General features: G+C 36.4%; 6 protein-coding genes and 2 long non-coding RNA genes across 9 annotated transcripts; 7 read left to right on the top strand and 1 right to left on the bottom strand.

Moving 5' to 3' along the window:
- Window positions 1–15,880: 15,880 nt before the first annotated feature.
- Window positions 15,881–22,888, top strand: LOC103959947 (condensin complex subunit 3). The gene is given in 13 exon segments (XM_048574468.1): window positions 15,881–16,306; window positions 16,716–16,919; window positions 17,311–17,456; window positions 17,789–18,057; window positions 19,348–19,445; window positions 19,688–19,835; window positions 19,913–20,352; window positions 20,674–21,182; window positions 21,295–21,355; window positions 21,447–21,527; window positions 21,529–21,711; window positions 21,847–22,108; window positions 22,316–22,888. Coding segments are annotated over 13 exon segments (3,099 nt in total). The 5' UTR covers window positions 15,881–15,931; the 3' UTR covers window positions 22,639–22,888.
- A 14,698-nt stretch (window positions 22,889–37,586) lies between these two features.
- LOC103959904 (nudix hydrolase 18, mitochondrial) lies at window positions 37,587–39,144 on the top strand. The gene is given in 6 exon segments (XM_009372282.3): window positions 37,587–37,751; window positions 37,957–38,071; window positions 38,166–38,249; window positions 38,513–38,588; window positions 38,591–38,640; window positions 38,741–39,144. Coding segments are annotated over 6 exon segments (576 nt in total). The 5' UTR covers window positions 37,587–37,650; the 3' UTR covers window positions 38,891–39,144.
- Window positions 39,031–39,845, bottom strand: LOC103959903. Its single transcript, XR_007254587.1, has 2 exons — window positions 39,571–39,845; window positions 39,031–39,451 (listed from the first exon to the last, which is right to left on the bottom strand). It is a non-coding gene; the product is annotated as an uncharacterized LOC103959903 (long non-coding RNA).
- Window positions 39,846–44,173: 4,328 nt separating this feature from the next.
- LOC103959905 (plasmodesmata-located protein 7) lies at window positions 44,174–46,527 on the top strand. Its single transcript, XM_009372283.3, has 3 exons — window positions 44,174–45,115; window positions 45,765–45,878; window positions 46,055–46,527. Exons 1-3 carry the CDS (start codon window positions 44,383–44,385, stop codon window positions 46,060–46,062), a joined length of 855 nt encoding a protein of 284 aa, XP_009370558.2. The 5' UTR covers window positions 44,174–44,382; the 3' UTR covers window positions 46,063–46,527.
- A 2,894-nt stretch (window positions 46,528–49,421) lies between these two features.
- Window positions 49,422–52,142, top strand: LOC103959948 (15.7 kDa heat shock protein, peroxisomal). Its single transcript, XM_048574412.1, is given in 5 exon segments — window positions 49,422–49,559; window positions 49,729–49,822; window positions 51,722–51,777; window positions 51,779–51,979; window positions 51,981–52,142. Coding segments are annotated over 5 exon segments (537 nt in total). The 3' UTR covers window positions 52,029–52,142.
- A 2,399-nt stretch (window positions 52,143–54,541) lies between these two features.
- On the top strand, window positions 54,542–58,121 carry LOC103959906 (probable inactive receptor kinase At1g48480). Of its 2 annotated transcripts, XM_048574457.1 has the most exons (3): window positions 54,907–55,221; window positions 55,310–56,118; window positions 57,172–58,121. In XM_048574457.1, exons 1-3 carry the CDS (start codon window positions 55,040–55,042, stop codon window positions 57,795–57,797), a joined length of 1,617 nt encoding a protein of 538 aa, XP_048430414.1. In that variant the 5' UTR covers window positions 54,907–55,039; the 3' UTR covers window positions 57,798–58,121. The 2 variants fall into 2 exon arrangements, with proteins under 2 accessions (XP_009370559.2, XP_048430414.1); XM_009372284.3 differs by having other exon boundaries at window positions 54,542–56,118.
- Window positions 58,122–59,464: 1,343 nt separating this feature from the next.
- On the top strand, window positions 59,465–64,114 carry LOC103959907 (ADP-ribosylation factor-like protein 8c). The gene is made up of 6 exons (XM_009372286.3): window positions 59,465–59,640; window positions 62,598–62,679; window positions 62,766–62,798; window positions 62,929–63,050; window positions 63,513–63,674; window positions 63,775–64,114. Exons 1-6 carry the CDS (start codon window positions 59,603–59,605, stop codon window positions 63,890–63,892), a joined length of 555 nt encoding a protein of 184 aa, XP_009370561.1. The 5' UTR covers window positions 59,465–59,602; the 3' UTR covers window positions 63,893–64,114.
- A 662-nt stretch (window positions 64,115–64,776) lies between these two features.
- On the top strand, window positions 64,777–68,311 carry LOC125472709. The gene is made up of 3 exons (XR_007254631.1): window positions 64,777–65,067; window positions 65,677–66,008; window positions 66,132–68,311. It is a non-coding gene; the product is annotated as an uncharacterized LOC125472709 (long non-coding RNA).
- Window positions 68,312–71,832: the final 3,521 nt, after the last annotated feature.

Raw genomic sequence — 71,832 nt, 5'->3', positions numbered from 1 at the left:
TTCTTTTGTCTCTTTACTTGGACTACCCCTATTGCTTAAGAGTTTCATCTCCATTATTGTTAATCTACTTATGTTTCGAATTATGAGAGGTTAACCTTTCCCTTGCGCCCTTTAAATTTGTAAGGCAACGTACATATGGTCAACTATAATATATCATAAGATTACAACCATATGACATATCAATGTTCCACTTACATCTATACATACATGTTTTCAATGTTTCACTTAACTGCAGTTGCAGGTACAATAACGACGTTAAGTATATAGCTAGTGTTCCGTTCGTTATCAAACAGGATCATCTCTATCAAGCAAGAAATTCTTCGTTGGATTCGTTCAAGCAACTACTATGACTTTGTAATAGCGGCGATATTGTATTTTGGCAATTTAATTTCAATTTTCCACTTATATATATCCACACACATACATTTTTTTAATGTTCCTACTCACTTTTTCAGGGTAAAAACTCAACGTACTTGAGAGTCCCCTAGCTTCATCACACTTGTTAATTTCATAAATGGTGCGCGTGCAGAACTTAAGACTTCTTTCTCTTTTTGTCTATCACATTGAAGGAAATTAAACTTTAAACTTATACTAATCTTGACTCAATATTGTTATGCTCTTTCTCCGGCTCTCCACTTGAACTTACCCTAATTTCTTAAGACTTCCGTTCTCCTTTTTGTTAATCTTTATATTTCGAATTTATCCTTCACCAAATACTCTCTTTTTAAACAAACCTACCATGAAAAACGCAATTTTACTTGCTGGCTAGAGTTAATTACATATTAGGGTTTATGGTTGCAAACATATATCGAAAACCCCTCTCTGCCACTTGTTTTATTAGAGGTTAACCTTACCCTTGTCACCCTTTAAATTTGTAAGGCAACCATATAGTCAACTATAACTTATCAAATTTTGGCTAAGATTACAAGCACGACCCCCTTACTGCCTCAAATTTATGTGAGGAAAAATCAGTCCATATGATTAAGACTTCTTTCTCTTTTTGTCTATCGCATTGAAGGAAATCAAACTTTAAACTTATACCAATCTTAACTCAATATTGTTATGCTCTTTCTCCGGCTCTCCACTTGAACTTACCCTAAGTTCTTAAGACTCCGTTCTCCTTTTTGTTAATCTTTATTGTAGACATCAAAATTTCGGTGAAATGAATGTTGACCAATAATTAAAATTTCAACGTTCACGTGTCACATAAATTTTACATGTAGCGTGTGATTCAACGAAAAATCGAAATAAATTGGAAAAGTCATCAAATATGACACGTGTCAATACCTGGCAGAAATGATTTATTTCATCTGATTATTTAAATCCAAAAATCAAGTTTTGGAATTCTATAAATAGGAGGCCAAGGCATTCATTTTAGAAAAAAAAAGAAGAAAGAAGGGGAAAAGAAGAAAGAAGGGAGGAAAAGAAGAAAAGAAGGAAGGAAGAAAGAAAGAAGCCTTGAAACTCTAAAGCTCTCAAGCAAATCCCGAAGGATCAAGAAAGCAATCTTCGTTCTTCGTCAAATCCACCTTCAAGATCAAGCCCCGACGGCCCTTGAAGAACTTCCACCAACTCAAGATCAAGCCCCGACGGCCCCTTGAAGAAAGTGTTCATCGTTCATCATCCGTTCAATTCAAGATCAAGCCCCGACGGCCCTTGAAGAACTTCCACCAACTCAAGATCAAGCCCCGACGGCCCTTGAGGAAAGTGTTCATCGCTCATCATCCGTTCATCCTAAGATCAAGCCCCAACGGCCCCTTTGGATCAACAACCTCAACAAATCCACACATCCGTTCATCCTTCAAGATTAAGCCCAGAAGCCCTTGAAGATCCGTTCATCCTAAGATCGAGCCCCAACGGCCCCTTTGGATCAACAACCTCAACAAATCCACACATCCGTTCATCCTTCAAGATTAAGCCCAGAAGCCCTTGAAGATCCGTTCATCCTAAGATCGAGCCCCAACGGCCCCTTTGGATCAACAACCTCAACAAATCCACACATCCGTTCATCCTTCAAGATTAAGCCCAAAAGCCCTTGAAGATCCGTTCATCCATCAACCTTCAAGATCAAGCCCAACGCCCCTTGAAGATCCATTCATCAACTGTGCATCCTTAGATCAAGCCCCGACGGCCCTTTGGATCAACAACTCATCCACAAACTCACATCCTACGAAGATAGAATCAGAGGATCAAATTACAAAGAGATTGTAACCCCAAAATCATTAATACAAAATATATATTTTGTACACGTATTCTTGTCGCTTGTTTCAGGAATTTCTCGTGTTTACATTTATATTTCGAATTTATCCTTCACCAAATACTCTCTTTTTAAACAAACCTACCATGAAAAATACAATTTTACTTGCCGGCTAGAGTTAATTACATATTAGGGTTTATGGTTGCAAACATATATCGAAAACCCCTCTCTGCCACTCGTTTTATTAGAGGTTAACCTTACCCTTGTCACCCTTTAAATTTGTAAGGCAACCATATAGTCAACTATAACTTATCAAATTTTGGCTAAGATTACAAGCACGACCCCCTTACTGCCTCAAATTTATGTGAGGAAAAATCAGTCCATATGATTTGATATGCCTCAATTTTAAGATTGGTGATTCATCTATGATGTGAGATGTAATGTTTGTTAGACAGCTTTTTTTTCTTAATATAAATAATTAATAATTCAGGAGGTGAAGTTGGTTATACTATATGTTCTGTATTAAATTTTCAACTCAGTAAGAGTTTTAACAAATCGTATTAAACTGACTAGGTCCTGTCAAATTCCTTGTGGAATTTCATTCACAAACAGATTATTTCATAGAGAAAGGCTTGGCTCCTTAAGATTGAGGAGGACTTTCACTTTAAGATACTTTGTGATCGATTAATGGAACTTCATTTTTATAATTAGAATCGTTCATATTATAAATTACTCTGTAAAAAAAAAACACTTTTGTAAAAAATAATTAAAACTAAGGTTAGTTTAGTTAATCAATTGTAACAAATAAATAGTTGGGGGTTTTTTTTTTTTTTTTTTTTGCCACTTAGTACTACGGTCTAGTGGTATTTCTCTTCACTTGTAAGTGAGAGGTCTTAGATTCGATTCTCGCCAAAGGCGAGTTGGAACCACATTATTGCTAAGCCATTGTGCACTTAAGCCCACCCCCTCTCCCTTAATGTAGATGATATCATTTGTTAAAAAAATAAAAATAAATAAATAGATGGTTTTTAATGCTTTTACCTAATATGTTCATTAATGTAAATAATATCGTTTGTTAAAAAAATAAAAATAAATAAATAGACGGTTTTTAATGTTTTTACCGAATATGTCCATTTGTTTTTATACTATTCGAGGACTTAACGATCACATATTTTATTGATTTTTACTGAGGTGAGCTTTAAAAAGTGATTTATATATGAACAGTTTTGATCATGAATATGAAATTCTGTAAACTAACCGCGTAGTAAATTCAAAAGGAACTTCTCCTCACTCAATGGGAACCAAGTTAATTCCATTTTCATTAGTCACCAGGTGATTAAGGAATTGCATGGTTACTCACCTGAATTCAGGAGAAACTCCTCCTTATCTAGTGGGGAGCCAAGTCAATTCCATTTTCATGAATCTCGTTCTCTTAGTCATCAGATGATTAAGGATGTGTGATTACTAACTTTGAATTTGATATCAACGATTGAGATTCAAATACTAAAATCACATTCATTTATTCTCAACTTTTGATATCAAATATATTCAAATCTATGAGTATGTGATCATGACCCAAAAAAACATTTATATATTTTTCTAGTACATATAGAAATGAACTTTCACGAATAATGATTGACAGAATCTAGGTGTGCAATGTCTAATCGTGGCATCCCATTCTCTGTATTTAGTTAGTCAGCATCCAATACACATAAACTACAAAAATTTATGTGTTTAACTCAAATTATTTGGTTTAGTTTATTGATAATTTAATAGGCGTTCGTTGACAATCTCTATAAAATACAAGTCGATTGGTTAGTATTTGATGAGAGTATGAGACATTTCTCATGTTCTAAACTATTAATTTGGTGATAATTATGATAATTATTTTGTTCAAAACTAGCGACAATATTTTTAAGGTTTTTCTTTAGAAAATTGTTAAGGAGACTTTCTCAAAATGAGACTTTCTATGAACTTTCTGTCACCTCAAGTTTTTTGTACAATGTTTTATAATATTGACACAAAAATTAATATTAGACAGTAAGATGACGGAGAGTCTACAAAAGTCCCAATTTTAGAGTCTCTTTTCTTTAATCTAATACATATCTTAACCATATATAGTAATGGAGATCAATAAAAGGTGAAGAGGTGTTCTTAAGTTATCATGAAAGGGCAGATAATTGACATGTTCCTACTTAATTTTTGAGGGTCAAAATTACGTTTGATTGTCCCCTTAGTTGCATCACATAATACGTGTGTCCCCTAGCTGCTCACACTTGATGATTTCATAAATGGTGTTCGTAGGACTTCTCTCGGTTCGTTTGTCACATTGGAGGACATCGACCTTTGAACTTACACTAATTTTAACTTATTGTCACACTCTTTTTCTGTCTCTTTACTTGGACTAACCTTATTGATTAAGACTCTTCATTATTGTTAATCTACTTATATTTCGAATTTATCCTTCACCAAATGCTACGTACCTCTCGTTTTAGACAAATCTGTAGACCAGACTCAAATTCAATGGAAAGTCGACCAAATATTCTATGATACTTCAAAGTATAAGATATTTCGATTTTTTGAACCGTTTAAATTATTTTTTGTAATTTTAATCAAAGATCTAACAATTAAAAGATATGAAGTATTTGATACTCCGGAGTTCCATAAAAAATCTCCTAGCGGACCATGAAATATGAAATAGGACTTGCCGACTGGAGTTAATTACATATATATGTTGAGTTTTATGGTTGCAACTTGCAAACATATATTGAAGACCCCTCTCTGCTGAAAGAAATCAGATCTCTACTGATGGCTGTGGTTAAACTGGGAATCACACAGGAAGATAGGTTCTCTCTTAGACTCTCTCGAGCAAATTAATTGGAATTGGAATGAATATGAAATAGGTTTGACTATTTATAGACAACCAAAGGGTGCCATTCAATAGGTAAGCCGTGTAACTCTTGTTGAATGATTGTAACCCTTATAAGAGGTGTAACCCTTTATTTAAGGGTCAGTGTATCCGGTTCAGATATTGAAGTGACATATCTCTTCATTGTTCCACTTAACTGCAGTTTTAGGTACGAAAACTATGTTAAGCATATAGCTAGCGTTCCGTTAGTTATCAGACATGATCACTCCTACAAAGCAAGCAATTCTTCGCCGGATTCGTTCAAGCAACAACTATAACTTTGTAACAGTGACGATATTACATTTTGGCAGTTTAATTTCAATGTTCCACATATATACATACTTACATATATATATATATATATTTTAAACTAAATGATGTGGTTGTAAATGATTGGATTATTAATTAAGTGTCGATTAATGTGTTTATTTCTTAATCATGACACATTATTTGTTAATCTTGTTAGCATTATCCAAAATAAAATAGTACTTGCGGGCTAGAGTTAATTACATATTAGGGTTTTATCGTTGCAAACGTAGATAGAAGACCACTCTCTGCCACTCGTTTTATTAGAGGTTAATCTTACCCTTGTCACCCTTAAAATTTGTAAGGCAACCATATAGTCAACTATAACGTATCAAATTTTGGCTAAGGTTACAAGTACGACCCCCTTAATGCCTCAAATGTATGGGAGGAAAAATCAGTCCATATGATTTGATATTATAAGCTGTCTCAATCATTTCTTGTTGTATACTATTAACACAGTAGATATTAACAATCCGTTAAGGGATGACAGTTTAATTTCTTAGATACACACGCATAAATTTTTTCAATAATATGATATATCAGCTGCATGTCTCTATTTTCTTTAAATACGGCACCGTAACTGCGAAATCTACATATATATGCCATTTCAGGTTTCGCTTTCATGCAAATCTTTTTATATTTCACCAAAATATAAAGGAATCACATTGTGCCCTAAGTTGAAAAGGATTTTATCGTGCGTTTTGGCGTGGTTGATGGGTGACAAAGCTCACCAAAATATAAAGGAATCACATTGTGCCCTAGGTGTAGGCCTCGTTGTACACTAGCAGTGGCAATGGCAGGTAGCCACACAAAGTTTTTGGCAGATGGCCAAATTGCTGAGGGACAATGTCACTTGGAGACTGCACTATTTTACATACATAGCATCATCTGCTGTCCTCCCTAGTTGTTTTGTTTCTCTTTATCGGCCTACGGGAATTGGCATCTGGTGCGAAATTTGGCAGGCTTTATTTTGTATATATATATATGCTTTCTATGTATCTTATATAATACTTCCTAATATTGGTGGGTTGTTGATAGTTACAAGAAGGCTCATCAAGTTGTCGATCAATCAATCAATCTGCAATAATATTCTATGCATGCATGGGAACATATTCTAACTCAAATAATGTCATGTACGTGCTACTATTCATTTAATCTATATACCAAAATTTTCCTTTCCGAAGATAAACATCTTAGAAACAAAGGTACAACTTACTGGGATGATCCTAATCTTCAAGATATGTATGTTTGGGCAATTGGGTTCCCACGTCGTGCCATTGTATGTTTTACGCAACAAAGTGGGGACAATACCTTAGTGATGATAGTTCGTTTTTCTCTATATTCTTTGATCACAAGATGAGTTTATTACTTAAGTAGGAGTACTAGTAACAGTCGCTAGCTCCATCGCTTGTCTGGTAATTTGTTCATTCGAATGACAATGTCATGCATTTTAGATTACAATCACATAAAACTCAAATTTTCTCTCAAACCTTGTATAATATTAAATTGAGTTTATGGTTTACTCAAAACCTTACAACTGTTTAAACATCAACATTATACAATTTCCGCTCTAATTGCAAAAAAAGGAATGGGATAATCAGATTTTTGGTATTAAAGTTTGTCGTGATGCCCCCATCATTTCTGTAACGACCCATCCCGGATTTTTGGTATTAAAGTTTGCCGTGAATGGAAATGAATGAATGTCACCATAGATTTCCTGTACAAATCACCTTGTACACGTGGAGACTATGATGATGTTTCGATATTTGTTTATTAACTCACTCAACATATTATCTACCAGTCTGTGAGGACTATACTTTTGACCGCTTGGCAGAATTCTTCATTCTAGACTTCATTAGATTGGTGTCTCAATTAACATCGGTTTCAACCGTAATCCTAGATTCACTTAATGGCACTGGAATGCATTCTAGTCAACTTTGGGTTCGTGTTTACCCTTCAACACTTCGTATCGTTTCTAAAGCAGATAGACTGTTCAGGAAGACCACTTTGGTTTGAAAGTTTTAGTTGAGACCATCAGTCATTCAATCACCCATTATCACCCTATCGAGCGAATCATTACCACTGGAGATTGAATACCTCTGAGGTTATCATTGTAACAAGTTGTTGTGATTATTAGAATGGGAAAAAAATTGAGTTTCCGTGCTATCAGATTACTTTTGATTACCAATCGAGTCGAGCCCGCACTCAACCATCTCGACTTACCACCGAATTAAGTTTTGTAATTGCACGTGTTCTCGCATCAAAGTAAATTAAGCTTCACTCCAATTATCTCGTACTTTAGATTTGATGGACTTGTTTTGACCTTTAAAGTCTTGAGTGTTCTTTTAGCCTTCTCGGCTTAGCCTTTTGCTGAATCTGAGAGAAATTTTCTCAACAAATTAACTCACATAGGCTTTGTGAATCACATTGTTTGGTTTTAGGGTATGCCGTCATTTTTGTACCTCATCGTGATGTGCGTTTCGCTTCTAAGTCTACTGAAGTTTTTCTTGAAAGCCTTGGGTACTAAGTTGTTGTCAGGTACTGCATTTCATTCTTAGATTGTTGGACAGTTTGAACAAGTTATCTAGACCTTGGAGGACATGTTGTGTTCATTTGTTTTGTGATTTTAGCATGATTAGAATCTACACTGATCTCTATATGAATTGTTTACGACGACAGTTTTTTATTTTCGGTTTAGGTATGGCACTATTTGAGACATAGTATGAAAGATTTTGCAGGTAACATTGGTTAGACAGAAGAGTATTGCGAACTGGTATTCGGAAGATCAAATTTACGTTAAGGGAAACTGTATGCTTTGAATGATGTCACCTTGGAGTTGGAGAAAATGGAAATTTTTGCACCCTTGAGAAATTACTACTTGTTTATCGAGACAATAATGTGTTGTCGATGACTTATTTGTTGGGTTCGTTAAGCAAGTGGGCAAGTAGACCTATCTACGGGTAGTTGTTACTGATTAGTTATGGTGGGGGCTCGACCCAAGGACACATCTATTCTCAGAGTACGTGACATTATGAATGCTTAGGCAATACCCACTTTTCATTTTCGATTTTAATTTTCAATGCAAGTATTTTAACTTACTTTATTATAGTTATATATCTATATGTTTGACGTTACAAACGTTTGGGTGAGTCTTTTCCTCTTTCAGTTTTAAGTTCAGTACAACTTTTCGGTTTCTTTGTTTATACATATCTATTTTGATGTTATCTTGCTATGTGTACATATTTTTGGCCTTACGTTATTATATATTTTCGACTTTATATCTTTATAAGGTATGATTCTACTTTTATACTGATATGAGAAGAAGGTTGGAGTTTGGAGGCATGAAAGAGGAATCACTACAACCCGAGCGCGACGGTGTGGCATATTTTCTTTTATGCAACTGCTCTGACTTGATTTCTTCTTTATATATATATTTTCTTCCTATCTTTGAGTATTTATGTAAAATGAGTTATTTCAAATTTCGAGGACGAAATTTTCTTAACTGGGGTAGATTGTACTAACCCGTCCTGGAGTTTACAGAATGCCGAGGGCAATTTTGTAATTTCACTTTGATTGGGGGATATTTTGTCATGTTTGCTTTTTGGGATTGATAAGTGTGCCATGCGGGACCTGCATCCCACTCAACCTCTCACCCTTTTTGCCTCGTGTCTTCCCCCTCCCCCAAATCCCTCGAATTTCTCTCTTTTCTCTTCACTATCTTTCCTCTGTTTCTTTATTTCTCTCTCTCTCCCTCTCGTCTCTACTCTATGTGCTCTCTCCTCTCTGGCAACCAATACCCACACACACACATACACACCTGCAACAATAACAACGACCACACTCTTCACCACCATTTGGCTACGATGATGGATTAAGGTAAGTGGACCCCTTCCAAAATGCATGATTTTATTATTAGAATGTATACATGAAAGCATGATTTTATGATTACGTTTTATGAAACGTTTATGAGTAAATTGGATTTACACTTTATGAAATATTATGCTTTATCGGATTTACGTTCTTTGAAATATTTATGATATGAGGTTTGAGCTATTGAGCTCCAATGAGATATATTTTGGAAATATTATGTTTATGAATTTTTTTTTCGTGCTTCTATATGCTTACAGGCGAAAGATGCTTATATATGGCTTCGGCTGGAAGATATTTATATATGGCTTCGATCAGGTGATGAAGGGCCTACAGGCGAATGATACTTATATATGGCTTTTTTCGAGTGATGAAAGGCCTTCGGGCGAATGAAGATTTATATATGCCTATGGGTTGGTGATGAAGTGCCTTCAGGCAATGAAGATTTATATATATATATATATATATATATATATATATGCCTTTATGATGCTACTAAGCACATTATATATAATATATATTTTATGAAAGGTTTTATGGCATGCTAGGGTTATCGGAAAACCTATTACTACTTATGCTATATGAGTTTTCTAAACTGGGGGTTAATACGTTGAAGAATAATGATTTTAGTACTACTTATATATATAAATTTGGTCCATTCATGTTTTGTTTTGCACCCCCTCATGACTTAGAATCTAGGTGTACAACCCCGACGTCAAGGCACTCCATGCGATAGCTTCGAGTCTTTTGGGTGTAGGACCCATTCTTTTGTTCGTACATTTGTATATTATTCCTTCTTCAATGTTTTGGTTGAGCTGTATGCTCTAAACACATTCCACAATTGCATATTCATTATGGTTAAATTTATGAGTTTTATTTATGTTCGTTCTTCTTCATAGTTCTCATGCATGTTAGTATGGCTTCATCACCTTCGGGTGTTGGGTAGCACGTGCCTACCCTGATGTTTGGAGGATATCGGGGTCGAGCGTGTCAATTTCACATATGTTTTTTTGCTGCTGATAGCGTGCATTGCTCTGTTGCATTTAAGGCAGCATGTGAGGAAATCCAGTCCACTCTCTTAGGGCATATGAATAAGCATCGGGGCAAATGGTTAACTTATCAAAAAGTTCTGTCTGTTTTTAGCAAGAACCTGAACAGAAACTCTCAGTTGGTGAGTTGGGTGTCTCTTGGACTGATAAACACGATAAATACTTGGGGCTTCCTACGGTTGTGGGCCGCAACATGACTACTTGCTTCAACAATATCAAGGAACACCTTTGGAAACAGTTGCATGGTTGGAAATGAAATCTTCTCAGTGCCGCTGCTAGAGAGATCATTGTCAAGGTAGTGGCTCAATCCATCCTACTCAACTCGATGAGCTGCTACCTTCTTCCCAAATCCTTTTATGATGATTTAAATTGGCTAATGGCAAAGTTATGGTGGGGCGGTGCTGGTGATGCTCGAAAAATTCATTGGTTGGCTTGGGATAAACTATTTATTTCAATGAGTGATGGTGGTTTGGGATTCAAGAACCTATACGCTTTTAACTTAGGCCTCCTAACCAATTAGGGTTGGAAGTTTCTTTCTGAGCTTTCATCTTTGGTTTTGCGCACACTGAAAGTCAAATATTTTCCTCATTGCTTCTTCCTTGAGGCTATGATCAAGTCGGATGCTTTTTATGGCTGGAAAAGTATTTGCACTGCAAGGAGTGTCATGAATTCGAGCTCAAGATGGCAAATTGGTAGAGGAGATTCAATTCACATGTGGAATGACTGATTTCTCCCTTTGCTTTCAAGTCTTAAAATTTTCTCCCCAAAACCTTTATCCTGCGGGGTGTTTTATGTCATGGATCTTATCGATCATACTGGGTGCTGGAAGGTCCCACTTGTTAAGAGTCTCTTCATTGATATTGAATTAGATGTGATTTTGTCTTTTCCACTTAGTATTTGTTGCCTAGATGATCGGTTGATCTGGCATTATGATAAAAAAAAAAAGATCTTTTACGGTTAAGAGTTCATACCATGTAGCACTAGATTCTCTGCAACGGCGAAGAGAGGCTCCCTTGACGTCTTCTAATGCGAATTCATTAGCTTTACTCTGGAAGAAACTCTGGGCAGCCAAGGTTGTGTGATTGGAAAATTGCTAGAGATATTATCCTCACCAAGATGGACCTGAGAAAAAAAAAAGGTGAATTCCGATCTTCTTTGCTCTCTATGTGGTGCCCCTGAAGAATCTACCTTGCATGTGATGTGGGATTGTGCTTTTGCCAAATGCATATGGTTAGCCTCTCCTATTGGTCATGCCCATGATTCTCTCCCTTCAGATATGCTGAGTCGTATGGTTCTTTGGGCTGAACACTTTTCAGTTGCTAATTTCGATGTTTGCCTTGTGGTGATGTGGGCTATCTGAGGTGCAAGGAACGAGAAGCTCTAGAATGATAAGGTCGAAAGTCCTGAGATCGTCCTATCTCGTTGTCCCTGTTAGTGGCAGAAGTATAATCGCTCCTTGCCTAGTCACCCCTCCCCTCCTTCTCCTCTTGTTACTTCTCATTGGTCATGCCCTCCCTCTTCTATGCTTAAAATCAACACTGATGGTGCATGGAATGAATGATCCAAACGGGGAGGTATCGACGTGGTGATTCGAGATGATCATGGTATTTTGTGGCGGGTTTGACAAAAACTTTTGATCATATTGGCTTTCCTCTGATTAGTGAGGCGTTGGCTACTAGAAATGGTGTTTTGTTGGTGACTTAAAGGGGTTTTCAAAATTTCATGTTAGAAAGCGATTCTCTCCAGATTATGGCAGCATTTAATGATCCCTCCATTAATTTGTCTATCATTGGGCATATTATTGAGGATTCAAAGGCCCTCCTTGCCTCAGTCACTAGAGCTATTTCTACCCGTGTTCGTTGTCAAGCAAATGGTTGTGCCACCGGCTAGCACGCTATGCTCTTCTTTCAAATTCCAATTGTACTTGGAATAGGATCCACCCCCTTCCCCCCCCCCCCCCCCCGCGGGATCTGATTCTAGATCCCCTTTTGAAAGATGTTTTGTTGTAATGATCCTTTGATTTGAATCAAATGATATCGCATTTTCCCAAAAAAAAAAAAAAAAAAATTCAAACAAACAGAGCATGGCACATTTAAAGGAGAATATAGCTCAAAAAATATCATTTCCATTCATGTTAAATTGACATGGCTAGATCATAAATCCAATCCAAAACGCACATCCACCCATTTTTAGGTCGTCAAGGCTTACCAGCATGACGGCAGTTATGTCAATTCTGAGTCCAGATCTAAATCCATGGCGCTAACGTCAATGAGGCCTTTTAATTTTTTTGTGTTGGGCACGTGTACTATACGCACTCAGCTAGAAGAGTGGGGTGACATATTTTGTAGCCTAGGGCCCACCAAAAAGGCTACTTCCAATGTACTCAACACTTGGCCAAATCTAAGACGTCCATTTCAAATTATCACTTTAATCCAACAGTTCTTTTTATTCTCTATGATAATAACTTTTTAAAATAAAAAAAAATATTCAGAAAAAATCAAATAAAAAAATTCCAATTGTTAATTGTACTTATGAGGTTATCTTATTAGATTTTTAAGATATACCACAATTAATTTATGAAAATCTAAACAAGATTTTTTTATAGACATGGACACTTGACATTATTTTTGTAAAATACACATGTCACTATTCCTATATGTGTGCCACACCAGCACACTAATAGAATTATTGACTGAATTCTAAAGAAAGAACATATTGGTGTGCGCTATTGAAAGTAAGGGACCAAATTGATCGATTTTGAAACTCAAGAATCAAAATGAAGAGTTCAGTCAATCTCAATGACCATTTGTGATAAAAACACTATAGTAAAAGTGGTTAAGAACATTCATTCCTAGGGCTGTAAACGAGTCAAGCCGAACCAAATATCATTGTGGTCAAGTTTGGCTTGTGTATTTTTTTTTCGAGCTCTAACTAGGCTTGGCTTGCTTCTTATATGAGCCAAGCTCGAGCGAGCTTAAAAAGTTTGAGCCTCATACTGAGCTCGAGCTGTTTTGAGCTAAATTTTTTTTGTAAAAGTTGGTTCAATTGTGTAAAAAAAATTTACCACTTGCAAATGCATGTCAATAAAAGAATATATAAAATATAAACAACGCAACACAAAATTTTTAAACACACGACTTGAAGATAAAAAGCCATAAACTTTATTTTTTCATGGCTAAAACCCAAAAGGAGGTCAGGCCACCACGCATGTGGTTTCTGTAGAGCAAATGAAAATGGGAGGATCAAATGCTTGGAAAGCAAAATCTACACATTATCTTCATTACAAGGAAAAATCTTGCATGGGATCTTCATCAACATGTAGAAGAAAACTATACAGCATCTTATCCCTAAATTTTTTTGAAAGTAGATACTAGCATTTGGAACAATATGAACTATTCAACACTAAGACTTTGGGGCTTTTAAAATTAGGAAAACTAATGAAAATGACTTGAAAACTTTGAGTTTTAACGATAAGGACAAAATAAAGGATAAAGTGAATAGTACCAGGTTTGACTTTTTAGTGTAAAAATATAATTTTTCGTTAAAGTAAACAGTACCGTGGGCTTTTCGTTAAAACTCCCTTTAAAATTCCCCATGCTTTAGGGTTCTTTCAGCCGTAACTTGAAGTCTTATGTGTATATTTCCACCAAATCCCACAAAAAAGAAGAAGTCCTATTAAACTATCCTTCTAGGTTTTTTGTTTTGTTTTGTTTTATTAATTGAATTAGTTGGAGAATACGTATTAGATGAGAAAAGCCATTGCTGCTGCACCCTGGTCATATCTGCTGGAACCACCGAGCCCAGAATCTTGAACTTGTTGTCGACACTACTGTTGAAAAGCCATTGCTTGCTTAGCTGCTAAAATTGTTTAGTTTCAGTCTAGTCTAGTCTAGTCTAGTTAAGACCAGACTAGCCCAGCCCAATCCAGTTCAGTTTTCCAATCCAATCTTGTTTGCTAGAATTGTTTGTTTGCTTGAATTGCTCGCTTGAACCGCGTGCTCCTTTAAATTGTCTTGCCTTGTTTGCTTAACGGAGCTTGCATCCGCATTTACTTATTGACAACCTCATGTTGTGTATTGTCTTGAGTTTGATGGGAGTGTTAAAAAATTAATTAATTATTTTATTGTTTAGGTTTGGGCCTAGCCCATTTAAATTAAAGTTTCTTATTTCTTTATTTTTTTCATTAGTAAAATATTCTTCGTAGTTTGTTTGTATGTTCATTTGCGTACCCTTCTATTCAACTATGATTTTGTTCTTGTTTATCGCAACATCATCGGCTTACACGCCATACCAGTACTTGATGCATGTTCAATTCTAGTCAACCGATGTTTGCCAAAACGCCGAGATGAAGAAATGCTACAACTCAAAACCATCTCTTTTTAGTTCACTATACAAGGGCTGTGGCCTATCGATGAATCAATGGTTGCAGTCCTCGACTGCACATGGGATGATCTTGATGTAAATAAGTAAAAGAACTAGTAATTTGTACGTACGTAATTACCTTATTTGCATCAAATGTCATCTCCTGTGCAGTCGAAAGCTACATACATTGATTCGATCGGCCACATTCCATGTGTAGTGAACTAAGGGGAGGTATTTCGAGTTGTAGCATTTCTTTATCTCGGCTTTTTTGAAAACAACGCTTAAAAGAAGTATATTAAGCAAGGAAATTGCTACGACGATGTGTTTCTAAAGATCATGTACTTTAGGAAGGTTCAGGAGATGTATGGTACATACCTTCTTGGTGTACATGGTCTTTGGGAACACATCATCAGAGTACTATCCGTGCTTAATATACTCCTTTTAGTCATTTTCCAAAAAGCTAAGATGAAGAAATGCTACAACTCGAAAACACCTCCCTTTGAAAATGAACACTACTTCAATCCCACGATGGAGATTAAAGAGCCAAAGGGAGAAATAATAATAATAAAAGAGAAAACTAGATTCAACCACTTACATTCTACATTTCAAAAGCTAAAGATTTGTGCGTTTTTATGTTTTGATTAAATTAGTATCTTCTACATTAAAAAGTCATTAGAAGTGATTGAAATTGATGGTACATTTGAAAATAAACGTACCGACTGGTATATTTGAAAATTAAAGTATCGATTTGTGGTACGTTTGATACATTTATATTCCAAATATACTAAAAAGATATGTAGGAGGAATGTTTAATAAAATCTTCAAAATTGTCGGAAGAATGTTTAATCAAAATTTTAAAGTGAACAAATGTTTAGTTTAAAAGGGTGGTGCTACACACACATACTAATTTTTACTTCTTATACAACCTTATTAATCTCTATACTTTGATCTTTTTTAATTATTCAATCCGACGACCAAAAATTGATAACGACATATGGAAGGTTAAAAAATGTGTGCAAATAGCACAACCTTAAAAAATTAATGAGGCACCCATATGAATATTAGGATAGCTAATAGCTTTCCTTGATACTTCCTTTCTTTTAAAAAGAAGAAAAAAAAGCAGAAACTCCCGCTCGAATTCAAAAATGGCAATCATTCCGAACCCTTGATTGACCTGCCAAATAATCGTCAGATCCATTTCCTCAGTGGCTGAGACCGACCGACTCACAGTCACAGAGAGCCATGGCAGAACCGACGGAGGAAGAACAGAACTGCTTGATGCTCAAAATCGCTCAAATCCTCGACGACGCTCGGACTTCCAACGCCAGCCACAACCGCAAGCTCAAGGAACTCGCCGCCCTCCGCTCCAAAACGTCGTCATCCTCTCTCTTCTTCTCTGCATTCTGCAAAACTCTACTTCCCCTCTTCGCCTTCCAGAGGCGCACCGCCTCCGCCGAACGCATCGTCCGGTTCGTCTCCGCCTTCGCAACTACCCGAGACTCCGGCAATGCCTCCCAATCCGACGCTTTCTTGGAGGACTTCCTCAGGTTCCTTTTGCCGGCGTCCTCAGCCGCTAAAAAGACTCCGAGGTCACGAGCCTGCCAGATTGTTTCTGAGGTAGGACTTTGAGTTTGGTTACTGAATTTGGGAAATTGAGAGGCAATTGGGATTTAGGGTTTTAAGGCTTTGTAACTTTTGGGGTTTGGATGTGTATGGTTTTGAAGATGGGTATAATTTCGAAGGTCATGAGATTTGAGGAGAGGGTACTATTTTCTTTAATGTTTTACTTTTGAGCTACTACTATCTTAAAATTGAGTTCTGTAAGTAACATTTGATTTATCTACTCTAAATGGTGATAATTCATTAGCTTCACTCATTCTTGGCTGGAGCTTCATTGTAATACTGCTACCCTTGCCCCGATTTTTCATGAAGTTTTTTTTTTTTTTTGTTCATAAGTTGCACAAGTTTCATACTTTGCAACATTTTTCTCTTCCCCCTGGTTTGACATAATTTATTGTTCCTGCAGATCATCGTGCAATTACCTGATGATGCAGAAGTGAGCAGTGATCTCTGGGATGAAGTAATAGATTGTATGAAGTTGCGTGTGGGGGACAAGGTCCCTGTAATCCGTACATGTGCAGTTAGAGCTCTTTCGCGTTTTGCAAGTGATTGCGAGAACAGTGATATCCTTGATTTATTTCTTGAGATGCTTCCTGCAGAGCAAACTGTGGTGAGTGCCTCACTTTTGTTATATGCACACAATTCGAAACACTAATCTCTATGTCAAACAAAGTAGAGTACCAACAGAGGCATACAAACCCATGTTCTCTTCTTGTACAGTTCCCATATCAGCATCATTTCCATGTTATAATGTGACGCTTGTGTCTTCTTCAGAAGCATTTCAGTGTATTTTAGGTATACCCAAATTTGGGTTGCAGTTATCGCACACAAAAGTTTGTATACTCTTTTCTAATGGATAGGTTGTAATACTATTATTACCAAAGGAAATATTATGTTGAAAAGTTTGCGGTAATCTGTTGGTATTTTACTCTCAATCTTATAGTACTTAATAATTATGTGGAAAGTTGCTTCTTGGATCTCTGACTTTGTCATTTTTGCAGGAGGTTCGGAAGGCAATAGTGCTATCTTTGCCTCCTTCAAATGCAACCGCACAAGCAATCATTGATTGTACATTAGATGTCAGTGAATCAGTGCGCAAAGCAGCATACCATGTTCTAGCTAGTAAATTTCCTCTTCAAAGTCTAAGGTAAGTTTATGGTACAATTCCAATTCTATCCCCTTTAACCTCCTGAAGTAGTATTACAAGATCTGATGGAAAACCAAGGAGCAGTACAAAAATTTGTCCATATACAATTAAACACATTGAATTTTAAAATCAAACGAAGTGGGAGAATCTTTTGACAACATTATTATTTGATGATTGCATTTGAGTCCTTTGTTCAATTAACTGTGGTGTTTACCAGTGTCTAGTCATATGTGAGCTACAAGTTTTCTATGTAGTAACCCTCCTCAACTGTTAATTGTTGGAGTGTTGTCTTTTGTTTTTGGTTTCTCACTGTCATTTTCTTGATTTTGTAGTATCAAGCATAGAACATTAATTCTTCAGAGGGGACTTGCTGATCGTTCTGTTGCTGTTTCAAATGAGTGTCTAAAGTTAATGAAAGATGAATGGTTAAATAAATGCTGCAAAGGAGACCCTTTAGAACTACTCAAGTATCTCGATGTTGAAACCTATGAATTGGTTGGGGAGTCAGTGGCTTGTGCATTGTTCAAAGATGGTTTAATTAAATTACATGATGGTGAAAGTATTCGGCACTACATATCATCTGCGGATGAGAGAACTGAAGGTGTGATAGTATTCTGAACCTCTTTTTTTAATTACTTGCATGTATGTATTGCGTTTTATTTTCTTTTCCAGAAAATCTTTTCCAAATCCAACATGTTGGAATAAACTTGACCATATATTTGGGATAGTCACTCAAGGTCTGGAAGTTGACAATGAAGAGAAAGCGTGCACACAGACGACTATGCCTTTTGATTTATTGTCTTCTAGAGTAGGAGGCTGAATACATCTCCCGTACAAGGGAAAACTGTATATTTTGGTATACTTCTGCTAAAGTACATCTGAATAAAACAAGTTAAAGAACTTAACGTCTTTTGAACTTGTCATTATGACTAAGTTCAGTTTTTCATGAACACATAATCATGGCTTTGATTGAACGGGTGATATATTAAGCTAAATGTTATAGTAAATTAATCTTCTTTTGCTTTGTTTTAAAACTTCACTTTCAATAATTTTGAGGATGTTGATACATAGCTTTGGAAACTCATCTAGTTCCGACCATTTTCTGAAAATGTTGCATTCTTTTGTTGTCAAATCATTCATACTACCAAACTTAATACAATTGCGTATAGGTAAAAAGGTTAGAGATGTTGTGTCCATAGATTCCGTACCACATGAGGCTTTGCTAAATCTTTCAGTTCTTTGAACTAATGAATTTTGGGTCCCAGTTAAGGGGTAGCTAAAATGATTAGATATCTTACCTGATTCATCTTGGTGGTTTTTCATAGCATTGCAAAAGATTATGCAATGAATGTACCTTTTTTCAAAACAATAGACAATATTGGCATAGTACCACTTGTACTATGGTCTCATGATTCAAACCGTCCCTTTTTATGTCCCAATTTAAAAACCTCCCTGCGAAAATTGGCCAAATAAAAGACTGCACCCTTTTGTTCAGTCTTCTTCATTTTAGTGTTTATCGGAAACACTGTGTATATCTATTTGTTTGGTCATAATAAGACGTCTACAATTTCTTGTGTGACTACTTTTTGAAAGGTTGATCCTTGGATATGGACCTGAAATGGATGGTTCAATTCACTGAAATACATTGTTGGGTGGTTTTAACAATGCTGTCTGCTCTTTTCTTAAGAAATGAGTATATATTACCATGGTAAAATTCTCATGAGGATCATACATTTAGATATGATTCCACTTGTTTGATGATCCTGATTCATGGTTTGGCAACACAAAATGTTACTCTCTCTCTGATAAGAGCTGCTCTTTATATGTGTGCATGTGTATAAAGTATGAATATTAGCCTCTTCCATTGGTCATGCTTCCAATTTGTTGTTAGGCGATTCAGAACGTTGCACGCCAAGCATTCAACTAATGGAAGCGGAGGTAGCCCTTTATTGGAGGATGATATGTAGGCATCTGCAGATGGAAGCACAAGTACGTTTATAGTGATTTATTCTGTAATTGTCCTGTGTTTTTGGTTTAAGAATATAGAATAGGGTGGAAATATAATTGAGAAGTTTAGGGCATATATGAAATTTGAGGATAGTGACCAGTAGGTGTGGAAAAAGGCATATATAACCATGTCTGGAATGGTATATTAGGGCATATATTCCAATGTTATATTGTTGAGCAAACTTGCCCCTCTTTGTTTAAGCTCAGAAATTGTGCTTGAACAGGCAAAAGGCTCTGACGCTGCTTCAACAATGGGCACTGAAGCAGCAGTATATGCAGCGGAAGCTTCAGACACCAGTGACCTTCTTGAGCAAATTCTACCAGCAACAATTTCTGATTATATAGATTTAGTCAAAGCTCACATAGATGCTGGTGAGTGCAAGTTCCATTTGGTTGAGAACATTGATTTATATCCAACTATATATCCTAACTTGATATTACTTAATCAGGACCAAATTATCGCTTTGCATGTCGGCAGCTACTATTGCTTGGTGCAATGCTTGATTTTTCAGATGTTACAACCCGGAAGATTGCTAGTACATTTGTGCTTGAACTTCTGCATAAGCCTTTTGACCATGAAGTTGATGAGTGTGGGAACATGGTTGTTATAGGAGATGGAATAAATCTTGGTGGTGATAGAGATTGGGCTGAAGCAGTGTTTGGGTTAGCAAGCAAGGTGCATGCTGGTAGTGGTGAATTTGAAGAAGTTGTTCTTGGGGTTGTAGAGGAACTTGCTCGCCCTTGCAGGGAAAGAACAGCGGATTTTCTGCAATGGATGCACTGCCTTGCTGTTTTCGGCCTTTGCTTGGAGAAGGCAAGGTCATATCATTGGATTCAAGGGAAAGCTATTGAGCCTACTGAACTACTGCAATCATTATTGCTTCCAGCGGTAATAAACTTTTTTCATGTACTTAGTTTAAATTTAAAAAAGTTGGGAACAAGTGTGTAGTTTTTGTAGTGCTTGCCTACACTCCAACGTAGGAGATAGCAGAGGGGCTAATTATTAAGGTGTAATCTATTTCGTCTCTTTACTGTATAACAACTTTAAGGTAAATGAAAGGCGTTTAGGCATTCTTGACATCGTTTTATGCATGTCGTATGATATGCTTACTTTATACATTTCTACTTGTCCACACAACATAGTAAAACACCTCTCCTTGTTATATTTTATTTCGAGGGGTTTACAAACTTTCTTGATTGTGAATTGCAGGCAAAACATTCTCACTTGGAAGTCCAAAGGATTGCAGTCAGGTGTCTTGGGCTTTTTGGGTTGTTAGAGAAAAAGCCAAGCCAGGAACTAGTAAAGCAGTTAAAGCTTTCATTTATTAAGGGACCAGGTCCAATTAGCATAGTTGCTTGCAAGGCATTATTTGATCTTGGGATGTGGCATAATCCTCAGGAAGTTGATAGGGTGATGGGCGGCTCACCACAATGTCAAGATTATGATATAACTTCTAGTCCTTTAAACCTTTCTGATACAGATGGGATATCGAACATTAAATTGCTAGATCTTTTGTATGCTGGAATCATGAAAGATGATTGGGACAATTCTTTAGCAAGTGATGAAAATGAGTCGATTCATTGTGCTCTTGGTGAGGGGTTTGCGAAAATTCTTCTTCTAAGTGAGAATTACCAAGGCATGCCTGCTTCTTTACACCCATTACTTTTATCCAAGCTCATTACCTTGTACTTCAGCAACGAATCTAAAGACTTGCAGAGGTAGCGTTTGTGCCTTATTTGTTTCTGTATCTTTTTTTTTCAAGTATAATCATCCCAATTTAGTTTTGGAGAAAACCAACTTGTTCTAATTTAGTACTCAACTTTTCATCAGGTTGAAACAGTGTTTATCTGTGTTCTTTGAGAATTACCCTTCCCTCGCAGTTAATCACAAGGCAAGTAGTGCTCATTTGTCTAACATGAGGTGCCTCTAGCATATCAATAGATGATGCCAATAGCCTGAAATCCTGTGTTTATTTGATGCAGAAGTGTATATCCAAGGCTTTCCTTCCAGTCATGCGTTCTATGTGGCCGGGTATCAATGGCACTGCTGGAGGTTCTGCTACCTGTGGTTTCTAATATGCGTAAGCGTGCAGTCCAAGTATCACTTTTTATGCTGCACATCATGCAGGCTCCCTTGTATAAAAATGGGACAGAGAAAGTAAATGATACCGGGGAACTACCAGAAGTGATAGAAGAACCTCCACTTGAGTGTGGTGAGGAGGGGCTTGCCATACGCATAGCCGCAGAGGTAACTGTAGTATTCTTTACTTCTTAAGTTGGCCCGCAGCTATAAGTTAATATTTCAACTTCCAAAACTTTGGTCTTTATGCCATTCTCTGAAACTGTGATTACGATTTTAGTCACTGATATCTTCTTAATTTAGGTTGCTACTTTCGGTACAAAGAAGACACCTGCAGAGAAGGCATACGTGTCGGCATTATGCAGAGTACTTGTCATGCTTCATTTCCGGTTATCAGAGCAAGAGGCGATCCAGTTAATGAGGAGGCTTTTAATTCGTGTGGTCGAATCTGTATCAGCAGAGAAAGATCTTGTCAAAGAGTTAAGGCGGATGGCTGACCATCTCAAGGCACAAGATAGGCATCCAGATCAGGAAATGTCGCAAGATCAAGCTAATCTTATATTTGGTAAAATCCTTAACATGCTATTAGGAACCCCATGCAAAGGATTATTCGTTCATTAAGATGATTTACCTTACTAGGGTTGTTTCATTGACAAATGACATATTGGATTGCAATCATTTTAAGCAGTTTTCGTGTATGTTTGCTGTGGGTATGTGAGCTCGTTTATGATCACAATCTCTTCTAATTCTTCTGCTTATATATATTTTGCAGGTAAGTTAGAACTAGAGTTCAACTTGGATTTCAATGTTTCTGTTGAAATGCCGCAAACCCCAGCTCCTCGCTCAACCAAACCAGCCCGTTCCAGAAGACGAGTGGCGCTTGAAGAGGCATCTTCAGATGATGAAGATAGTTCTCCCACCTCGGTGGTTCCTAATAATCTTGTCAAAATAAGCGCTCGGTCACAGAGAGCAAGCAAGACTGCAGCACTATCGAAGATGACTGCTAATAAAGCCTTGAGGATCCATGAAGATGATGAAGAGGAGGAAGAAGGCTCGGAGGTTACATCTGATGAAGACTCAGATGGACCTGATTAGTTCCTTCATTCAGTGGGTTGAACAATGTATTTTGTTGTATGGTTGTTTCTAACGAATTAGGTTGCTGTTTTTGTATAGTTGTGCGTATGGGAGTTCTAAGATTTGCATTACTCAGGTTGTTTAACTTTTTAACGGTTTACAATGTAATATATAGGCTGGGGACATGTATTAGGCTTTTTAGTCTTTGAGATTTGCGTAACTCTTATTTTGGTTCATGACAATAAAAATTGATAGAAGAGGTTCCTGAGTTTGTCTACCGTTAATTATTATGGTCCATTTGTGAAAGTCTGTAAATTGTCGAGGACCAAAGTGATAGAAGTGGTTCTTGAGGATATTAACAGATTTTTTAAGAAATGATTAAAATAATTTACGGTGGACAAATTGAAGAATTACTTGATGTTTTCATTGTCAATGACCAAAGTGAAGAGATATGTCAATTTGACTGATCATTTTGGCTACAAGACAATCGTATTATGATTTGATAAAGATATTAAGACTTTTGCTTCAGTTTTTGAAATGATAGGTTTGTTGGGGATTTGGGATAACTTGAAAGTCATTTTCCAAAAGAGTTTGTTTTGTTTAGGTAATCTTGCAACCCAAATGTCACGGTGGAAACCACATGTGCCGACACGCATAGGTGTTGAAATAATTCTCCTAGTGATGTGCCTATTGGAGAAATCCCATCGTTACGTAACGTGGAGGGATTCAACAAGAAAAGAAAATGTCTTTTATATCGAGAGAATTTTACATTAAATACTTTACATGGATTTATAAGTAATTTGGATTACTCCTTATAATGTTAATTTTTTATGATGAAACTTTAACTTTCGGACGATCTATATATAAATACTCAGACTTGTCCACCATGAAACCCTAGCATGCATGGGGAGATGATCCTCTTCGGACCCCCAAATTCTCCTTCTTTCTTCTCTGCAGTTTTGCTTCTTCTTCGTCTTCTTCTTCTTCTTCAATAATCCTTCTTTAATTATGCATCTTCTTCTTCACTTTTTTTGTTTGTTAATTGAGAAACTTCTACATGCTCTATTTTTCAGAACCACAAGCTGGAGTATGTCGTTGACGACTATTACGACTTTGCCAATACCAGCTCCGGAAAGACCCACGATGCTAACTTGGCTTTTAAAAAAGAAGAATCTGGAAGGAATTGGATCCGGAGAGGATCCTGGCATGCATGTACCATAACGATGTATATACATACATAACAATAATAATAATAAAAAAAAACTGCGTTGTAAATTTCAATCCTAGCCGACATATCTCGCCGACTTATTCGTGAATCGTGTATCACGAACAAGAGTTGATTTGTTTGGCTAGCTTAATGTATTTCCACAACTAAGATGCTTGAAGTACAGAAATGGTAACATGCGTAGGGAATGGATTCATGAATATATTCACCTTTTAACATGTTGGCCCTAGCATCACTACTCTACTGCATGCACAAATACAATGCATTAACAAAAGAAATTCCGAGAGCGTTTGTTTGACCGGTTTAGGACTGAATTGGAATATTTATCATTAGTCTTAAATAAACTAAATATGGAGTGAACTAACAAAACTAGAATCATATACATTTTCTCTGCAGAAGTTTATTTAATCTTATATATCAAACACTCAATTCAAGCTTTAAAAAATATACTTTATACGTACTTAAACAAAAGGAAAGACATTTTTTTCGTATAGAGAAAAATGATATTACATAGATAGACTTGTACTTTTCTTGACATGTGGGCGTGACGAGGATGCTTCTTCTTCGTCTTCTTCTTCTTCTTCAATAATCCTTCTTTAATTATGCATCTTCTTCTTCCCTTTTTTTGTTTGTTAATTGAGAAACTTCTACATGCTCTATTTTTCAGAACCACAAGCTGGAGTATGTCGTTGACGACTATTACGACTTTGCCAATACCAGCTCCGGAAAGACCCACGATGCTAACTTGGCTTTAAAAAAAGAAGAATCTGGAAGGAATTGGATCCGGAGAGGATCCTTGTAGAAAAAGGTATGTAGGCTAAAAATATATATTTGTTATTGATACATGAATGTGGAAAAATGGAAGAGAATGCAAATGGAAGAGAATGCTTATGGAATGGAATGCAAATGGAAGAGAATGCTTATTTTTTCATTGTCTTTCTCTACAAGATTACAAGGATATATATACATGATACAAATGTGTAGGTAGGACAAGGTAGCCGTCCTAGTGTGTAGGTAGGACAAGGTAGGACGGCTGTAGAGGACAAGGTAGCCGTCCTAGTGTGTAGGTAGGACAAGGTAGGACAAGGTAGGATGGCTGTAGGACGGCTTGACGACTGTAGGACGGCTAGTGTGTAGGTAGGACAAGGTAGGACGGCTGTAGGACGGCTTGACGGCTGTAGGACGGCTTATTCTTCCAATAATAATATTATATACAATTACACAAGGACTCCAACCATATTCCTTATTTGTCTAACACTCCCCCTTAAGTTGGAGAGTGGATGTCAAGAACTCCCAACTTGCGTAACATACCCGAAAACTTTTCTTTCCCAAGAGGTTTGGTAAACAAGTCTGCCAACTGTTGTGCCGTACCCACATGCTTGGTCTCTATTGTGCCATCTACAATCTTATCTCGTATAAAGTGACAATCCATCTCAATGTGACGAGTTCGTTCATGAAAAACAGGATTGGCAGCTATATGTAACGCTGCTTGATTATCACAAAATAAAATGGAAGGACCATCCAAAGGAATGTTCAAATCCTTCAACAAAAAACGAAGCCAAACTATCTCGCAACAAGCACCTGCCATGGCCCTATATTCCGCCTCTGCTGAAGAGAGCAAAACGGTTTTCTGTCGTTTCGTCCGCCAAGAAATCAAAGAACCGCCCAAGAATACACAATACCCAGTAGTCGAACGGCGAGTGATAGGGCAACCTGCCCAATCAGAATCACAAAACGCAGTTAACTTGGTCTGGTTGTCAGAACGAAATAATAAACCTTGACCTGGAGTAGCCTTTAAATAACGAACAATACGAAGCGCATCATCCATATGAGATATCCTTGGCTCATGCATAAAACGGCTTAGAACATGCACATAATAGGTGATATCCGGCCGAGTGATAGTGAGATATATTAACCGACCTACTAATCGTCGATACTTTTCAGGATCCTTGAGAAGTTCTCCTTTATCAGATAATTTTGTGTCATCCATAGGAAAAGCAATGGGTCGTGCTCCCAAAAAACCATAGTCCTTGAGAATCTCTAATGCATACTTGCGTTGAGAAATATAAATCCCTTGTTTGGAACGAGAAACCTCAATACCCAAAAAATATTTTAAATCACCAAGGTCTTTTATCCGAAAATGATCACGGAGAAAAGACTTCAGAGAATTAATGGCACTAGCATCATTGCCTGTAATCACAATATCATCCACATAAATGAGCAAAGCTGTGAAAGAAATACCAGACTTTTTAGTGAACAATGAATAGTCAGCTTTGGATTGTTGAAAACCGGCAGAAATGATGGCACTAGTGAATTTGGCAAACCATTGGCTAGAAGCCTGCTTAAGACCATAAAGTGACTTGTGAAGGCGACACACAAGATTCTCCCCCTGTCGCCGAAGACCAGGAGGATGAGACATATAGATTTCTTCATGTAAGTCACCATGTAAGAAAGCATTATTAACATCAAGCTGTTGAAGAGACCAAGACTGACTAGCAGCAAGAGCAAGAAGACAACGCACCGTAATCATCTTAGCAGTAGGAGAAAAAGTGTCATGATAATCAATACCTTCAGCCTGAGTGAAGCCTTTAGCAACCAAACGAGCTTTGTAGCGGTCAATAGAGCCGTCGGAATTGTGCTTGAGTTTGTACACCCACTTACAACCAATGGGAATTTTGCCAGGGGGCAAGGAAGTTAAAGTCCAAGTACCATTAGCATGTAAAGCTTGAAGCTCCTCAGTCATAGCACGTTGCCAATTGAGGTCAGTGGCAGCCTCGGCAAAGGAGGAAAGCTCCACAGTCCGACTGACAGAGTTAATGTAAGAAAAATGTCTGGGAGAGTAACGGTGATAAGAGAGAAAATTACAAAGTGGATATCGCGTACCTTGTGTAGAACCGGGTTGCGAAGTCGAAGATGGGTGGGATGGCAGAATCACCTGCGAGCAAACGTAGTCTTTTAAATAGGATGGAGGTTTATGGGCATGGGAAGAGGCGCGGGGAAGGGGAGGATTGGTAGGTAGTGGGGGGGGGGGGTAGGGATGTCCGTGGGTAAAAGGGTGAAAGGTAAGGAAGTAGCGGGGGGGGGGGGGGAAGGAGGGGATGCCGAGAGGGTAGGGGCATGGGGCGGAACGGGTAATGGGGTAGCAAGGGAATCTGTGGGAGGCGTGGAAGGGGAGGAAGGTGGAGGAGGGTGAGGCGTCGGGGCAGGAAGGGGTGGGTTATATGTAAAGTCCAGATGGGGTGGGATGGGTAGGGTAGGCGAAGAGGATGGGATAGGAGGGTGAGAAACGGCATAAGGGAAAGTACTTTCGTGAAAGATGACGTATCGATTAGTGAAAATGCGGTGATTGTCGAGATCGTAAAGGGTATAGGCCTTTTGTCCATGAGGATAACCGAGAAAAATGCAACGATGAGCCCGAGGGGAAAATTTAGTGGTGGGAGTGACAGAGGTGGCATATGCCAGACAACCAAAGACGCGAAAGTGGTCATAAGATGGGGTTTTCGAAAAGAGAACCTCAAATGGGGATTTATGATGTAGAAGACGGATAGGGAGACAATTGATGAGATAAGTAGCGGTAAGAACACATTCCCCCCAAAACTTGATAGGAAGATGGGATTGAAAACGAAGGGCGCGAGCGGTTTCAAGAAGATGACGATGTTTTCTTTCAACAACGCCATTTTGTTGGGGGGTATAAACACAAGAAGTTTGTAAAAGCACCCCATGATCAGAGAAAAAACTACGAAGAGATAAAAATTCACCACCATTGTCAGTACGAATGCATTGGATGGTAGTGCGGAATTGGGTAGTGACTTAAGCAAAAAAATCCTTAATTAATTGTTGAGTGTCGGATTTATGTTTCATGAGGAAGACCCACGTAAAGCGAGAAAAATCATCCACAATGGTTAAGAAATAATTAGCACCAGAAAGAGAAGATTGACGATTCGGGCCCCAAATATCACAATGAATTAAAGCAAAAGGGAAAATTGATGAAATTGAACTCAAAGGAAAAGGTTGACGAGTTTGTTTTGCCAACGGACAAACATCACAAATATGACTAGAATCAAAAGTGCAATTAAGAGAGCTAGATGCTAAAGCTTGCAAATGAGTGGAGGAGGGGTGACCAAGACGCCTATGCCAGAGGGAGGAGGGGATGGTAATGATGTTGCAGAGAGGTTGACGGGTGGGGAGAGAAGAGGTAAGGGCCACAAGGTAATACAGATCGCCACGTCGCTTACCCACACCAATCATCGCCTTCGAAACCAAGTCCTGCAAAACACACCAAGAAGGAAAGAAGGTTATGGAACACGATAATCCATCTGTAAGTTTACCAACCGATAAAAGGTCCACTCGGAAATTAGGGACACATAAAACATCCTTCAAAGTAACTGAGGAATTTAAAGGAAGAGTGCCGGTAAAAGTAATGGGAGCGGAAGCACCACTAGGCAAAGAAACAGGCGGCAAATGTGAAGGAGAACGATTAACCAAACATGAAGCGGAACAAGTAATATGATCCGTAACACCACTGTCAAGAATCCATTGACCATGACGAGAGGTGACAGGTAACAAACCTTGGGCAAAATCAGTAGTGAGCACGGCATTGGCCTGAGGAGGGGTGGTGGTGTCACGTAGAGCAGCTAGAACACGGGAGTGCTGCTCGGCATAGAGGTCAGGCATGGCAAGCTGCAAGTCATGCAAAGTGGGCTGGGTCCCGTGCAATTGGTGGGTCGCTGGAGTAGAAGAGGAGGCGGGGGCCTGGGTGCCTTGCACGTGATGGGCCTGGGTGAAATTATGGGGCCGGGAAGCAAAAAACCGTGGCTGCTGGGGAGGACTGGAAGGTGCATGGCTGCGGGAAGAACTGGAAGCAGTGGTACGGCGCGGTGGTCGCCACGGTTAGCCATGGAGGGGATGGCCAACGGGATAACCATGAAGTTTATGGCAGGTGTCTCGGGTATAATAATCAAAATTACAGTAGGTGCAGTGGAGGGGAGGACGAGCAGACGAGGGACGGGACGGGCCACGAACAGCCATGGCAGCAGGTTGATCGACAGAGCGGAGGACGCCCAGGGAGCGTTGTTTTTCAGCTTGAGACACCGAGGAACAGGCCTGACGAACAGTGGGGAGGGGATTCATTAAAAGAATCTGGTCACGAACAGCAGCAAAGGATTCGTTGAGGCCCATTAAAAATTGCATGAGTTGTTGACGGTCATGCTTGGCGTTGCAAGAGCACGTGCAACCATCATTATAAGAAGCAAGCTCATCCCAGAGAGCTTTTAGGCGAGTAAAATAGGCGGAGATAGAAGAAGAACCTTGAGAAATTGTAGCAAGTTCCCGGTTGAGTTGGAAGATGCGTGGAGCATTACTCTGAGAGAAGCGTTCGCGAAGATCATCCCATACAGCTTGGACAGAGGTGGAAAAAAGCACAGATTCTTGAAGGTCAGGTTCCAAGGAATGCAGAAGCCAAGAGAGAATCATGTCATTGCAACGACGCCAAGCCGCGTGAGCATCAGGGTCGTCGGAGGAAGAAGGTTCTTGGATATCGCCAGTGATGAAACCAAGTTTATTCTTGGCACTCAAGGAAATATGCATGCCACGGGCCCAGGATGTGTAGTTATCACCATTCAACTTCTTGGATACAAGGACAAGATTCGGGTGATCGGAATGATGAAGGGAAAAAACACCATCGGAAGAAGAAGAGTCAGCCATGGGAACGGCAGAGAAAGCTGCCGAAAAAAAAATTAGGGCTAGGGTTATAAACCTGCTCTGTATACCATGTAGAAAAAGGTATGTAGGCTAAAAATATATATTTGTTATTGATACATGAATGTGGAAAAATGGAAGAGAATGCAAATGAAAGAGAATGCTTATGGAAGGGAATGCAAATGGAAGAGAATGCTTATTTTTTCATTGTCTTTCTCTACAAGATTACAAGGATATATATACATGATACAAATGTGTAGGTAGGACAAGGTAGCCGTCCTAGTGTGTAGGTAGGACAAGGTAGGACGACTGTAGAGGACAAGGTAGCCGTCCTAGTGTGTAGGTAGGACGGCTGTAGGACGGCTTGACGACTGTAGGACGGCTAGTGTGTAGGTAGGACAAGGTAGGACGGCTGTAGGACGGCTTGACGGCTGTAGGACGGCTTATTCTTCCAATAATAATATTATATACAATTATACAAGGACTCCAACCATATTCCTTATTTGTCTAACAATCCTGGCATGCGTGTACCATGCAACAGTAACGATGTATATACATACATAACAATAATAATAATAATAATAATAATAATAATAAAAACTGCGTTGTAAATTTCAATCCTAGCCGACATATCTCGCCGACTTATTCGTGAATCGTGTATCACGAACAAGAGTTGATTTGTTTGGCTAGCTTAATGTATTTCCACAACTAAGATGCTTGAAGTACAGAAATGGTAACATGCGTAGGGAATGGATTCATGAATATATTCACCTTTTAACATGTTGGCCCTAGCATCACTACTCTACTGCATGCACAAATACAATGCATTAACAAAAGAAATTCCGAGAGCGTTTGTTTGGCCGGTTTAGGACTAAATTGGAATATTTATCATTAGTCTTAAATAAACTAAATATGAAGTGAACTAACAAAACTAGAATCATATACATCTTCTCTGCAGAAGTTTATTTAATCTTATATATCAAACACGCAATTCAAGCTTTAAAAAATATACTTTATACGTACTTAAACAAAAGGAAAGACATTTTTTTGCTATAGAGAAAAATGATATTACATAGATGGACTTGTACTTTTCTTGACATGTGGGCGTGACGAGGATGCTTTTACACTCGAGAGACGTGACTCTTGCCATTTCAACGCAAAGGACAAGTGCATTTTTTGTGGTAGCTAATTTTCAATTGGAACATTGGAAAGGTTAGGCAGAGGTTTCGGCCAGAGGTTTTGAAAGCTTCAAATCGTCCATAAAACTTCTCTTGGATAAGGTTTCTTCTAGTGGGAGGAACTTGGGTGCGTTCACACACTGTCACGAGTCGGTATCTGGCTTAGATCAATGGGAAGGGGTTAATAAAAAGAGAGATGGAAACAAAGATGGAAAAATCCAACCGAAAAAAAGGCCAATCACAACGTGTAAAAAGCAGATGGGATTAAGAAAAACAAAACAAAAAATGATGTGGACAGGGGAAGTTACTTTGTCTAAATTGGATGTGTACCTCTCACATTCGAGTTTGATTATGTGCCGTTTAAATTGAATTAACGTAAAAATAATATTGTTTTATATTAAAAACTTGATTTAACCTAGAATTTACAACCATATCTATTCACGATCCACTCTCATAGCACATTTATGTAAGGGTAATCGGAATAAGGAAAGAGAATTGAATTCTGATTATGGAGTATTCTGGTGTTTACCAAATATTAAGAAATCAAAAAAATGGTCGAGCCCAATTCCTGAAATTGGAGGAACGGGACTCCCTAGTTTTGTGAGGTATTTGAATTCCAGAGGGTAAGGGAATTGGGAATGCATCTTTTATTCCTATTATGCCCTCACTTATTTCTTATTATCCCAATATTGCCCTTCACTTGACACTCATTATGTCATTTTTAATAAATAAATAAAACCTATTTATATATTTTTATATAGATAATTTTATTATTTAAATTTAATTAAGAATTTAATTAAATAAATTAGTATGAAAATAATTTATTTATGTAAGGGCAATTTAGTCATCAACTTAGTTTTCATTCCGATTTAAGTGAATTAGTAAACAACTTATATGGACTCAACATCATTCTTGCCATCTTTTAATAAATAAATAAAACTTATTTATATATGCTTATATAGATGAATTTTATTATATAAATTTAATTAAAAATTTAATTTAATTAATTAGTATGAAAATAATTTATTTATGTAAGGGCAATATAGTAATCAACCTAGTTTTCATTCCGATTGAAGTGAATTAGTAAACAACTTATATGGACTCAACATCATTCATACTCCGATTCCAGACAGTTTTAGTCAACAACTTCAACAGGAATCTGATTTTGATTCTACCTCATTTCAATTCCCCCTCAATTCAATTCCTTTCAATTTGATTACGGATTAGTAAACGCGCCATCAATGTATCAATGGATACACAACTAAACACTAAACCATCAAAGGATAAACAACTTTCCATGATTATCTTTAAACTTCTAGAAACTATACTTTGGGAATCGGAAGGGCTTTCAACTCTCAAATGATGCCATTGTTTTTATTTTTAATTTTTTAAGAGAAATGATAACTACAAACATTTACACTCTATTATTTAATTTATTCAATTCAATGATTAAAATAAAATATAAAACTTTAAGAAAGAAAAACAATATAATGTCCTTATCGTTTCTGTTTTCTTATTACTTAAATAACAATTAAGCTTGACTGTCTATCATGTCCAAAATCCAATGATAAATCGAAACAAATTAACTAGTAATTATTTTAAAAGAAAAAATTATAATAATTTAGAATTGAGGGTACACATGGATAATAACTTAACATTCTTTTCACTAGAATATTGGAGCACGACTTTTTAATCTTATGCATGCTTTATGTGCAAGAAAATTTTTCTTCACTATTCTATTTATCAATATTAGATGAGTTTAAATTTTAAAATTTATACAGTGTATAAGAACATATTTTAAAATTTAAAAATATCTAGCAGTGAAAAAAGAGGATGGGGAATGAAACCATTTGTATGAATGAGGATCCTCTCTGGATTCTTAAATTGTGTTCGTTCATCGTATATCGTACGGTTGGTTTTGATCAGTTAATGTTCATGTTTAATTTTAAATAAAAATATTTAAAATAATTTATGATCATACGATATACAATAAATAAACACGATTTAAAAATCTCTAAAATCATCGTAAAGAAGATTTAGAAAAAATCTCATTCCATTTGTATGAACACTAATTGCAAAAATGAAAAGAGAAGATGGGGAATGGGGACCATTTGACAGTTTTGTTTTTTAACTTTTTAGTGTTATCTAACAAATGGAGAGGCATGCATGCGAGTACGTGTCGATGACTCACAAGGGGTCCCGTTTGCTTCATTTCATTGTCATCATTATATGGTCGACTCTTTTCAACAACTATTTCACTTTCACAGTTAACTATTTTAATTCCTTTTTTATGACAAGAAAATAAGAAACTACTCAAGAAAACCTAACACCACGAAAACTCCAATCTACACAAGTCCAAATTAACAAAAGATTTAACTCAAGATGCCCCAAAAACTGACACAAATTGTTAAAGAAAAATGAACAAAGTTTGGAGTGTTCTCAGACTCATTTTATTTGACAGCCATATTTTATTTTATGGTTAGTTTTCATTTTAAAATATAAAAGAAAAAATAAACAGCAATGTATGATCGAGAAGTGAAGGAGAATGTATAAAATAAAAACGTCAAAAGAAAAGTCGTTTGTTTAGATCTTAATTTATAGTTTTAATATTGTATAATATTTTACCCTACTCCCTCATTCCAATCCTTCCTTCTTTTCTTTTTTCTTATTTTTACTATATATTTTGCTTTAATCTTTAACTAAATAAATAAATAAGATATTAGTTTCGTAAGAGAAATGGTTACTTGTGAGCCTTAACCTCTTCAATATTCTAGGAAGTGGACTTTATTATTGGTTTTAAAAGTTTACAAGTGGACACAATTGATGATAGCGACTTTGAGAGCCTCCTTCATTATATTTAAGATTTTATTTTGGCTATATAGCTTGACTTGGCCAATTGATGGTTCCTCAAAGTCTCCTCCAATATGATTTAGATTCGCATAAATAGAATAATACCACTTAGTCTAAAAATTTATTTGGAAGTGCTTTTGAAATGACTGAAAATACTTTTGGTGAAAGTGTTTTTAAAACCAATCTTTATTAAAAATGCAAGCAAATTGTAGAAAAGCACTTGAAGTGGTTTTAAAGCTAAAATATAATTTTACCAAAACCATTTTCAGTCATTTTAAAAGTAGTTCAAAACAAACTCTAAAACAATTATAATTATAAGTTCTCATTCAATAAATCTTGAGATTCCTCTCATATTTTCTGGTGGGTTTTAAAATTTATACTGCTTGATTTCAAGGCTCAGACTAACGACGATTGTTAATCAACAACTTGATGTCCGAACTTGCAAATTTTCATGTGTTGAAAACTTGAAAAATAAGTTATAATATAATTGAGTGGTTTTATCATTAATGATATCAAGATTTTTGTGATAAAATCCGCACATATAACGTGCATTGTATGTAGTAATATGCAATTTGAAGGACAATATCATAGTGGTTATTAAGGGCATTTTAACTTATCTCTATGGAATTTTGACAGCATGTGTGGAGTTTATTTAGGTACCAAAAATATCAGCGTAATCCGACAAGTAGGACTTAGAAATATGAACATATTATAACAAAATTCTTACAGTTCCACTATTTCGACAACTCCTAAAGTATTGTCAACAATCTAGGAAGTGGTGGATTACTAATGATTAGAGCCTTCATCTTCAACTCCCCATGTCCCGAGTTCAAACTTTTTTCTCATTCCAAGAGTGGGAGTTAAGTATGTTGAGATGAACCCTTCTAATGAAAATTTAAAATTACCTCTTGAAACCGCTATCCTAATATAATAGGAGCGTAAATTAATCCATGTTTCATGTGCATTTAACATTGTTTACGATTTTTCATATACACTAAATCTGATATTTAGCTGCATGAATCATTTTTGAATTTCTATGTGGTTAATGTAACAATTAAACTTTAATTGATTGTAACAAAAAATATACCTATTAACCTTAGTTTTTTTCAACACTTAAGGATATAAATAAAAGAATTTTAACGAAAAGTTTCCGGTACAGTTTAACGAAAAACCACATTTTTACATTAAAATATCAATCCTGGTACTATTCGTTTTACCTTTTATTTTGTTCTTATCGTTAAAACTCAAAGTTTTTAAGTCTTTTTCATTAGTTTTCCTTATAAAAATGCTACTTAGGTAAAAACTATTAAAATTTCTTATTTAATTTTTTGCACTTAAAGAAAATATATTTTTATCATTTGCAAGAAGTTTAATGAAGAGTGGCAATAAGCTGGCTAGATAAAGTGGAAGAGGATCCTCTCCTGAGCTCAGGATAAGGATCATCTTGACCACGAAATGCGGACTATTCAATTTTAATCTAACAGCTCTAAACAGAAAGTCCTCTAAAAAGTTATAATAATTTCATCCGTTGAATTAAAATTAAACGGTCTAGATTTCGTGGTAAGAATGATCTTCATCCTATGCTCAGGAGAGGATCCTCTTCTTGATAAAGCTACCCTTCACACGTAGGAAAGCAAGTCTTGGTCTAAAAGGCTCCATTTTTGTGGCGCAAGAGGAAGTCCACTCCTCAATGCAATAATTTCCCGGACAACTGGACAATAGGCAATTATTGTGTTAGTGAATAGTAACAGTTTGCGTGTATTTTTATATAAAAGTTTTAACGAAAAATATGTAGTACTGTTCATTTTGATGAAAAATTATATTTTTACACTAAAAAAGTCAAACTTGGTACTATTCATTTTACCCTTTATTTTGTCTTTATCATTAAAAGTCAAAGTTTTCAAGCTTTTTTCATTAATTTTCTTTTTTTACATCGTAATTGAATTGTTTAGGCAATTGTTATTAAAAATTAATTTTTTTTAAATTAATAAAAAAATAATATTACGTTTAATTTCGGATAAGATTTTCAACTAATCGCGTCATTCCACGTGTCATCATTCGAAATTATAATTTTTGTAGATAGATTTTAGATCATATTTTTAACTAATATGTAGTGTCACGTGTCGGTATGAAATTTGGAAATGTTGAGATGTGATGTAAAGTGGAAGGGGATGGTTGGGTATTTCTAGGAAATTGCTTTTTTTTCTTTTCTGTATTTTTAATGTTTTAAAATTTTATCTAACTGAATTAATATGAACCATTAGATTAATATCTTTTTGCAATTTAACAACCCAGATTGTGCCAGGTGGGCACAACGACTATATCTTTTTCATTTTTTTTTAATTCTTAACCCTAAAAATGTCACATATTTTTTCTTTAAATGTACACTAAAGAGGATGCGAAACCCCAAAAATATCGGCTAGATTTGGACCGTTGCTGCTCTGCGGGACCCATCACACTTTATTTGTCTCCTCATATTTTTTTCTTACCATTGAAAGGCACGGTCCAGATTTTTTACCTCTGAAAATCCAACGACTATAAAAGGGCCATGCCGCCTACCCGTCAATTGCACTAAATGTGCTGCACTGCGGGACCCACCACACTTTTTTGTCCCTTAACGTGCCTCTCACATGCGGTGTAATCCACGAGCCTAACGCGCAAAAAATAAAAAAATAAAAAAAGAAGGAAAAAAAAATTCACATGCCCAATCCTCTTTAATTTTTTCAGAACATTATCAAATTATTGTTGGAGACGAAAAAAAAAAAGCATGAATTATATGTAAAAAATATTTTGGAGGGTTAAACATAAGACCTGTTTGGAAGTACTTTTAAAATGAAAGAGCTTTTAGAGAAAATATTTTTGGATAAAAAAAACTCTTGGAAGTATAAGATTGTAACCAATAAATTGTTAGGAAAACTAATAAAAAAAGCTTGAAGACTTTGAGTTTTAATGATAAGGACAAAATAAAAAGGGCTTAAAAAGTGAATAGTACCAGGATTGACTTTTTAGTGTAAAAATGTAATTTTTCGTTAAATTGAACAGTACCGTGACCTTTTCGTTAAAACTCCCTAAATTGTTTGCTAATATGATATTTTATTTAATTGATACTAAGTTCTAGTTGTATTTGGACTTGATAATGTTCTGAAAAATTTAATCTTTTGGTCGAATTATCGTGTTAGATGTTTGGATGTTTAGAAAATTAAAACTCTTGAAATGTGGGGACTTTTTTTATTTATATGTTAGAATATTCTTAAATCATCATTCAGTATTACGGTCTGATGGTATTCTTCTTTACTTGAAAGTGAGAGACCTTAGGTTCGAATCTTGTGAATGGCAAATTCTATACCAAATTAGGTTGTCCATTGTATGACTTAGCCGAATCCCCTCTCCTTAGTGTAAAAATATCGATGTTTTTAAAAAAAAAAGAATATTCTTAAAGCGATTAAACCAAAGCGATTAACAATAATTTGGTATGGTAATATTTCAATGATGGCATTCGTCAACACCAAATCAAATTGAACAGCTAAATGTTTGTTAATTCGATTGTATTTTTTATATTAAACAAACTCAAATTGAACCGCGCTCATCCTAATTAAAAAGAGAACTTTAACGAAAAGTTCCCGGCCAGTACAATTTAATTTGACGAAAAACTATATTTTTACATTAAAAAATCAATTCTGATACTATTTACTTTATTTTTTTTTATCCTTATCAATAAAACTTAAAATTTTTTAATTATTTTCATTAATTTTCTTAATTAAAAATGACCTAATTATATGGGATGGCACGAGTAGGTCAGCTGTCCTTTTTTTGGATAACAGAACACATGGAAGTCAGGATCCTCCATCAATATGTCTAATTTTTCATTTCCTTTATATATTACTAGTGGACAGCAATAAATATAAAACAAAATAAAATATATTTTTCTGGTTTCAATACAGTACATCTTTCTGATTTTCCAAAGATTCTGTTCCTCTTATTTTTGTTTTTTTGTTTCTGGAAACTTTCCTCTTATTTTTGTTTATAAAAGATGGGTGGGTTTGGTTTGGTTTCTAACTTGCAAGAATCTATCTGAAACAAAACATGGTAGCTTTGATACCCCAAGAAAACATGGTTGCTGCTTTGGTATCTCGCACTGGAAGGCATATGCAGCGTTACAGAAAAGGTCATCGCCAAGTTGTAGGGTTAGTCTCCCTCTCTCAACTTGTATATCTGCCGCATTACTTAATAGTGGAGGGGCATCTTCTTCTTCAACCCTTTGTGTCCCGAGTTTAAACCCTCCTTCTTTTGCTTAGTATAACTTAAAATAGTAATATCGCTTGTATTAACAAAGAAAAATTATGCTTTTGGTTACTGATGGAGATATTGCCCTTTGTACTGTTTGTGCAGATGTATTCCGTATAGATATAAAGCTTCAAAGCAAACTCCCTTAAAGAATGATGCACAAGAACTTGAAGTTCTTGTCATTAGCTCGCAGAAGGGAAAGGGGATGCTCTTTCCAAAGGTACCCTATTCTTCTTCTCTATCAAATTAATGGTGATTTGTTGCAGTAATTAGTTCAGTTTAAATCATACAAAATTTTCCATTAATCCCAACAGGGAGGATGGGAACTAGACGAATCCAAGGAAGGGGCAGCGGAACGAGAGACGCTAGAGGAAGCAGGAGTACGGGGACTCGTTGAGGTTAGCGATGATCTTCTCTGTTATTTAGTTAAGAGTAATGCTATTTGTACCGTATTTACTCACTACCTTGCTAATCACCTCTTCTACGATAGAGGCGGATCCTATTAGTGTATGTGGGACCCGCACATATTAGAGAGGTGATCAGCAATGTGGTCAGTAAATGTGGTTCAAGTAGCAATACTCGTCTTTAGTTGATTAGCTAGCTTGTTGCAATTGATTTAGGAAATTCCATAATTTTGATGTTCTTGTTATTTTTTTTGCAGCGTGAATTGGGTAAATGGATTTTCAAGAGCAAAAGCCATGATTCTCAATACGAAGGCTACATGTTCCCTTTACTTGTCAGGAGCAGTTGGATTTCTGGCCAGAGAAGAACCTCAGGCAAAGAGTTTGGGTATGTTTTTTTTGATGTGCATGTTTAATTTGACCAATTATTTTATCCAATTAATGTAATATAATTGCTGACTTAATTCGGAAATAATTGCGAAAAATAGATGAGTGTTGAAGAAGCAAGTGAAGTTTGTCAGCATTGGTGGATGAAAGAAGCCTTGGACAGATTAGTAAGTCGACTAACAACTCAGCAACAAAAGGATCAAGGCCCTGTTCTTAAATCTAGGAAGGAAAATCTGATCGCATGTTTATAGACAAGTGCTTTCGGAGAAGTGCTTATGGAGATATCAGTTTTGCTTTTTCATCTTCGACAAAAAGCATTTAGGTAGAGTACTCTCCCATGGGATTCAAACAAGCAAGAAAAAAGCCACAACTGAAAAGCATTTGCTTCTTGTTTTTGTTTTGCTGGAATTCTAATTCCAGAAAATTTTGTATCAATCATGTTGGTTGAAGCTAAAAAATGCGAGCAAGATTGTTTCAAATAATAAAGACGTTTCGTTTGTCGCAACTTCGTTTGCTGTTCGGCTAATCAATGACTTTCGAGCTTGAATTATGTAAAGGGAATGCAAAAGGAAATGGAAAAAATGGGAACTCTTTCATCAAATGAATCGCCTGTAATTGCTCGTAATTTCACTTTTGTCTTTGTACTAAGTTGAAATCGAAACAGAGCTACAAGAACAAAACTGTTTAAGAAACTACATAGTCGAAGAACATTCAAGTTAATATAATCAGTCCTACGAGAACAATTTTTCTCCCTTCATCTCAATGTCGTCCTCTCAGCAGTTTCTTTCGCTTTCTCTGCTGATCTCTCAAACCTGAAAGGAATGCCAATGTCACTACAAACACAGTCCTAACAGAAACTATAGACGCCAAACCAACCCCTTATCCCCAGAACACACACGCAAAGGATCGAAAAAGGAACGAGAATGTTTACGTGTTTTCTCCTCTTTCTTTTCCTCCTCGAAGCCATGTTTCTTCGTTGTGGGGCCATCTCTTTCCCGTTTATGTGCACCTGAGAGAGAAAGGGAGAGTGTAATACTGGAAATAGAAGACAGGGACATAAAAATTAACACTGAAACAAAGTTTTTAAATGAAAGATCATTTGAAACTTTTAAAGGCTTTGAGTAAACAGAAGTTATAATCATTCAAATTTTGAGAAACAAACTCATTAAAAAGTAGAGAAAATTAGAATTAGATGCCTTGTTTTAGACTTTTGTAGACTAAACATTTATGCTTTTTGAGTTTTTCATTAAGCTTTTGAAACATTTGATTAAGATACTCAGATTTGAACTACTTTATATTAATTGAAATTAATTTACATTTAAATATCTGTTATAGATTTTAAATAATTTCAACTATATTTAAGTCTAAAAATTTAAACTTTTCAATTCTAAATGTACACCCATGCCATTAAATGAAACCCTACCAACCTCAAACGAAAATGTACCAACCCCGAATTAAAACATACTCAATTATAAACTATATTAAAATGAATATTCATCGTTTTGGAATGTTTAAAACTATGTTTGATTCATACACAAATGCTCTAGATAGTCTTGTTTTTTGGTAGTAACTTTTAGTTGATCGGAGATAAATCCTTATTATTGTAGATAATGCTAAATAATAACAATAAATCATATAATTTTGAATTAACAAAAAGACAATTGTCCGTTGATTAATGACTCTTTCTATAAAAAAAAATAATAATTAATTAAAGTAATTTAAACTTTTACATTGTTAACGACTCTTTCTATTAAACAATAATTAATTAAAGTAATTCCTCGTTATTAGGACAAAAAGTAATAAAAAATGTTTTGAAAACAAACGTACCAAAAATTCAAATGTACCAAGAAGCTAAATGGACCATTATAATCAAACGTACCTAACAACGAGTTTTGTTACATTCTATTTAATTTACAAAAATAAATTTTTAATAAAAAAATAAAAAAAACTTAAATCATCATAATAAGAGATGCATAAAATAGGAGGAAAAAGGGAATACTGACGTGAATAGACTTCTAATGAAATAAAATTAAAGTACCAAAATTGTAGGGAAAATGTTTAATTAAATTTACAAAAGAAGTAGATGTTTAGTTTATAACATTTAAAAATGAGACATCTATATCAAAACGTTCCTAAAAAGTAAGGTCGCTCGGTAAAATTTGGGACTCTTTCAATGGCCCATTCAATCATTTGGACTAGGGAATAGACCGGGGCCTAACTTTTTCTCATCTGGGTTGGGAAGCTCAGCCTGAACAAGGAGATGAATCTTACAAAACTTGGGCTGGGAGAGGTATACCCTTTCATACCTCAGGCCTGATCAGACTGGTCCTGCCCATTTTGCACTGTAAAAATATTAGGCATAAATACCTGAAAATCCTTCTGCAGAATTTTGTCTATTTGACGAACATTAAATTCGATAACGGAATATGATTTCTGCACATCATTAGTTTTTTTGTCGTTGTAGTGTTTGTAAAAAATGGGGCAGTCTGAGTTCAATACTTCGAGATTGTTGCCCCCACTCCACTGTGCACAGTAAACACTTGTGGTATCGGCCGCTTTCTCTCTGCCATAATACATATTTGTTTTCTTGTTTTGTTAAGTAGCTCTCTGCAGTAAATTATATATGAATTTAGTGGAGGAGAGGTGGGCAGGCTAGCATGTGTATGCAAGGTTCTAAAAGACGTTAGGTGTTAATCGGATGGCGCATTGGTGCCTAACGCCAAGTCGGTTAGGCAGAGCCTAAGCGGGCGCCTAGGCGGACTAGGCGGATTTAAGTAAATCTATTATATTTGTGTAAATAAGTGTATGTATATACTTAAGATATATATAAATTCATCATAAAATTACAAAATAGAATGACATATATATTATGAAATATTGGAACATAATGAAAATATGGGGAACAAGCATATAATTTGTGTTCGTTAAGTATTCAAGAGGTCTCTTACAATTTATTGAAAGTTATCTATTTTCTGTCTAATGAGTCGCAACCCAGGTGTGTGCCGAGGTGCGTCTAGTCGGGCTAGGCGGGTGCTTAGGCGGGCTAAGGGGTCCTATGCGAGCGCCTCAATAGGTCTAGAATCCTTTCTTAAGCATCAATTGGAACGGTGACCAATCGCCTAACGCCCAGGCGGAGATTTTTAGAATAGTGTGTGTATGTTACCTTGTATTTCCCTCGTAACAAAGAATTCAATTCAGTAATGTCTTATTAAATTTATGGTATTTTATCTTGGTCTCTTCGTGCCTTGCACCACAAGACACTAGGTGCTTCACACTTGTGGTACGTATAAAATCCCACCATGCCTTTGTCATTGTCATTTTGCTCTCTTAGGTTAGATCTAATCAAGATTCACAAGAGTGTATAACAAGAGTATATATACATACACGTTATGTTTCAACAATCGAATTCTTTATTTTTTTTTTTATGAATTATCTTAAAGATCATGTCTAACAAAAGTCACTCAAATCTAAAATATGACCGTTGGATTAAATTTTGTTTATTTGTAGAACTGTATTCGTTTATTTTCTTTAAACAAATGAAATTTTCAGTGGTTTTGGATTTGAAATTTTTTTTGTGAGAATGATCTATGAATGATGTACTAAAATATAGAGGGTTCAGATCATTAAAATACATTACGAAGTAGACCTAACAAAATGTATGTCAAAATATGTATTCCCGGATCCTAACTCATATATGTGTGTGTATGTTATAGAAACGATATTCAAATAGGAGAGATTCAAACTCAACAAATAGATGCAACAGAGAATAATTATAAGTTTTAAACAGTGAGCTACAACAGTAAATACATCAATAATAAAACAATATTCTATACAGGGTCTCACCAAATCCACAAGAACTATCCAAAGCCATATGGTGCATTCAAGTACAAGACTGCAAAAGAAATGCTAAAAGCTCCAATTCACGAGTATAAGATTAATGTCATTTGGATCTAACTTTCATTATGACTTTTTAATTCGTGAATTAGTCCCAAATTTAGAGTGATAAGCCACTAAAGATTGACACATCTAAATATCAACACATTATTAACACGTCTGTTAGGAGTTCAATTGCATGATAGACGCCTACGCCTATGAGTTGTTCATTTTTTGTTTTTACTTGCTAGGATCAATTTTAAAAAAACTAGTATTGAGACTAGCCTAGGTGGTTTTTTTGAATCGGGCTTTCAAAAAAACGCCTTTGTCCAACGGGAGTGGACTATAGACTAGCATAGGCGCCTGAAGCGGTAGCCTAATTGTTGTTGAGGCATTACCTAAGCATTTGAATTTATTATTTTCTTTTCTAAAAACAGCCTAAACCCAAAACGTTGTTATTTTAGGCATAATTTTTATCTTATTCATGCTAATTTTATGTTCCTAACTTAGTTTAGGTTATTATGATTTTATGATGTGAATTAGAGAAAAAACAATAATAGTCAAATATTTGATTGATTGACATGCTTGCTTGATTGTTTTACAAGGTATTATATTATATAATTAAGCATTATAATAATTTTAAAGTATCGCAAGGTTATCACCTCACGTCCCGAGCTATTCATGAAACGACTTAGTTTTGCCTTCATCTTTTAAAACATTGATTAGGATACAAAACTTTCATGTTAGCTAATTGTGCTAAGTTTTTGCTAAATAATGTACAGAAGCAAAGGTTTCTTTCTCTTGAAGTAATTAAGCTGTCCTATCCCTGTAAAGTAAGGCGAGAGTGCAACTAATACGATTGTGGGATGTGCACCGTTGTGTTTGTGTCTTCACTCGCAAAAGGTCTATCTATAATTCATGGTAAAGCGCCTACGCAGGATTCGATGAATATAAGGTCCCTCTATAAATTATAGAAAAAGAAAAGAAGTGCAAGCCTTTCTGTGTCTTGAGGTTCTTTTCATTGTACATTAAATATACCATAAATCAGAAGGTAAAATTTTATATGTTCTATAAGTCATGATGTGAATAATATCCCGCGTTGGAAAGTTAAGAAACCGAGAGTATATAAGGAGTTTAGTCAGTCCATCACTTGTCAATTGATTTTGTGACTAGAACTTCAAAATAAGATATCAACAACGTAATAAATACAAACGATGAGGGGGTAGAGGTTTCTGGGTCACGATATTGACGGAGTCATAAATTTGTTGATGTGGGACCTAAATATGCAATCTATCTATATGCAGATGATACTTTACAGCAGTGGCGGAAAACAATCATGTCTATGCACTCTGGTCATTCCCACGAATTTCTTTTCCCCCTAACAACTAATTAACTAACCTACTAACACTATCGCTCTACTCAAAATATTAAAATTTATATCATTTCGCTTCAATAAAGATGAATGAAACAAGATCAAACACCTCGAATATGTGCATGTAGTTTGAAGATGATCCCGCATATTCAAAATACATCATACAATCCCATCTGTTATGATTGCAGCTAGAGTAATGAATAAGGATAACATATATATTTGATATGTCCCAATACTGTCACATTATGTATTATAATATACCCAAAAAGATAAAGTTGTATCCATTTTTTGTAATAAAAATGGTGCAGCTTTTGTAGTATATCTTATTAACCTTTTGTTTTGGTTCTTTTTAAGAAAAACTCCTAAAAGAAGAAGATAGCAGCAAGTTGATTATTACTTATTAGTCCCTTATTAAGTGATTTAAGAACCAGTGTTAAGTTAGCTAGACACTGGTAGAGAAGTGCAATCTCTCTCCGTCCCTCCCTCTCTCTCTCGCTAATGGCAAGTTGTACTATTCTCTCCCTCTTCACATTCTTTGTTTCTCTGTCGTATTTCTACCTTCCTTCATCATGTTCCTCCTCCAGAGACTCCTTCGTCTTCGGAGGCTGCACGCAGGAAAAGTACTCACCCAACTCACCCTACGAGTCCAATCTCAACTCACTCCTCACCTCCTTAGTTAACTCAGCTACCTATTCCTCCTACAACAACTACACCATCATGGGCTCAAGCACACAAGACCTAGTCTACGGGCTGTACCAATGCCGCGGCGACCTTGCCATGCCCGACTGCGCCACCTGCGTTGCGCGTGCAGTGAGCCAGGTTGGACACCTCTGCGCCTACACTTCCGGTGGCGCTCTTCAGCTACAAGGATGCTACATCAAGTATGACAACACTACTTTCTTGGGTCTGGAGGATAAGACTGTAGTGTTGAAGAAATGTGGACCGTCGATTGGGTATGATGCTGATGGAATGAGCCGTAGAGATTCAGTGTTGGCTGCCTTGGTGGGGTCTAGCGGACCGTACCGGGTGGGTGGTTCAGGGGACGTACAAGGTTTGGCTCAATGCGTCGGCGATTTAAGCTTGGCCGAGTGTGAGGATTGCATATCAGAGGCAATAGGACGGGTGAAAAGTGAGTGTGGTGGCGCAGTTTATGGTGATATGTTCTTGGCCAAGTGCTACGCTAGGTACTCAACTGGTGGATCTGATGTTTACACCAAGGTCCATCATCATGGTAAGTTAGACTGGAACCTTTACGGTCACGTTATTTTGCGAATAATAGTCATACAATCAATTTAGCGATCTGATTCAATATTTTAGTAGATAATGTGTTGACCTTCTACTCATGCATCTTAAGTTTAATATTTCTCTCTCTCCTAAATTATTGTATCGTTTCGAACTCCCCACCTCTTTTTAATAATAGTAAAAAAAAATAGTTATGTGGACCTAGCTCAATATGAGTAGAAGAGAGCGAAATTTGATAACTCTAGCATTTTTTGTTCTTTAATGGGCATATTTATTTATAGGGCATAAGAATTTGAATAAATTTTTTATTCTTGATTTTTGTTCATGAATTATGTGTGTTTACTAAAATATGGAAACGAGAATGATTTCATTCTCAACTTTTTCAATTGTTTACTAACACACATAGAATCGCAAAGTGTGAGTTTTTTCTTAAAATTCATAATCAAATATCTGAAATTCAGGGATCAGATCGATTGGTCCCATTTCGTTTCTTAGTTCTTTTATTTCTAAGTTCTCTGGGATCATTCATTCATTCTCCTATTTCTATTAAGTAAGCATGTTGACTATGTTAATTTCTATAGAATTTAATTATTTTGTGGATTTACTCTTTCTTTTTTATTTTCAACAATGAATGGCAGATAAATCCGCCAGTGATGGTGAGAAGACATTTGCTGTGATAATTGGATTATTGGCTGGAGTTGCCCTACTCATTGTCTTTCTTAGTTTCATCAGAAAGATTTTTGGGGGCAATGGTACGTAGAATATTCACTTGATTGTCTCTCTTTTTACCTTCATTTCACTATTTCTTTTTAAATCATTTCATGGTTCATATATTATTATTAATCTTCTTTAACTTTAGAACCAGAAAGCAGATACCATATTGCAGAAATATCTTAACAAAATTTTCTGGCCGTTACTTTCTGTGCAGGTAAATAAATAATGAACATGCAAAGTTATTGGCTTCCCGAGTGATCTTGCTTTTGGTTATCTTTTCTCTTCGTCATGTCTACTTTCGTTCCTCCATGTCTTTATGCTTTAATTTCTTTGATTTAATTACTTTATGTCTCTCTCCAAAAGTAGAGTTCATAGAAAAGATGATGGAAATGTGTACGATGGGGCACTTGCTCAAAATCAAAGTTAAAAGGGAGGGTGAGAAAAAGAAAGGCTAAAGATTCCAATCTCCTCTCCACTTAAACAAAAGTGTGTTGAAAAAAAAGAGATGCATATTCATTTTGTAAAAGGGCAGATGATATTTTCTTTCTGAGACTGTTTGGTACTTTCTAAAATGTCACTTTATAATTCAATTGTGTATGGTTAATTTCTTCGTCATGAAGTATTGCCATTATTTAAACAACTTTGTTATCATGTCAAAGTTTAACGAGGAAACAAGGAAAATTTTCACCCCTCACTCCTTTGTCAAAGTACAATACTTAAAGCTAAAGGTAAATATTAAATACGTGCTATCACATTCAAAATATTCGCCGAGTAAACTCATATATATGTGCTCATGTAGACGCATAAACTTACCGTTATCCTTTTTAACCACTCAAAGAGTATGAATAGGATTTCACGGTTTGATTGAATTGAACATCATACGCAGAAGAACAATGTTGGACGTTACATCCAATATGCATTGCTACTAAACTGTGGAAACCCCTCCTTAGATTTACAATGAAGAGAAAGTTGTGCGCACACCAAGGTCCAGATTATGAAAGCGCTTTTAAAACTTGGAAACTCAGCAAGAAATTTTTAATGCAATAACAACATTGAAATTGTTCAGACGCAAATCCAACATTTGAACCTAACCTTGTCCACACAGTTTCGCGACGTGTTCTTGAACTGCAGTACCAAATCCGCTTCAAAATTAACTTGATGGTACCGATCTGCTTTCACTTGTCGGCAGATCAGATATACATCATACATAATACACACTACAGTTTTGATTCGGAGTTAAATTGTATAATGTATTCCTTCTTATTAGATGTTCGTACAACTATTAATTTCCTTGTAAATGCAATGCGATAGAAAGAAAATTTCTCACTTTATTAGTTCATGCAAATCCCCAAGGTATGAAGGTGAGTTTATGTGCACAAAATGCTTTAAGATTTCTTCTTGCAGAAGGCCACATGGAGGAACAAAATTACCCTCGTGATAGGGGAAACCGTAGTTGTAACTCTTGAAATCGTAGAGGCTATTACATGTTGGTAATTGTTTCCCTTTTGCATTCTTCAAGACCAAAATGCATAAAAAGTTACCTTATCAACTTGTAAATGTGCCTTATTGCTATCTATCTATTCTCCCATTTTTTTGCATTTCAGATCTATAGAAAGGACGTTTATGTTTTTGTTTTTATTTTCCGTTGTCTTTTGCTTGATTTCATGTTTTTCCTTCTGCAATGTTTAAGATGTCGCTCAACTGTGAAAATTTTGACTACCAAGCAACAAATAAAGAAGACTTAATCAAACATATCGGACTGAAACACATACAAGTAGGCACTTTTAGGTGCTATCTCTAATAAACTTTTGATATCAAGAGCAGAATAATAACTCACGGGTACGACGCCTACAAAGAGTTGTTATAACTTATACTGTACAAAACAAGAGAAGGAGAGCAGCAACTGTGCTACCACTTTATCTTGTTTTGTATAGTACAAGTGACAACGACTCGTACAAAAAAGATTGCCTTCATATCCTTTATTGTGGGCGCTTTATCCGTGCGATATTATCCCTCCTTTGAGATCAAAAGTTTTTATTAGCACCTGTAGTTGTCACCTTATGGGTGCTTTAGTTCTTTATATTTAGACTAGTCGTCTTCACTGATGGCTTGGTTTGCATTTGTCGCAATCCATCGACATATGCGAAAGATTGAGTAAGAAAAAAGATAAAGAAGAAGAAACAAGCCAAAAAACTTCGGGAGGGTATATGTATATTCTCATTCTCATGGTAATACTAAAAACCATGGAATTTATATAAATGAAAATGAATTTATATAAATGTTTTTCATTTGAGTAATTCTAGGTAGATCAAAATTTTAAATTTAATTTGCAAACCAAATAATGTGTCACTGCACGTTAATCAATATTTAAGTGATAATCCAATTATCAACAATCATATAATTTGGTTTGTAAAATTTAGTTTAAAAATTTGGTCCACCTAGCACTGACCTTTTCATTTTTACTAGTGATGTACTCACCTTCCAATTTGACCATATTAAAAAAGTGTCATGGATTCCTTATTTTTTTAAAGTACAATCATGCTCTCTGTTTTGTGGAATAGTGTGATTGGGTATTTATAGGAAATATTCAGATTTTTTTTCTTCCTTTTTTCTGTATTTTTTAAAATTTTGACATTATTTTCTAACTGAATTAATAATGACCGTGGGATGCAATTTTTTTTGCAATCCAATAGCCCATGTCGTGCCATGTGGCAAAACGGCTAGTAGGATTTTTTTACTTTAAAAAAAAAAATTCATGTTTGAAAATGACGGATTAATATTGACTATGCGATTATATGACAATTACAAATTCAATGGTCCACATCTCGCCACGAATACTAGTCGTTTGATTAGAAATCAAATTTTTATAATACCGTTGAAAATGCTACAGACGTATACAAGCAATGTCGCTCATGCAGAATTTGCGCTAAGTGCGCTGCAAGTTAGACACACCGACCTTTTTTGTTTGCCAATGTGCTACCCATGAGCTTGTATTGTGCACGCGCTTCACGTAAAAAATTTAAAACGTGGCTAATGTCACACAACACTCGGGCGTATAGTTCAGCAGAAATTGCCTAACTAGCCCATCGAGCTGTTTTGGGTCCACCATTTGCCCGACTTTTTGCGCTAGGGTGGAGATGATATTTTGGATTTTGGGACAATAATTGCCCAATTGCCAAGGCAATCGGGTAGGATGGACTTGCTCTAAATAAAATTATTAAGATAATGTTAGGGAAACTAAATTTTTAAATCAAATTGCAAACTAAATGACGTGTCATTAATAGAAAATAAGGAAAACTAATGAAAAGAGCTTGAAAACTTTGAGTTTTAACGATAAAGACAAAATAAAGGGTAAAGTGAATAGTACCATGATTGACTTTTTAGTGTAAAAATGTGGTTTTTTGTTTAAGTGAACAATACCGGAAGTTTTTCGTTAAAGTTTCTTAAAAAATAAGTATGTTAGTTAATATTAAGTAATAATATAATTATAAACATCCACATCTTTATTCTTTAATTTATAAAATTTGATTTAAAAATTTAGTACGTTTCAATTTGCAAGGGTATAGCATGTTTTAATACTCATGGCCCAATTCAATAGCCCAATACCCAAACGAGGGAAATATACGGCACCCCATGACACCCGTGGTATTCACTGTTCAGAGACGTTGGTGATGAAATTGATCCAACGGCGGCTAGAGACGTACGGGAATGTCGTAGAAGTAGCCTGGAAACTGAAGCGGATAAGAAGTTCTGAATAGAAGCTTCTGGGTTCTGTTGATGAGTCCGATGCCAATATATACTAACCCCATCAATATCAATATCAATATCATCCACGTCTTTTTAGTTGCTTCAAAATTGTTCAAAGCAAACGCAAATGGCAGCTGATAGCTCCCTCCGATTTTCCGAGAATGGTCCGGATCAACGGCCCTCATGGACTGGCTTGAATCCCCTAATTCCCACATATTCAAGATCAATGTTCCAGGTACTATCACTAATTCTTTCTTTACTTCCCTAATCAAATATTAATAGGGTTTATAAGTTATTCATCTCTGCCTCTGAATTGTTATTACTTGGAATTAAAAGTTATGTCCTAGATATGGATTCTTTGCTCCCCTTTTACTGTAATTTTAATTAGGGTTTAGTGAAAACTACCCTTAATATATCGTGACATCTTGTATCAATAATGTCATGTAGAAAAGTTGAAATATATGACATCGTTTTTGGTCAAATGTCACGGTGACCTACTAGAGTTAAAGAACAAACAATACGATCACTTATAAAAGTTGAAATGCATGTCATTGCTTTGTTGGTCAGATAAAATTTTGTTCCTTGAATTAAAAATATGCGACTATTAGTCTTTGAATTTGTCACAATAAAAGACAAACAATGGCCTTTCTAGATAACATCGTAATGCTCGTGAATTTTTATTTCCAACACAAAAGCTCTAATTTGACTAAAATTTAGTGTCACATCCCGGCCCGGGGCGGACGACTTCCCGGGCCCGCTCCACTACTGTAGCATGATATTGTCCGCTTTGGGCTTACCATTCCCTCACGGTTTTGTTTTTTGGGAACTCACGAGCAACTTCCCAGAGGGTCACCCATCCTGGGAGTGCTCTCGTGTGCTACTCGCTTAACTTCGGAGTTCCCATGGAATCCGAAGCCAGTGAGCTCCCAAAAGGCCTCGTGTTAGGTAGAGATGGGAATATACATTTAAGGATCACCCCTGGGCGATGTGGGACGTCCTCGTCGGCACACTCGCGACCAGGGTTAGGCTCTGATACCAAATTGTCACATCCCCGCCCGGGACGAATCACTTCCCGGGCCCGGCTCCACCACCGTAGCACGATATTGTCCGCTTTGGGCTTACCATTCCCTCACGGTTTTGTTTTTGGGAACTCACGAGCAACTTCCCAGTGGGTCACCCATCCTGGGATTGCTCTAGCCCCCTTCTCGCTTAACTTCGGAGTTCCTACGGAACCCGAAGCCAGTGAGCTCCCAAAAGGCCTCGTGCTAGGTAGGGATGAGAATATACATTTAAGGATCAGTCCCCTGGGCGATGTGGGATGTCACAATCCACCCCCCTTAGGGGCCCGACGTCCTCGTCGGCACATTTCCGGCCAGGGATAGGCTCTGATACCAATGTCACATCCCGGCCCGGGGCGGACGACTTCCCGGGCCCGCTCCACTACCGTAGCACGATATTGTCCGCTTTGGGCTTACCATTCCCTCACGGTTTTGTTTTTTGGGAACTCACGAGCAACTTCCCAGAGGGTCACCCATCCTGGGAGTGCTCTCGTGTGCTACTCGCTTAACTTCGGAGTTCCCATGGAATCCGAAGCCAGTGAGCTCCCAAAAGGCCTCGTGTTAGGTAGAGATGAGAATATACATTTAAGGATCACCCCTGGGCGATGTGGGATGTCACAATCCACCCCCCTTAGGGGCCCGACGTCCTCGTCGGCACACTCGCGACCAGGGTTAGGCTCTGATACCAAATTGTCACATCCCGGCCCGGGACGGATCACTTCCCGGGCCCGGCTCCACCACCGTAGCACGATATTGTCCGCTTTGGGCTTATCATTCCCTCACGGTTTTGTTTTTGGGAACTCACGAGCAACTTCCCAGTGGGTCACCCATCCTGGGATTGCTCTAGCCCCCTTCTCGCTTAACTTCGGAGTTCCTACGGAACCCGAAGCCAGTGAGCTCCCAAAAGGCCTCGTGCTAGGTAGGGATGAGAATATACATTTAAGGATCAGTCCCCTGGGCGATGTGGGATGTCACATTTAGGACCAATTCTCCTTTTAGGAGTGAACCATTTATTTTCACTAGGCAAAGTAGATTCAACAATTCACAGTTGTGACAGAGATTTTGTGGCAAAATAGGTTTTAGAAAAGAGGACATAAAAGTGCAGATAGAAGAAGGAAACATTTTGCAGATAACAAGGGGAAGGCGGGAAAGAAAGAGAGAAGGCTCATGCAGCAAAAGACACTGTTTGGCACGTCGCGGAGACGCCGAAGAGGGGGACGGGAAAAGGAGACTTTTCCCGGGAAATCGCATTGCCGGAAAATGTGAAAGTCGATCAGATAAAAGCTCAGGTTGAGAATGGTGTTCTCACCATTGTTGTCCCAAAAGATACGACCCACCAAACCATCCAAAGTGCGAAACATCAATATCACTAGCAAGATCTAAGCATATTCATATGTATGTTATGTCATATGGTTCAAAAACAATGGTTTGAATGTGTAATGTATTGTGCTATAACCTGTAGCAATAAAGATAATATGTACTGTCGTTAGTACTAAATCCGCGTATTTTTAGCTTTTTTATACAATCGATATTTGAGAAGGGGGAATACAAGAGCTCGGTTGAATCAAGTTCAAACACAAAGCAACCAAGTGAAGCAAATTGCAAGTGCAAAGCCATGCATTTCCAAAGCTAAGAGTGTAAGCGTGTAAGAAATATTTAGAAACTTTGATTAGGTCAATAAATAATTTCACATTTCGGCAGAGCTGGTTGGTGGTATTGTAATTTCTAGCACTGGTTAGCCGGAATTATTGTACTCTTCAACTATTACCAATAAAAACATGTCTCCTCTCCAACTAAGAACAATAAAAGAGCTCTTTTTTGAATTCTCCTCCAATCATATATGTCTAAATATTATCATGTATGAGAGATATTTTTCACATGCTTAAAATACAAGTAGGTACGTTACCTGTCATAATATAAGTGGTGTTTTTCAATGTCATGTCACTTGTATTAATCCTTGGTGTATCATATTGCATTCTAAATCAGTAAAGAATCTATCGTCATGAGATTTTAATTTCATGAAGAGCTTATTCGAATTAGATATGGCCTTGAAAAAAATAAACATGGACTTGAATTAAATATGTTCAATTTCATGAAAAATAAAATTAAAAAAATTATTTTTGTTCACTACAGTAAAACATCATCTTTAAATTCTTAAAGTTACATAAATCTAACAACGGTGTATTTATACGGCGAGATAAAATATAATTTACATTAGGTGATGAGATAATAAATTAGTATCGAACTCATAATAGTGAGATTTAAACTATTTTCTTTTTTAAGATATTCTATAATAATCTACACTAAAAAGAATGTAAGCACTTGAACTTGAAAAACACTGAGTTGAAGAGAAAAACCATAATTCAAATTATTTTCTTTGTTTGAGAGAGCACTTCCACCATAATTCATGTGAGAGAGGTTGTTGTATAATCAAATCATGTCGAGCATAAACACTAAAAGACGTAGTATCATATGAATTATTCCAAAACAAAAAATACATTATATAAAAGTATGAACTGGTTCTAATAGGCATGTGACGTGTGTCTTGGTTGGTTGGCCTTTTTTGGGGTTTTATTTGTTTAATTTTTTGGGTTATTTTTCTTATTTTTTAAAGAATTGTTATTAGCATTCTAAAAATTTCATTCTACACTCCAAACTTTTTACATTATGAAAGAAAAATACACTTTGTGAGGAGCGTAGAATGAAATTTTGAAGTGTCAATGACACTTCCCATTTATTATATATTGACCAAAACGATTAGGGTATTGATAATAAAAAAAAGTCTCCCATAATTTCAGATTTGATTAGGCTCAAACATTCCAAAAATCCCATTACCTATACCGTATATTTCCAATAAATGACCGTTAGATACAAAGTAAAAGCAAAATCTTTTTACAAACAAAAACGATTTCAAATTAGCAAAAAATCCAATCAATTTGAGAACTTCAAGGTGTTATGTAATCAATTATTTCTTATACAATTTCCTTTTTAGCTAGATGATCTTTTAAGGAACTAATTTAAAGACATCATTTTTCTCTATAGCCCATGATTATATAGACCGTTAGATTGAATGAAGAAGAAGAAAAAAATCAATCGATATAAACAAATCAGATACGTAAATAGAGAAAAAAAACATTGGGTAAAAATCAATTTCCTTTCCTTGTTACTATGACAAATGGTTTGACGTATCTTAATGCACTTCCTAATTGGCCGTATACATTTTCTTATTGACAAAGGTAAGTCCATCCAAGTCATGGCATGATATGCTCCCTAAATTTAGACCCACCATTTAATGCACACCCAAGAATTATAAGTTTTTTTTTAACCAAAATAATCTTTGAGATTAGAATAATTTGTCATTTTGATCTATGAGATTTAAAATCGAGAGAAGTCGTTAATGAGATTATGCATCATCAATCATTTTATAAAAAATCTCAATTAAATTGATAGTATTTTGTCAAATCAACCCCTTTATTTAAACTAGTGGTTTCTTTATGGGATTTTTCATAGAAGAACCAAAATAATTGACAGTGGACAATTTCAGGTATCGTTTTTATATCTCAAGTATCGATTTTAAATCTCAAGAACCTGACAATCTGATGAACCATTTGACTAAAAAGTTAAATTTATATAATAAGTGCGGTGTGTCTCACACATCTTTTGTTAATTCTGTTATTTGATATTCTTTAATTTATTTGATCTGATGATCGTAAATTAAGTACGTATGTGAGAAGGAAAAAAAAAATGTATATAGCACACCCGTATAAGATATTCACATCTACATTTTGAAGACTTGAAGACCGTCCTAATGTATGGGTCCATTCCGAAGCTTCCGTTGCGTTGATGATTGGCTCTTAAACTTCCCCAAAACCCCAAAATTTTCAACCATTCCCACACGTACTTTAATGTTTCTAAAAAAAAGTCAGTGGCTGCATTATAACTATTTACACCTGCACGTACAGAATCGGTCGCGTTTTAAACGCCATTTCTGAATTTCCGGTGCGCTTAATTCAAACGCAACAACCTCAGTGTCCTCTCAAGTTCTCAACCGTCCCCCTCCTTCCTTCAATTTTCTCTCGTTTTCTCTCACTTTCTCGCCAGCCAAACAGACACTACACAACCAAATTCGAGTTCAACTCACAAAACGGATGAAACCCATTTCGTAACGCGCCCCGAAGAACAAACCCACCTCTGTTTTTCGCCATTGGAGTTGAACAAATGAAGCCCTCGAAGCTGATTTCGTTACTGGTATGTTGGCTTGGTGTTTTCCTGACTGCAAATTCTGATCTGGCGTCCGACAGAGAGGCCTTGCTGGCGCTCAGGACCGCTGTGAGAGGCCGTACAATGGGGTGGAACGTGACGGAGACCAACCCCTGTTCGTGGCTCGGCGTCAAATGCGAGTCGGACCGGGTCACCGAGTTGAGGCTTCCGGGTCGGGCACTCGTCGGGAAGCTCCCTCCGGGCCTCGGGAACTTGACACAGCTCTTAAGCCTCTCTCTGCGCGTAAATGCGCTCTCCGGTCCACTCCCGAACGACCTTGTCAACTTAGTCAACCTTCAGAAACTCTATTTGCAAGGTAACTCGTTTTCCGGTCCAATTCCTGAGTTTTTGTTCAAATTGAAAAACCTTACGAGATTGAACCTTGATAAAAATAAATTCTCCGGTGAAATTTCTCCGGGGTTTAATAATTTGACGAGTTTGGTAAGTCTACATTTGGAAGAAAATGAGCTTACTGGGTCAATTCCTGAGCTGGGTTTGTCGTCTCTGGGACAATTCAACGTTTCCTTTAACCAGTTGAACGGGTCGGTCCCGGCGAAGCTTTCAGGTTGGCCCAAAAACGCGTTTGAGGGGAATTTGCTCTGTGGGAAGCCGTTGAAGCCCTGTAATGAGACTGAGAGTGCTGGGAAGAAGAATAAGTTGGCTGGTGGGGCAATTGCAGGGATTGTGATTGGTAGTATTATTGGGTTCTTGGTGATTGTTGCCATTGTGATATTTTTGTGTAAAAGAAAGAAAAATGGCGAAAACGGTACAAACTTTGTCGTGACAGGGAAGCCTCAGGAGGCTGAAACCGCCCGTGGAAGGGCGGTGATGGATAGGAGTTTGAGTACTGGTTCCTCATCTGCACCGAAGGGGAATGTAAAGAGTGGTGGTGGGAGTAAGAGTTTAGTGTTCTTCGGGGATGCGGTGAGGGTGTTTGATTTGGAGGATTTGTTGAGGGCATCCGCTGAGGTACTTGGAAAGGGGACTTTTGGGACTACGTACAAGGCCGCTTTGGATAGGGGGGTGTCAATGGCAGTGAAGAGGTTGAAGGAAGTGGCTGTATCAGAGAAGGAATTCAAGGAGAAGATTGAAGAGATTGGGAGAATGGATCATGTAAATTTGGTCCCACTCAGGGCTTACTACTATAGCAGGGATGAGAAGCTTCTTGTGTATGATTACATGCCTATGGGAAGCTTATCTGCTCTTTTGCACGGTGAGCACTTCTTTCTGGGGTTCCATTAGTTGCATTATGATTTGTAGCTATTATTTTTGTTGGTATTTTCCCGTTTGTTTTTCTGTAAACGGTTTCTGTTGGTATATCATGTTAATTGAGTTTTTCTTGATTGTGTTTCTCCGTTGGATGGATTTTTGGTACATTTTCTATGTCAACTGCATTGTCGTTTTGTTGTCACGTCTTTGGAATTGGACTAGTGATGTGGAAGCCTTTTGTTTGTCATCGCTTGCTATACATATCAATACATATTGAAAAAGACACGGAATAAATAATAGATCATACTGAATTTCGTCCGAGAGCAACTAGGATTGTGACCCATTGGAGCTGTTTCTGTTACATGGAAGAAGCAAAATGTGAGGTCCTAAGAAAGTATTAAGCTATATAGGCATAAGAAGGATGTCTTTATTTGATTACTGGTCTCTTGTATTGGATAAGAGATGTGGCATTTAGTCCCATATGCCTAGCAGAACTTACATGGACCAGGTGCAAAGACATGCTGGAAGCTTCTGAGCTTTGACGTACTTGAAGCAGTTCTATCTTTTATTTTTAAATCCATTATTCGTTGGCAATAAATCACATTGGATGAATTTGTGCATATGCAGTGCATAATTATTCCTGAAAGCAAGAAGCATCTTTTGTAATTCTCTGTGTGTGTGTGACTGAATTTGTGCATATGCAGTGCATAATTTTTTTATTGTCTTTCTGGTAAGAAACAACTGGTATGCCAGTTCAATTCAGTTTTTGGCACCTTTGTTATTATTTATATTGATGATGTATTGGTGCTCTTAGCTCCATTTGTTGGTAAGATATGATATTTTATTTAATGTTTCTGTTAAGTAATTCGCAAATATTGGTTAAATTTTTAATAATGCTAGCAGTCTTGCACCAAACGCCCGTGTTGTGCTCTTCAGCGGTGCTAAAATTCAAAAACCCACATCGAAAGTTGGAAAACAACAATGTTGCCGGACCTCTTTGTTCTCTTTGTTCACCATCTTTCTGTTAGCATTTCATTTATTTATCTTTTCACTACAGGTGCCAGAGGCTCTGGAAGGACTCCATTGATTTGGGAAACAAGGTCTGGTATTGCTGTTGGAGCTGCTCGTGCAATTACATATCTACATTCTCAGGGTCCCACGACCTCCCATGGAAATATTAAATCTTCAAACATCCTTCTCACTAGAACCTATGAAGCTTGTGTCTCTGATTTTTGCCTTGCTCATCTTGCAAGCCCAACCTCTACTCCGAACCGCATTTCTGGTTATCGTGCCCCAGAACTCACAGATACTAGCAAAGTAACCCAAAAGGCAGATGTTTACAGCTTTGGCGTATTGCTTTTGGAGCTACTTACAGGAAAGCCTCCAACCCAAGCTATCATGAATGACGAAGGAGTAGACCTTCCAAGATGGGTTCACTCAGTGGTTCGAGAGGAGTGGACAGCCGAGGTGTTTGACTCCGAGCTTCTCAGGTACCAAAATGTTGAGGAGGATATGGTTCAGCTTTTACATATTGCACTTGAATGTACTGTTACGTACCCTGATAGCCGCCCTTCAATGGGTGAGGTGACTAGCCGAATCCAGGAGCTTTACAGTTCCAGCTTACAGCATGGACATGATCCGAATCCTGATATATCTCATGATGGAGACGATGGACTTTCTTAGCAGTATTCTTCAGCTGACAAGCGCATACCACCGGAAGGATTGAACATAGATCTGCACTCTTCCTGCATTGCCCTTCCGGTCAGGCATAATTTGTTTATTCTTGAGTTTTTCGTGAGAGAAAATTTACGGCCGGGATCATGGTTCCTTATCGTTTTCACCATATTTGTTTTCTTAGTAGCATTCTTCTTTTACCCCATGTATATTACCGTTTATACTGTTTCATGTTTGTGGAGGGGGATATCTGTATTACTGTTGTTTATAACGCGGTTGCCTAAATTGCGAATCTGAGTTTGCCTGAGTGAGGTGTTCTCACCTCTTCTGTTTCTTCTTGGCTTTGAGCTCGATGCAAATGTTATTGATTTGAAAATGCTTCATTTGTTCTTTAATTTCAGCTAATCAAGCATTATCTCTTTGCTTGGAGAATAATTTTATCAGATAGTTTTGAGCACTTTGATGATTTGAGGGTTCTCTTCTTCTCTGGGATCCCAAATTGGGTTGTGGGATTCTCTGCATGGATAATTTGTACTTGAGTGGGTTGGTCGGGTTAGTATTCAACCTGTTGGCCAACCCAACATGCTCGGGTTGGAATTGTTCTGACTCATTTTCACTCAAGAAAATGGGTAAACCAACCCATCTAAATCATTGTTTAGAGGGTTGGGTTGGGCGGGTTCCATGTGCTGGGTTTAATTGGTTTCTTTGTTATTTTTAATGTGAGTAGGGGTGATTAATAATCAATGCTTGTGTCAAATTAGGCCTAAGTCTTGTGGATAGGATGTTGTTATATCACTACATACTACTAATACATAAATTTTACTATTCAAATCAAGAATTAATGAACACATACGTTTAAAAGTTACTCAATTATATGTGTATATATCCACCTAATATACATGTATGTTTAAGAGTTATTGTCATTTGAGTGCTTCAGTTTCAATCGGGCTAATAATATTTTAACCCAACCCGACCTATTTATTGAACAAACGTTCATGTTTATACTCATAAATAAATTATTAATGTTTATAACTCAACCCAACTTAATCCATATCGTGTGGGTTGGTCAATAGACCCACTAAAATAGCAGCCCTATTAAGAGGAATATCATTAAACAATAACTCTTGTTTATTTTTTAATACGAATGATAATATTGTCTTAATTTACATTAAATGGAAAAAATTCAACTTGAAACGAAATGGGTTAAGATAATAAAATTGTAATTAAAAAATATATAATCCATTCGTTTTGATTTTGGTCGGTTTCAAAAGTATCAAAACCAAACTAAATCAGCATAAAATCAATTCGGCTTAGTTTTTAAATTGTTTAGCCATTTTCTTGATAAAAACCAACTAAAATGGTTCGATCAGTCGGTTCGGTCGGTTTGGAGCCCACCCGCAGTTAAAAACTTGAGAAAGATTAAAAAAACAAAAAAGGCCAAAAAAAAAAAAAACAGGGGAGCAGCGGTCGGTCGTTGCAAAGGAGAAATTTTTCATTGTAACGGGAGCACAAATGGTACACTTCGTATTTTAATAGAAGTTGTGAAAAATTTTATTTTTTAAATTAATAAATTTTTAGCATACATATCTCATAATTTATATAATACAACGTGATGTATCATCTCGTGTACCAATCACATTAAAAAATCACTCAATTACAAGAGGGAAAAACAAAGGAATCATCAGAGTCGGGCCGGCCCAAGTTTCCCTTCTTGTTGGTTTCCTTCCTCTGCTTCCTTTTTCCTCCTCCCTCCCGTTTGCTTGCTCGTCTTATTCTTAACAACAAATTCTCCATTTCTCAGTTGTTTCGAAAAAATGGGTTTGCTGGATTCCTTCCTCAATTGGCTCCGCAGGTAACCTCTCCGTTTTCTTCCTTTCTTTTTTTTTTATTTTTTATTTTTGATGTTATTTTTTTCACTTTCTTTTGTTTGTTTAATTTGTTTTTTTTGAGCTTTTGGATTTGTTTCCGTTGGAATGTGTATTGTAGTTCTCTGATTTATGTGCTCAACTTTGTATTTTCAAGATTTGAGGTGCTAAAAGTTGATTTATTTGAGAACTTCCCGTCCTATGCCAAGTTGCTATCAATCAATAAATAGTAGAATTGAAACCGAAAAGTGATTGCTTAATCGGATGGGCTTTGTTTTGTTGAATCTGTATTACCCTGAGCTTTGTGTTATTCCTTAAACCGAAAACCAAACCAAGCGATAAACGAAATTCCAAAGAACACAAAACAATTTAAGAGTTCCTCCGATAGGAGTATCTCTCTACCAAAAGGGCGACCCCAAGCCAACAAGGCTCCCCGCTTACGAGAGTGGGGGGATGTCTATTGTAAGTAGCCTTACCCTTGCTTTGCAGAGAGATTGTTTCCACAAATGCAAAGAGGAGTGCCTTTCTACTAATGGAACCTTTTATTAATCACCAATCAAATACATGAGAACCCACAAATTCACAATAGCTCTCAAGTACACAATGAACGCCTCACAATCTTCTGTTTAAAACTGCTCCTCAGATCGTCTGTTTAGACTAATAGATGACATAGGTTACAGCCAAAACCTAGTAGGAAGCCAAATCCGTCAATACATAGGAAACCAAATCCTAGACTAAATTCCTAAACAATAGTTAGCTTGCGTCCAGATGAACCCAAAAAACGTAAATCTTTTTATCCTATATTGATACTTGTTTTAGATTAGGAACATATTGATTTTATGCCAATTCCAATACACTGTTCAATTTCGGTTGAGAACTTCATGTTTAATATCAATCTCAAATTAGGTTGCTTTTAGGCTTTGTGACTCCAGTGGGTTCGAGCACTTAGTAGTTAAATCATGAGAACTAAGACGATTATCTTACTGTGTAATTAGCTGCTGAAAAGATATGTGGACTGAGAAAATTTAGGAATTTGATTTTTTTTGTTCTGTCAACATTGCAACTTTGTGGTTATTCTGATTGAAGTCATCTTCGTTGTTAAAACCATAGTAGTGACACTTGCGAAGGTAAAAGAATCCATGCTATTGATAAGATCTTATTGGTGGGATGTTGGGAGTGATATCATGTTGATACTATTGGGTTTTCATTTTACTCCTGCCTCCCTACCTTTCCATGGGATAAAGAACACGTTTGAACAAATATCTGATGTAGCTTTATTGTTACCGGAACCTAATTGTAGCTTTATTGTTACTGGAACCTAATTGTAGCTTTATTGTTACCAGAACCTAATGGTACCCTTCTTTGAGTCTTCCATCTACAGAACTGAAAGACCAATTATACTCTTTGTTGAGATAGGCTAACTGTAGTCTATGCCTGTTTGACTTTTGAAGTTTTGATTGCATTACTGCTTAAATATTGGAAACATTGGACACCACCAAGTGAAGCAATGCATAAGTTGGAATTCAAGTTTCCCTGAGGGGCAGCACATATGTGTTGCTCTAAATCCTTTTAAATAATTACATATAGTTTTCATGGTGTTATTTGATATTGAATTTCCTATACCTAAATGGGGGTACACATTGCACATTTCATGAACATAAAGAAGATCTACAATCCTCTTAAAATCAACTGAGCACTAAATTGAAGTTCTAATAGTAATAATCAAAAAAAGAAAAGAAAAGAAGACAAAAACTTAACAAGAGAACTATATAAACTTAATGTGCTAGTTCAAAAGTTCATACAAAAACTTTGGAACTTGTTATTCACGTTCTCTTAAAAGCTTTTTTAGATCCAGTACCTAGAACACTAAAACAAGAAAGTGTCAGAAGCAAGAATAAGGAAACTTAAACTCTTAAAATTTCCAACTTATCAGAATCCTGACACAAATATAAGACTTCTCCTCTGATCCAGATTAATGTAAAAACTTTCTGTTTGGTTTCATTTGATAAACGATTCTAATGGATTTAAGAGCTGGCAAATCTTAGCTAATATAATCTGGGAATGTTTTGTCAAGAGATGGAGCAATTTGAACTCTTCTTTCTCTCTAATGTTGTTTCTTGATATCTACACTCGATTTTGTATACTTCTTCTGTTCTAGGAAGAGGTAGAGTAGCTCTTATTGAGCAGTGTCTAGTGAAATAAGTTCTTAGGTCCTTGAAACATGAGCAATATAAATGAAAAGTCCCTAGAATCCCTAGATGATTCCGATCAAGGCAATGACTTTGAAGCATAATGGACTATGTTCTGGCTCGCTAGTTCAAACCTCTTAACCCATATCATTCCTATGACTTTTCTAAATTATTTTATCCCCTCAAGTGTTTGTTCCTTCTAATCCATGCCAACTACTCGTCTGAAGTTGTCTATTATTTCTGTTCAAACAGTCTCTAGCGACACTGAGACGTATCTCTTTTCTTAGCTGAACATGAATGATTTAAAAATACATAATACAAGGATAGAATGGTCTCTACCTTGGAGTCATTAGACCTGTTTTACAACCGAATTTCCTTGCATGAGAAAGTGTTAACTGTAGTAAAACCATTGGATATGATATGGGACAAGTTTGAGGATGCATTTTCATCCTTGTGGATTCTGCATATGATGACTTCGGTTAATCCATGTGCACATTGCGATCCTTTGTTTGAAGCATGTAATTTTTCAGTAATTTTCGTAGAATACGGCCATGATTGAACATTTAAAAGCTGTAACGTGTGAGAACTATTGGCTTCTATATACTTTCAGGTTTCCTTAAATAAAGTTTGCAGTGAGTCTTATTGGGGGTTCGCCTTTCTGTTATTATGAAAATGTCTCAAATTGAAAGGTTTCTGGATTTATCTGTTATCAGTTTGCTAACTTTGTGTCACCCAACCGTGTTCGTACATGTCAGCCTATTTTTTAAACAGGAAATGGAACTTTCACTAGTAGGGCTTCAGAATGCAGGAAAGACGTCTCTTTTAAATGCCATTGCTGTGAGTGAACGCAAACGTTGCATGTCCTTTATACCATGCACAATTGCTTTCCCTTCACATTAATCGTTCTATGTTTTCTTTACCAGACAGGGGGCTACAGTGAGGACATGATTCCAACTGTAAGCATATCTCTTGAACAAACTAAGGAATTATGTTGACATTTTATATGATCAAATAAATAAATAAGCATATAACATGAAAAGTAATACTTCTAGTACTTACGAGGAATATTCGTTTTTTGAAAACTAGGTTGGATTCAACATGCGAAAAGTAACCAAGGGAAATGTGACAATTAAGGTTTGGGACCTTGGAGGGCAAAGAAGGTTCCGTTCAATGTGGGAGCGTTACTGTCGTGGCGTCTCTGTAATTGTGTAAGTCTTTCAGTCATTTACTATCTCTGAGTTTCTCTCGTTTTAATATCACATATCTTTCTTTTGCCATCAATTGCTTTTCAGGAAACCAGCAAATGTCTGCTACTGTGCAGGAACATTATATTTTGTTCGTGAAACTTAATCCTGATTCGAAATTGGGCTCTTTCTTCTTTTATGATATTTTATTCTTCTAAGAACCATGGCAATTTAACTGGCAATTATATTATTGAAAAACGAAGGTTCCTTACACTTATTCTTACATCCGGTATTATACAAAGTAGGCTATCTGTCATTCATTATCGTTCTCCTTGGTGACATTAATCAGTTTTTTTCAACAATATATGTTTCTTTTGAGATAACAATGTATGGTTCATCAGACGGCAAATCGATTTCAAGACTTGTCGTATTAGTTTATTCTTTTCCGTACACATAATGGTTATTTCATGATGGATGTTGTCACAGCTATGTAGTTGATGCTGCTGACAGAGACAGTGTTCCAATAGCTCGAAGTGAGCTGCACGACCTCTTGATGAAACCTTCTTTAAGCGGGATTCCGTTACTAGTTCTTGGCAACAAAATCGACAAGTCTGAGGCTCTTTCCAAGCAAGCATTGGTTGATCAGCTGTGAGTACAGAATATTCTACAAGTTGATGCTTCACCCACCATTTTCATTTTTTTTTTTTTTGCTGATTGCTACTTGATGTTTTTCATTGGGTGTTTTCAGAGGCCTTGATTCAATCACGGACAAAGAAGTGTGCTGCTATATGATTTCATGCAAGGACTCCATAAACATAGATGTCGTCATTGATTGGCTTATCAAACACTCCAAAACAGCAAAATGATCCGCGAATGGCCCTTGCATTTCGAGGCGAAGATCAGGCGCTGAAAGACATGTCGATGAAAACAACCGTTTCGAGACTCTGGGCTATAGTAGGTAGCTATACTCCGACTAGAGATCTGTACAGGAGTTGTATAGTTGCGAAGTGTGTTATGCTTTGGTTATATTGTCCTTTGCTCCTTGGTAACCATTTCAATTTCAAATGAAGGATCCCAAATTAGAAGCACCTTTTTGTTAATTAAATATTTCTATGTTATCACTCAAGAATGAGGATCCTCTCAGGATCCTGAAAATCTTTTAATCGTGTTCATTTATTGTATATTGTACGATCAGTTTTTTGTCTGTGTTCAATTTTAAATAAATAAAAATTAAAATAGTTTATGATCGTATGATGTACGATAAACAAACACGATTAAAAGATTTCCAAATCCTCTTTAGGATCCTCTTTCTTCACGCATATTCTTACAGGCTTTGAACCAGCTGCATTGGTTGTACTTGCTCTAAAACTTTAGCTATTTGTATTACAATGATGAGGACTTGTATGGATGCGAAGTAAAAAAATAATAAAAGATAATTTCATGCTTATTTTTGAATTTTTAACTAAATCTGTCACTCCATGTTTGGTTATTTGAAATTACAATTTTAGTGGATAAATTTTTGATAAAATTTTTAACCAATCTCGTAGTGTCATGTGTCATGATTGAGTAAGAATTTTATAGGTAGATTTTCGATAAGATTTTTAACTAATCATATTGCGTCACGTGACGCCTATCTATTCAGAATCTTTGTGAATAATTTTCGATAAAATTTTCAACCAATTACAACTGCCACGAGGCGTACACCCTTTAAACTTTTATCGATACATAAATAAATTCGGGTTTCTTCTATTTGATCGAGAAGAAGGAAGTAGCAGCCGTTCTGCCCTTCACGAGCCAGCGACCCTCCAATCCACAACAATGGTACCTCTCTCTCTACACATCCACTGTTTGTTTCCTCAGAAATTTGTTTGACGTTTCAGTTTTGTGGGAAAATGTATTTGTTAATATAGGCTTGTAAAACCTAGAACCCCAACTTGTTAAATAGACTAGAGAGTTCCAAAGTTGAGAAATGAAATGCAAACCGAGTGTTGGGGTTTCTCAATGGTGAAACCTAGAACCCCAACTCGTTTGACGTTTCCAGGTACCATTTTCTCCTCTCCTCTCCTTCCTTTTAGGCCTTTGTGAATTTGTGAAAGGTTTGATAATTTTTTCTTCTATCTGTCGTATGTATTGGATTGGGTTGGATTTGTGAATTGTCTTTACATTTCGAGTCAAGTCATTTAGATGATGATCATGCATTTACTTGTTTAAGTGACCTTCCCAGATTTGGTTTTGTGTTCTTGAAGCTGTGAGTTAAGTTTGGCAAGGTTTTTCCCAGAACCAATTTTAACGACACCAACAATAAGAAAATATAATTAATCCAACCAAATTACATGAGATTTAATTTCCTACATAAATGAATAAATAAATACTAATTAATTTAGGACATTTGAACTTGTTCTCTTATAGAGCCGTAATCCTGTTGCTTGGGGCCTGAAAATTCTGAGCTCCCTTAAATAAATCTTTAATCTCTATTTTCTTGATATGGCATTTGCTACTGTTGTCCAGCTTGCACATGGTAAGGCGGGAGAGAAAAGCTTGTAAATCTGTTTGGCTAATCCCTACGTGTTTCCCGAATGTTTTCAAAACCTTTTTTAATTTCTTTCCTGCTTTTACATCAAATGTCATGTAGGGTTATATGTTATTGCAGATAATTTGTGTAAGTGTTATTCCTTACTGGTACAAGTTCAAAGAGGGCGCATCCGCATTTGATGCGTTAATTCGATTAGGCGACGGCAAAGAAAAGAAGGTGACATATCCTTAAACACAAGGCAAGAGCATTGCCACAAACACCTTGGGCTTAAATCACGACGCAATCCTCAAGGTTTGGTTTGCAACATATTGCAATAGAAGAAACATGTGGCTCGTGTGCTACGATCACCATCTGAGACCTTTGTTAAACCGGAAAAATAATGCTACTAAAGTAGTGCCGCTAGAACAGAGTAGTGATGATCTCAATCCATGGTGATGCAATTTTATACCGTAAGTGTTCCATATTCGTGACCTTATTTATTCTATTGAGTTTTGAAAATGGTGTTGCATGTTAAGTCAAAATGTGATTTATCTTTTTGTTTTCTCTTTGTTGTACATGTGATGTGAATATAGGATGGTTTTAGAGGCTGCCCACTACATGCACAGTTATGGAAGTTATCATGGAGATTTGAGTTGCATTGGTAGTTTCGTGATGGTGGGGAAAAAGGTCAAGCAAGTTAACATCGAGAAGGGGTTTCACGGCATACATGGTCCACGAGCGTTGTTGCACAAGCTTTGAGACGTTAAGGTATTTCGAGATTTGTAAAAGGATATGTTGAAAGAAGAGGTCTCGATGGTCGCACTCAATTTCGGGCTTCAACTCATACCTTAACAAATCTCGAAACACCTTTAGGTTTGAAAGCTTGTGCGACAACGCATGCAATGGGCTAACAATAATATGGTTCAAATTCACCTTTGACGAGAATCAAACATAAGATCTCTCACTTACAAGTGAAGAATAGTACTAGACAATAGTATTAAGTGGTTGAAATACCTAACATTTTAGATCGAGTCTAGTCTTGTCATTTACTTTCATGGCAAGTAAACATCCCTTAAATTTCATTTTCCTACATCAAAGAGTTTGAATTTAATAAATAAAGCCTATATATATATATAATATAATATAATTAGGGACTAGCTAGGTGTGTGTTTTGGAACAAAATATTGTGAGCTTATCTGTTTGAAGACTCTATGAATGCCACTAGACAAAAAAACTTGACAAATACCATAGAGCCTAAATATCAAATAGACCAAAAGGGAGATTCATTGCTTAACAAAAAGGAAGCCTGAATATATAAAAGAAAACTAGACAAATACCATTTGCCTCCTTTGTCATGCATGCCTGTTATGCACACATAAACCCAAAGTTCCCTCTTTGTGGTAATATGACACCAATGCTATGTTTCGGTAAGGGATTTTCAAATTCCAAGGAAATGAAGCCAAGTTAGTGGGGAATGGACAATACACTATTACATAAAAGGATTAGAAATGCTATTGACGAGCATTGCAAAGGCATGTCTGAATAACTTGAAAATAAATCCTTCCACTTAGGGATTTTATAATCCCTCTCACATGTCTTTGTAGTATTCTTTACGAGCATTTATCAACCCATGTATCTCAATAGTTATAGCCCATTCCTTAATAGCTAAACCTTATGCCTTTGAGACTCATGATTGAGTGAGAGATTAGAATGGCATCGTATGCCTTTAAATTAGACTTACAAACGAGTTTTGTTTGTTGTGTTTGTGTATATTTCATATCATATTCGTTGTCTTAATAGATGGTCTCATGTCAAATCCGCTATCTTGAACATGTTTTTAATGAGTGACTTGCTAACAACCCAATCTGTTAAAGAATTGAACCAAAACATGTTATTTTTGTGTTGTATCAAGTTGATAGATCTTGCAATAAAATATTCAAAAAATCCATAACATGATTTGAGCGTATAAAAAGTTGAAATAATCATCCTCCTCTCACGTAAGGGTGGGTTAAAAAAAAATGAATTGAACACCAAACCGAAATAAAAAATACTAAACTGAACTGAAATTGGTTGATTCGGTTTTGGTTTCAATGATTTGAAAACCAACCGAACAAATATATTTAATTATTTTTATAAATTTGATTATCCTATCTCTCCTCACTTTGTCTCTCTGCCTTTCAAGAGCTCTGTTTTTTTTTTTTTTTTTTTTCATTTATCTGTCATACTGTTTTCTATATAGTAAAATATTCTCATATTTTTTTTGGTGCAACATTAAAAATCCTCATTTTTCTAACATTAATACCCTCATCAGTGGCCTTCTCTCTAACAAAATCCTCACGCTGTTAAAAAAAAAAAGCTGAAAAATCTCTCACGTTGCACTTCATTTTTTGGTCCAACATTACAATCCTCAGAAACCTCACACTCCATATTCCTTTTGTCTCTAAATAACAATATCAAGTTAAAAGAACTAAAAAAAAAATCGAACCGAACCAAAAAAGGCACCAAAACAGAACCGAAAGTAAACCAAACCGAAAATAAACAAAAAAAAAACCAAACAAAACTGGACCGAATAGTAAGTTCTGGTTGTTTTTTATTTTGGCAAAAAAAGGAACCGAATGGCACCAGACCCACCCTTATTCTCACGGCCTTCCTTCATGCTCCTCTCGCGGCCTTCATAGTGGGGCCATGTTTGAAATAATAGTAGTGAATTGCTACTAGAATTCGTACCCCTTCCTTGTCTGTGTCACAGCCACCCGTATACACATATTCCCCGTCTCACATAGCCAAAAACTAACCCTGGCTCCAAGGGTGGGCATCGGCTAGGTCGCCTCCAGTTGGACCCCAAAAGGCTAGCCAAGCCGACCTTATATGCTCGGTTTGTCATTGTTGAAGTCCCATTACCACCAATCCAATTGGTCAAGTTCTATGAGTTCAGCCTAGTTACTTTTTACTTTCTTATTTATAACTTGAGTGTGAGTGATCATGATCCAAGGCCCACGGCATTTTGGTCCAGTTCCATGAGTTCGGCCTACCAAAACTACCATTGTTCCTCTGTAACCATTTCAATAACCATTTCAATTTCAAATCAAGTGAAGGTTGAAACACAACATTTCTCTTTTAAAGCCGACTTGTATTGAAATCTGCGTGGATCGATAAAGGGCATGACCAAATGGACTTGCATATTGTTTGGGACTGAGAACAAAATAAAAGACGTGCATGTGCATTGCAAAATAAAAGACTTGGGCCTTTCTGTTTTGTTTCAACCCCAAGTTGATTGCTTGTTAACAACCCATATAATGTATCATGTGACTGGCTAGGATTAGCGGGAAGCACAAATACAAGGCATTTGTTGAAAGCAATTGGTGGGTGTGAGAAAGATAAGGCCGCAGAGAAATAGGTGCAGCCGACTTCTACTTGAAAAAAAAGAGAAGTTGATGCACTTATTCTTTTCGAGAGATTACTCACCCAAAGACATTGGTGTTGCATTTTGTGGCTTTTGGGAGAGGAAAATTTTGGCATGTGCTTTCGAAAGAGTAAATTTTTTTGTATCTTTTGAAGTGCTTGAAGAGGGTGCATCTTATTTAAAATATGAATCTGAAATTTAAAATTTGTTTCAACGTTACAATTCTAGAAATTCTAATATTACAAATTTCAGCAAGGAAATTCTTACACTAGCACTTCGTCGAGGAAAATTCCAACACTAGAACTTCAACAAAGCAAAAAACAAACATTGGAAGTTTCAGCCATAGTGTTGTTTAGGTTGCTCATGGTCTTAGTTATTTGTATTCAAGTACGGGATTGATGTGTGAAACTGGTGTAGGTTCTAGTTGAAAATTGGGTTGGACACTATTGCCTAGTCAGTATCCCAACTTACTCTACACCCACTGTTATATGATAGTAATCAAGTTTTGTTTTGAGCAGATAAAACTATGCTTCTAAGTGTAATAAAGTGGGTAAAGGACTTGATGATGATTATTGACATGCCATATTCCTTCATCATAGGAGCATTTCCATGTCGATTGAAGAAAATGAGAATTATCAAGAACTTTGTAGGCGTAATTATCTTAATCGACAAGTTATCGAACTTTATGAATCCAACAGAGTTTGTTATGTAAAGTGTATAACATGCAGAAACAAGAAGTTTTACCAGAGGTTGTAGTATGAGAAAAAACTAATGAGAAAGATGAAAACTATTTGTACATAAGGTAAATACATTTCCGATGCAATCTACCAATACTAGCCCGCTGCATGGCATGAATGTATGACTCATTGAGACATATAATTGTACAACAAAGGATCTCAAGTTTTCAATAAGAAAAATTGGAATACTCGACGACAATGATTCAACTTGAGCACTAGGGATGATGCTCTCCAAAGATATGGAATTTGTTTCATCTCTCCATAATTTTGAAAGTTCTTGAATGTGGATGTATCAACCATTACTTAACTGATCTCGAATGGTTATTATGATGTTCATGCTAGGTCCATGCTTGCCATTATATTTGTATGTCAATTTTCAATGTTATTGCCATGCATGTAGTTTTAAAGAATGAAAGTTTTGAACTTCTTGTTATATGACCCCAACACTCGAGTGTTTCCCATCAAACGCTATCCAATCCTTTGTTCTAAAGGTTGATGTATTATATTGATTTTTGAATTATAGGAATTTAATTTAAAGTAATAAAGTGCAAACGTTGTTTACTTGATTGCCATGAGTTATGAAAGAGTAAAATTTTTTGCATCCTTTGAAGTGTTTGAAAAGGATGCATCTTATTGAGAATTTGAAACAAAATTTTAGAATTTATTCAAACGTTAGAATTTAAAATTCTAACATTAGAAATTTTGGCAAGGAAATTCCAATGCTAGCCCACAATGTAGCTTGTGACTAGCTAGGGTTAGTGGGAAGCACAGATATGAGGAATTTGTTGAAAGCAATTGGAGAGTGCGAGAAAGATAAGGCAGCATCACTTGCCGTCTGAGAAATTGGTGCAGCCGATTTCTAATTGAAAAAAATAAAAAAAGAGAAGTCGTTGCACTTGTTCTTTTCGAGCAATTACTCACCCAAAGATATTGGTGTTGCATCTTGTGGCTTTTGGGAGAGAAAAAATTGGCATATATTTTTTAAAGAGTCGAAAATTTTGCATCCTTTTAAGGTGTTTGAAGAGAATGAATCTTATTTAAAATTCGAAACAAAACTTTAAAATTTGTTTGAACGTTAGAAATTTAAAAATTCTAACATTAGAAATTTCGGCAAGGAAATTCTTACGCTAGCACTTCGGCCAAGAAAATTTCAACACTAGAACATCATCAAGGCAAAAATAAACATTGAAATTTTCAGCCATAGTGTTGTTTGGGTTGTCCATGGTCTTACTTCTTTGCGTTGAAGTCGGGATTTATTTGTGAAACTGGAGTAGGTCTCAGTTGAAAATTGGGTTGGACAGCATTGCCTAGTCAGCATCACACTTTCTTCTACACCACTGTTATATGGTAGTAATCAAGTTTTGTTTGGAACAGATATAGCTATGCTTGTAAGGATAATAAAGTGGGTAAGGGACTTGATGATGATTGACATACCATATCCCTTCTTCATAAGAACAATTCCATGTTGATTCAAGGGAATGAGAATCATCAAGACCTTTGTAGGCATAATTATCTTAATTGACAGGTTATCGAACTTTATGAATCCAACGGAGTTTGTTATGAAAAGTGCATAACATGCGGAAACAAGAAGTTCTATCATAGAGGTTACAGCATGAGAAATTACTAATGAGAAAGATGAACACTGTTTGTACATGTACATTTCCGATGCAATCTATCAATAATAGCCCACCGCATGACATGAATGTATGACTCATTGAGACATTGAAATACTCGACAAAGGATCTTAACTTTTTAGTAAGAAAAATTGGAATACTCGACGATAATGAGTAAATTTGAGCATTAAGGATGATGCTCTCCAAAGATATGGAATTTGTTTCATCTCGCAATAATCTTGAAAGTTATTCCATGGGAATATATCAACCATTACTTAACTAATCTCGAAGGGTGATTACGATTTTCATGCCAAATTCAGGTTTTCCATTATATTTGTGAGTCAATTTTCAATGTTATTGCCACGCATGTAGTTTTTAAGAATGAAAGTTTTGAATTTCTTTATATACGACCCCAACACTCAAGTGTTTCCTATCAAACGATATCCAATCCGTTGTTCTAAACGTTGATGTATATTGATTTTTGAGGCATAGGAATTTAGTTTAAATTAATAAAGTGCAAATGTTATGCACTTCACTTGCC

This window comes from the organism of the source record quoted next, unplaced genomic scaffold (assembly GCF_019419815.1).
Source record: "Pyrus x bretschneideri cultivar Hongxiangsu unplaced genomic scaffold, Pyrus_bretschneideri_v1 Contig71, whole genome shotgun sequence".
NCBI classification, from domain to species: domain Eukaryota; kingdom Viridiplantae; phylum Streptophyta; class Magnoliopsida; order Rosales; family Rosaceae; genus Pyrus; species Pyrus x bretschneideri.
Note: the sequence above shows the minus strand (reverse complement) of the source record. Positions and strands in the feature narration are given on the sequence as shown.

What these genes read in the sequence shown, in the direction of transcription:
- LOC103959905 (XM_009372283.3), top strand. Translation starts at nt 44,383, where the DNA reads ATGGCAAGTTGTACTATTCTCTCCCTCTTCACATTCTTTGTTTCTCTG. An exon ending in CACCAAGGTCCATCATCATG is followed by an intron (nt 45,116 to 45,764) that starts GTAAGTTAGACT and finishes AATGAATGGCAG; the next exon opens with ATAAATCCGCCAGTGATGGT.
- LOC103959906 (XM_009372284.3), top strand. Translation starts at nt 54,864, where the DNA reads ATGAAGCCCTCGAAGCTGATTTCGTTACTGGTATGTTGGCTTGGTGTT. An exon ending in CTTATCTGCTCTTTTGCACG is followed by an intron (nt 56,119 to 57,171) that starts GTGAGCACTTCT and finishes TTTTCACTACAG; the next exon opens with GTGCCAGAGGCTCTGGAAGG.
- LOC103959907 (XM_009372286.3), top strand. Translation starts at nt 59,603, where the DNA reads ATGGGTTTGCTGGATTCCTTCCTCAATTGGCTCCGCAG. An exon ending in TTCCTCAATTGGCTCCGCAG is followed by an intron (nt 59,641 to 62,597) that starts GTAACCTCTCCG and finishes CGTACATGTCAG; the next exon opens with CCTATTTTTTAAACAGGAAA. An exon ending in CTCTTTTAAATGCCATTGCT is followed by an intron (nt 62,680 to 62,765) that starts GTGAGTGAACGC and finishes TTTCTTTACCAG; the next exon opens with ACAGGGGGCTACAGTGAGGA.